The 72,089-nt window shown below is 41.6% G+C and overlaps 1 pseudogene; it reads right to left on the minus strand.

Moving 5' to 3' along the window:
* Positions 1-6,257: 6,257 nt before the first annotated feature.
* Positions 6,258-56,946, minus strand: LOC149311288 (uncharacterized; annotated as a pseudogene).
* Positions 56,947-72,089: the final 15,143 nt, after the last annotated feature.

Raw genomic sequence — 72,089 nt, forward strand, 5'->3', positions numbered from 1 at the left:
TTCTAATCCAGCTGCCTCAGAGAAAAATTTGGCAACTACGGCCCTGTACACGCTGGCCATTAAGGCCAGCATGGGGGTGGGGTCAGGGCGTATCGTTCTCATGACTCAAGCCTGACTCCACCCCCAAGGTACCTTGACATCACACAGCGCTCCACATGGCATGTGGTATCATGGTATTCCTCTGGTGCTGTGTCCATATGATGCAGCGCCGAAGGAGTACCATATAGCCACAGCAACACAGCTATGACACCCACAAAAGGCCGGATTGGGGCTGCGGTGTGAGGTTATCACAGGCCAAATCCGGCTAGGAAAGGGGCAGCGTCCCACCGCCCCTTAGGAAATGTATATACAGCCCCTACAAGAGTAACATTCAGCCATTTATCTTCCAGCAAGAATTTTACATAAAAAGGCCTGATCTTCCTTTCATCTTGCTTAATAATGGATTGATTTTGGCTTTTCTAATCTGATTATAAAGACTACAGTGCAATAAAATATGTATCATAGATTCTACTTCCAAGTTATTACATGAGTATCTTCTTTCAGCATAAGGAACACTGGAAAATCAGTCATGAAGTTGTTGTATAGAGAAAAAATGGTGATACTTGCCTAGAAATAGGCTCACCAAATAATTGGCAATATGGAAAGGACCCTCAAAATGTATGTGCATCATACTGGGGGAAGCCTTAGTTTAATAGACTTAGGAGCAATATCTAAGCTCAGATGTGAAAGAAGGGATGAGGAGAGACCAATAAATGCAGCTTTCTTTGCTACACACTTGGACCAGTATCTAAAATAATTGTCTTGTGTCAGATGTTTAAGAAGACCTAAGACCTCACCAGATACTATAACCTTCATCCATAACTTAATGGCAAGCCACCAAGCTTTACTATATAATGGGCTTTCCCCTGTTTCCAGCAACAGCACACAATTAGGAACACACTTTGGAAACTGAAACAATGACCTCAGGAACTTGGTCTGTTGTTTGCCTAATTGAAGAGATAACCCCCCTGTAATGAGAGGGAGCCATCAGGCAGACCAGCAACATCTTGGACTGCCTGAAGGAAGAGGCCCCTCCCTCCTCAACTGTCACCTCGGCCTCAGAGGGAGCCATCAGGCAGACCCAGCAACATCAGGGACTGCCTGAAGGAAGAGGCCCCTCCCTCCTCAACTGTCACCTCGGCCTCATTGGGAGCCATCAGCCGGACCCAGCAACATCTTGGACTGCCTGAAGGAAGAGGCCCCTCCCTCCTCAACTGTCATCTCGGCCTCAGAGGGAGCCATCAGGCGGACCCAGCAACATCAGGGACTGCCTGAAGGAAGAGGCCCCTCCCTCCTCAACTGTCATCTCGGCCTCAGAGGGAGCCATCAGGCAGACCCAGCAACATCAGGGACTGTCTGAAGGAAGAGGCCCCTCCCTCCTCAACTGTCACCTCGGCCTCAGAGGGAGCCATCAGGCAGACCCAGCAACATCTTAGACTGCCTGAAGGAAGAGGCCCCTCCCTCCTCAACTGTCATCTCGGCTTCAGAGGGAGCCATCAGGCGGACCCAGCAACATCTTGGACTGCCTGAAGGAAGAGGCCCCTCCCTCCTCAACTGTCATCTCGGCCTCAGAGGGAGCCATCAGGCAGACCCAGCAACATCAGGGACTGCCTGAAGGAAGAGGCCCCTCCCTCCTCAACTGTCATCTTGGCCTCAGAGGGAGCCATCAGGCAGACCCAGCAACATCAGGGACTGCCTGAAGGAAGAGGCCCCTCCCTCCTCAACTGTCACCTCGGCCTCAGAGGGAGCCATCAGGCAGACCCAGCAACATCTTGGACTGCCTGAAGGAAGAGGCCCCTCCCTCCTCAACTGTCACCTCGGCCTCAGAGGGAGCCATCAGGCAGACCCAGCAACATCAGGGACTGCCTGAAGGAAGAGGCCCCTCCCTCCTCAACTGTCATCTCGGCCTCAGAGGGAGCCATCAGGCGGACCTAGCAACATCACAGACTGCCTGAAGGAAGAGGCCCCTCCCTCCTCAACTGTCATCTTGGCCTCAGAGGGAGCAATCAGGCGGACCCAGCAACATCAGGGACTGCCTGAAGGAAGAGGCCCCTCCCTCCTCAACTGTCATCTTGGCCTCAGAGGGAGCCATCAGGCAGACCCAGCAACATCAGGGACTGCCTGAAGGAAGAGGCCCCTCCCTCCTCAACTGTCATCTCGGCCTCAGAGGGAGCCATCAGGCAGACCCAGCAACATCAGGGACTGCCTGAAGGACGAGACTTCTCCCTCCTTTAACTGTATTTTGTATTGTATTACGATTTTACTGTACACCGCTATGATCATCGCGGAATAGCGGTCTATAAATAAAACATATTATTATTATTATTATTAATGAGGTGACTGCCAATCAGCCAATCGGAGGGCAGATGCCCTGAGCCAATCAGGTGCTAGAGGAGGAATTTGAACATTCTGCTTGGCAGTTGAGCGGACAGTTGGGGTTAGAATGTTGGAAGAGTGAGGTTTAGAATCTTGAGGGAGAGGCTGGTGTCGAGTAGTTGAGGGACCAGTGGAGTCCATGAGAGGACTAGGGTCCAGGAGTTCCTGAGGGAATAGTTAGTTGAGGTTTGGGATCCGAAGAGTGAGGTTTCCAAGGATAGGGAAAGATGGTTAGGGGTAGAGTCTGAGTGGAAAAAAGCTCCCTACCATTATACGGCCAGGGCTCTAGGAAAGAGAGTGGCTGGAGTATAATATCCTGCGGGATAGTGTTAGCCTAGGTGGCTAAGTTAGGTGATTGAGGAATACTGGGAAAGAGTGAAGCAATGTAGCGGGGGAACCCCAAATCCACGAACCCGAAGGCCCGTGGCCTGCCAGAGGACAAGCAGAGACAAGGAGACCGAACTGGCTAGGATAAAAAAAAACGCTTTATTTTCTTGGCCAAGGGCAGCAGCACGCACACACAGCAAGGTGGGCGTTATCAAAACTGCAGCCCCGAGGGCCTCTTGCCATCTTCTTTTATGCCCTTCTAACTCTACTTTTCCTAGCATAAGCCAATCACAAAGGCTTTGTGTCCTACATTTTCTTTTTGGCATTACATTTGCTTGCTTGCTTGGAGCCTGGAATGTACAGAGATAACTGTACTTGGCTAAGCTAGGCTCTTCAAGGCCGCTGGTTAAACACAGGCCATTGTATTCAGAGCCCTCCAGAGGAAGGAGGGGGTGATTATGTGAGTGTGTATACTACTGCCACACATACAGAAAGAAAGGGTGGGGGCCAGCATAGCCCATTTGCACTTTACTCTGTAGGCTCAATCTATGGGCCTTCTGTAACTATTGATTCTTTTGCAAAGCAAAGTACAGAAGCAAGAAAGCATTATTATTATTGTGTCCCTATCATTCCCCACTTTTTCTCTTGAAAGTTGTGAAAACAAGTTTCACTATGAATGTTCATCATATGCCCTCATTATCATCATTTCTTTTGCTACAAAGCTTGCAGTGGCCTTAGTAATACTTCTCTTTATACATTGCAATAAGCATGGCACTAACATACATAACAATAGCCCTATTGTGAGGACAATTATCCCTGTTCCAAACAGACCTTTTAACCATCCAAAGTTTGGCAGCCAGGATGTCAGCCAGTCCCATAGATTCCATCCTTTTCCCATGTGAGGAACCTCTGCTATTTTTGCTATTCTGTAGCATAGTAAAAGAATACGAATGTAACTAAGTAACCTGTGCCTGAACTAACCTTTATATAATATCATTTAGTTCAAGGAAAATATGTTAAAACCTTTTGTTTAATAAAGTTATTGTTTTGGTTTACCTAAAGGCTTGTCCATCATATATATTATATCCACGCTACTAAGTTAGATCATAAGGTGAACCTGCCCCATAGGAAAGGGGGATCGTTACATAATTGGTGGCAGCGGTGGGATAACAAAAGTCCCAGGCGCTTGCTGTTATAGAAAAAGGATTGTGGTTTGGGGTAACCGTTACACCCCCCCCCCCCAATCCAAATCCTGGAAGCATATAATAATTGTGCCACAGGTTTGGCATTAAACACTTTAATTGCTGATGAAATATAGAGGCCTCCTCCCTTTGGAAAAAACTAAATTATTGCAGATGAGTTTATTTGCACTTTTTTAAAAAAGAAAAGGAATAGCCTTAATATGAGGCTTTCAAGTCAGGGAATGATTAAAAAATCAACCCCAGGTTCATAAAACTTTTTACCTGTTCCAGGGTATTTCCATCATTTGTCCACTGAAATTTAGAAAATCTGTTATCAAATACCATTACTTTGGATTTTCCAAAGTTTATGTTGAGGTTATTTCTCTTATAGTAATAAAAAAACCCTGAAATCAGATTGTTTTTGTTGTTGTTATTCACTTTGCTGTATGAAAAGGGTATTCATAATGAACAGATTGTTGGCTTCACAGAAATCTGTCAGATAATCACCTGCTTCATTTCTTTTGCCTAATCTTTAAAGATAAAGCACCCTCCCTCCATTACTGTCATCTTTCGGCCTGTGAGGGAGAGAATAGGCTGGCTCAGTTCCATCAAGGCTAGCCAGAAGATAGAGAGCCCTCCCTCCATTAATGCCATCTTTTGGCCTGTGAGGGAGAGAATAGGCTGGCTCAGTTCCATCAAGGCTAGCCTGAAGATAGAGAGCCCTCCCTCCATTACTGTCATCTTTCGGCCTGTGAGGGAGAGAATAGGCTGGCTCAGTTCCATCAAGGCTAGCCTGAAGATAGAGAGCCCTCCCTCCATTACTGTCATCTTTCGGCCTGTGAGGGAGAGAATAGGCTGGCTCAGTTCTATCAAGGCTAGCCTGAAGATAGAGAGCCCTCCCTCCATTACTGTCATCTTTCGGCTTGTGAGGGAGAGAATAGGCTGGCTCAGCTCCATCAGGGCTAGCCTGAAGAAGAAGAGCCCTCCCTCCAGTCCATCTGCCTTGGTCCAGGCCTCAGAGGGAGAAAAGAACACTAGACCTGATCCCCTCCCCCCTCACCATTCCCTTCCCCTTTTGTGTCGTGTCTTTTAGATTGTAAGCCTGAGGGCAGGGAACCGTCTATTATCCCCTCTGTTGTAAGCCACCCAGATTCCCAGTGATTGGGCGGTATATAAATAAATCCTATTATTATTAATATTAATAATCTGAATCTGCCTACTGATTTTGATTCCTTTTTGCTTCCAACTTTGGCATTCCAGTCACCTCTTATTAGCTTAATGTCCTGTGTTGGTGTGTGGTAAATTTCTTCCTGGACTTCTTCATAAAATCTCAGTATTTCTTCCTCTTCTGCATTTTTGGTTGGTGCATATACTTGAATTATGGTAATATTCATAGATTTTCCATGGAGCCTTATTGTGATGATTCGGTCTGATTTGGCATTATATCTCTTTACTGCTTTTGCCACATATCTCCTTAGTTTTAGTGCCACCTCGTTCCTTTGTGTATTTTCATTCCCTGAATAGAACACCATGTAGTTGTCTGAGTCAAAGTGGCCCATCCCTGTCCATTTTAGCTCCCTTACTCCCAGTACTGCTATGTTAATGCATTCCATTTCCATTTTCACTATGTCCAGCTTCCTTTAGCTCATGCTTCTCACATTCCATGTTCCTATTATATGTGTTGTGTTGCTCTGGATACATTTTGGATTTTTGGGTGGATATCCTGCTTGCCTAATGATCTTTGGGGCTTTTATGCTTTGGCTAATAGCATCATCTGCATATAATAGTAAAGAAACATTTCATAAACCAAGTCTAGGAAGGTGCCCATTGGCATCAAGCAAATACTCCTCTAAGTCATTTATGAAAAGTGTTAAAATAGTGTTGGTGCTAAAACACAACCCTGTCTAACACTTCTGGTCATACAAATTTCCTTAGAAAGTTGGCCATGGCTCCCATATCTCACCTAGAGCCTGCTATTGCTATAGAGTGCCCTGATAAGGTTTTTAAAAGCCTACTATCTTTAGTCTTTTAATGACTTAGAAAATAAAGATCATTTGTGCAATCTATCCAGAACTTGGCACCTCAGTATGCTTTCTTTCACATTCATTTTTTAAAAAAGAAATCTCTATTTCTTTCCATTCAATTTATGAAGATATTTGCAACTTTGGGAATGTTCTCATCAAAAATCAGCCTATTACAATTCTTAACTATCTGTGATGGTTAAATGTAGCTATTTTCAGTATGGAGCCTCAGTATCAGTTGGGCTGTCTGTGCTTTCAGAACAGTTTCTCCTTCAAGGACAGTTGATACACACCTCAAGGGAGACAATATTCCTTAATGTGGCATCCCAACAGTGAAACAATCTCCCATGGAGACTTGATCCATATTTACACTGACTTTGTCTGCATGGCCAAAGAGTCCTTCTTTCTGTTTTGGCATTGTCCTGTTTGGATAACGCATGATCCAAACTTCAGTGCTGATGTGAACAGTTAGGACAATGTCTCATTTGTTCAGCACCAGAATTGTGGATGACACTGTTGACATGCATTAAAAGAACTTACCTCTTACTTTCGATCTTCTGGGAAGATCTGGAGTCCTCTATTTCTATGCCAGAGTGGCTGTTTCCACAAGCATCAGTGCACCTGCCACTATCACCAGTCTCTTGCTCTGAAGTCAGATTGAAACACCCATACATGATCATTACTGGGCTCCTTGTTCTGACATCAGAAAGAAGTGACCCACAGCAGTGACAGACATGTTGGGTGGCTTGGTGGCATACTCATGCAGACAGCTGCCCATGTGCAGAAATGGAAAGACAGGTAACGGAGGAGATCGGGGTAACTCCGAGGCTGGCCAAGGCTCTTGTATCATTTTTGGACTAGGCATTTTTATAGCATATTTTAAAGTTGGTGTGAACTGTTAGACTCATACAATCATAGAGTTGGATAAGGCCACAAGGGCTATCCAGTTCAACCCCCTATCATGCAAGAATATACAACTATACCACTCCCATGGCCATCCAGCCTCTGTTTAAAAATCTCTAAAGAATGAGACTCCACAACAGCTCTTCCTGTCAAGACATTCTTCCTAATGTTGAGGTGGAATCTCTTTTCTTGTAGTTTGAATCCATTGCTCTGCAGTGGAGTTGGAGAAACAAATTTGGAGTTGGAGAAACAAATTTGCTCCATTTTCAGTATGATATCGTTTCAAGTATTTAAACAGGGTATCATATCACCTCATAATCTTATTTTCTCTTTATTTGATATACTGCTTGTCTTTTGTTTTTATAGCTGATGTGATTTCTTTATCCTTGTAGCTGGTTTCTCTCTGTGTTTAAATTCTATATTGCAATCTGAGCTTTTTAATATATATTTATCATAGCTTGAATAAGCCACTCCCCTTTATCTTCAGATGGACAATATAAAATATGTAAATACATAAAACATAAATAAATGTTAATATCAGCCTTTTCTTGACTAGAGTATCGCCTAACTCTTCTCCAGCTGTCCTTCAAATCTTCCAGAGCAGTCCTGCCTACAGAGTTTAGCAGTTTGATATGAAAACAGTTCCCCAGGCTATGCACTGTTTTCAAGAAAGTTTCTGTATTGGCAGGTCCTGCAGCAAATTTTTAGATTGCTTTCACCTAGGTAACATCTCTGTGAAAAGGTCTTGATATAGACACTCATTTCTGTAGAGTAATGGTTGTCAAATTGTATTATGGGAAGCAGTGGAGGTTTTTTTTGGGGGGGGGGAGCTTATCAGAAGTTTGTCACTGAGAAGTTCAGCAATGGCAGACAGGCTTTCCTGAAAAACTTTTTGTGTACCAGAACTGTTCATCATCATCACCATCTCCACCAGAATCATCATCTCCTTCTCCTTCTCCCTCTCCCTCTCTTGTTGTTATTGTAATGCTGAAAGTTTTTTCATTGTTCTACATGAAGAACAACACCACATTCCCTCTCACAAGGCTTGCAATTTAATAGTCAAAAACAAAACACTAGCCCTGATGCACTCTGCTAAATAGAGATACCAAATATTCCTACAGATGTAGCATCCTGTGTAAACCATACTGGATCATTATCAAATTGATCTTGTGCATCTAGCTGTGGGAACATAGCTGTATGTTCTCTCTGCCACCCTGTCCATTCACCATCAGACAAGAATTGGCTATGTTAGGGGAGTCAAAGCAAATAAATGGTGGGTGGAGAGGGATGGGGAGTAGTAATAATAATAATAATAATAATAATAATAATAATAAATTTTATTTTTATACCACTTTTCCAGAAGATCAAAGCGGTGTACACAAAATTTAAAACCAGTTACAAACACATCATAAAATAGATAAAACCAATAACACAATATACAATATACAAATCTAAAACAATCATTTGAAAGGGTGAGGCAGAAAGTTGATGGGATCAAAGTACACTAGTTCATTTTCCAGAGGGGAAGGCTTGACAGAAGAGGAAAGTTTTTAGCCTCTTTTTGAATGTTTCTAGGGGGGGTGATCAGGTGGAGTTCCTTGGGAAGACTGTTCCAGATTTGTGGGGCCGCTACTGAGAAGCCCTCTGGGAAGCCCTCTAGCATATGTAGATGATGGAATTTCTAGCAAGTTCTTCCCGGTTGTTCTGAGTGTGCGGGGCGGATTATATGGGGAGATGCAGTCCCTCAAGTAAGTTGGGCCCAAGCCATGTAGGGCTTTATAGGTAATAACCAACACTTGGTAGTAGTTCCACTTGGCAGAACTTTACTATATTTCTGCCTGATCCAAGATCTCAGCTGGTGGTATATGTGCATGGAAATTAACCTCAAGCAAAATGGCAAGCAAGAAAGATAATAAAATATCCTTCAAAGGAGATTGCAACCCAGCATCAGAACACATTGGCAGGAATGATCCAGCTAAAAATCAATCACACTTAAGTCCTATTGATTCCAATGGATCAATTAAGAATATTCTTGAAGCTCTCCCACTGAAATCAGCAAGTGATTGACTTTGGTTGTCCTGTGTGTATAACTTGGCAGAATACTCAAGCCACAGAATCTCCAGGCTGATCATAATGCTCCCTCTGATATCACTGGGAGCAAAAAGCACCGAACTCTGGCTAGATCATATTCTGTAGTATGAGTATTAACTTAGCAGTTTAAATGTGAAATAAAGACAGTTTTACCCCTTTAAGTTCAGCTAGCATTCCTATTTAAAGTACAGTGCAAGGGTCAATGCTTATAGCCTCATAGGGTGCTTGGAAACAGATTAAAAGTAGGCAGTGAAATCGCTATGAAAGATTTCTCTTCAAAACATACTTTAGGCAAACGGATTCATCTTAAAATATGATCTTGTATCATAAAGGTCACTGCTAAAACTGCCCTTTCTGGCTTCTGAGCTCTCTTTTTCTCTACTCTCCCTTTCTCTCCTTCTGTTGAATACCATTGTAAAACAGTATACAAAGTTAATGTTATCCACAATCTAATTGAAAAACTGCATTTATCTACCTATAGCACAAAAGATGGTAATACATTTTTCAAAGAGGATATGGCCATTATGCTGAGCTGCACTGTAATTTATAGTCATTTGAGGACAATTTATGCTGAAGAACTGTTGGGAACAGGCTAGGAACACTGGTGGCAAATTTTTAATAATGGATTTTATCATTCAAATCCAGATTTAAAGTAGACTTTTAACAATTAAATCTAATTTATTTTAATCAGTAATTTTTCTAACTGCATTTAAAGTATTTTTTCATAACTGAAATATAGTTTTAATATTATCAAATAAATTATACAATTTGAGATCTTAAAAATAAATTTCTGACACTCTGTCAAAGTCATTAGTGCCATTCCAATGATTTTTCTGAACTTCAGTTACAATGACATAGAACAAGAGACAAAAGTAATTAATTTTCTCTTATTTCTTCACTGTCCTCTCACATGGGTAGATTATGTGTGAATTTCCTAATCAGTACAAACTATGATTTCCTGTGATTTCCAAAATAGAAAACTATAGTGAGCCTTCAAACTAAGACATCAACCCCATATCAAAATATCCCAGAAACTAGGATCCAGTACAATCCATTGTCTCATTGAGACAATCCGTCCTGGATCTCTATAAATTCACCATTCAAACAATGTATGAAATTACCTGTATGAAAATATTGTTCTACCAAAGAGTTTCTGGCTATTATCTAGTAGTGAGAATAAGCTGTCACATCTGATTCTCTCCCTCCCCTCCCCTCCCCTCCCCTCCCCTCCCCTCCCCTCCCCTCTTACAATTGGACTTTTCAAGCATTAAATTCTTCCCTTCTAAATAATGGTTTGCAAATTTTGGCTAATTTTTAGATCAACTGGCTTTTTTTTAGCCTATATACATTGGTTAAGTTCCATAGATACAATTGTTTCCAGAATGGAGAGGGCCATATTGTACCTGCCTGAAGTTAAAAATGACATGCATCTCGGGGGGGGGGGGGATCGTAGCATGGTGGCTGAGCAGACAGGGAGGAAAAACTGAGTTGATCCTGTTTTCCCCTGAATTATTGGGAAACTCCACTGTCCACAGGGCCTGCTCCCAAGGTGGGTTGGACATCCATCCGTACTACATGGCACCTTTGGGGATTTTTGTCCTCCCCCATGAATGCACATCATCACACAAATACACTATCTGAGATCAACAATCACCTCCCTCTTTTCACTCAGTTGCCTTACCATTGGATGCCCCATGTGACCAGCCACACACTCGCACAAGTGATACACTGCCCATAAAGTGCATTAGAGTGCCCAGTGACACAATGAAAAAGCAAAACCATGGAGGCCACCTGTTATAATGGCTTCCTGACCAGATTTATTCAGAAGAGGGTTATTATTGCCTTCCTCTAAAGCTGAGAGAATGTGGTTTGTCCAAGTGAGTTTCAATGAGTTTCAACAAGAATTCACACTCTGGTCTCCTAGAAACCTAGTCCAACATTCAAACTTCCATACCATGCTGGCTTTTAGTACAGATATATTAATTAGTTTCACAACTGTTCCCTTGTTTGCACAGACAAGATGTAATATGCAGTTCAAAAGACATGCTGGCTGAATGAATAAAGGCTTTAAAATATGTTCCATGGCTGTATAAAAGCTGTTTTTTTAAGCAGAAGCCAATATATTTTAACTGTTATAGCAGCCAATTAGTATGCATACTTACGAAGAAAAAGCAGGAAAATAAAAATGGGAAATGTGATTAAATGATATTATTTAATCAGTCTTTGAGAGTAACAGTTTAAGCTAAATCAATTTCCAGTTTATTTATTGAATTAGTCTACTGACTATTTCAAAAAATTACAAACAATAAAACAATACAATTATAAATACGACAATATAGTTACAACAAAACAAAAATCCTGCCTTCTCCAGGTGGGAAAGAAAAGGACTATGGCTCCATGTTTTTTTTCCTCCCTAAAAATAGAAAAGAAATTCACCTTCTTGTTCCACATCTCTCCATGCCCCGAGGCACCTGGAATTTTGATATGGTATGATGCAGCACCTCTCAAAAGAAAGATAAGCAAATGGGACAATTCAGAGAGGCAATAATGAATCCACAGAAAAGTTTTTAAAAAGAATGAGGAACACCAAATACCCACCATTCAGATATCAAGTTCCTGCTCCAATGAAATAATTTCTTTTGCCAAAAGTGTACCCTCACAAAAGTGTAAATGTATATTTAATGAATATTGGAAAAGTTAGCTTCTCTCCCATATTAAAACCTCAGAATTCTTAACCAGGCACAGCTATTCCTAGCATTCAGAGGTCCTTGTTGTGCCTATATAAGTATTAGACACGAGGAACATCTGAGGGAGAAGATACCACCACTTATTCCACCCGTAACAGGAGATGTCAGGGCTGAATATATAGGGATTCAAACACAGACATTTAAGGATTTAAAGTGGATGAATGAATGCCTGAATATCAGGATTCATCCCACACTCAGTTATTGGAAGATCTTTGCATCTCAAGTTATTTCGATTCCAAATATAAAAGATTTGTTGAATTTGCTAAACTCCTTTACATGGATATTTAAAGTTTCTTGATTATAATCAGTCTAAATTGGTATGTTCTGAAGTTCCTTTACAAACAGTGAACAGAGCTGGGAATCCAAAATTCAGTGAGCAAAAGGATTTGTCAAGCTGAGCGGGCTTAAACAGATGACCAGAATTCTCATCTTTGTAGCCGGAGTGTACAGTCCAGAAATGTCACTCCATTAGCAGTCACAGAGGACAAGGATTCATGCCCTTCATTTACCCATGGCTTTGGCTTCCAGTTTAGTGGTGTAGTGAACCCACCATGAATTTTATTCTAAACATTGAAAGGGCTATCCAAGGTGCTGAATATATTTCAAAAATCAAGTTCACAATCTTGGATAGCTTCTTTAAAATAAAACAAAACCAGAGATGATTCACATGGAGAGGAAACCAACGGCCACTAGTGTTGAAGCTATGGTGCACCTAGTCGAGGGCAGTGCATCAAACAAAAACCTAGTGTCCCACAAATGTCTAACTTCCAGTACTTGAGTGATCTGATGTCTGCACGAAGATCATAAAGTGATCGTATGTCTACTTTGCATAAAATACCACTGTAATGAATGTGCTCTTTGCACTAGCCCAAAGCAAATCATGTTCTTTTCTGTTACTATTGCTAGACAGTTTGCTTTATAAAAGCAAATGGTCAGGGGAGCATTAAAATTCACCTGCTTGCCTGCCTCAGAGATGAGGGTGGTTTTTACTGCAGGACAGTCACAGCACTGCAGATCTTTTCAGTTTTGACTGACTGACCACTCAACTGCAGGCCAAATTCAAGAGTTCAGTCCTTATCTTTAGATTTGCCCCCTAGGGCTGGCCAGAGGTTTTCAAGGATTTGTCTCTCTCAATGTGAAGCTGACTCTTTGGAACAGCTCCGTGCCACTGCACTAATGGAAATGTCAGCCACAGGAGTCAGTCTTGTATTTGCAGCAGACAGAGGCTGGCATGTAAGTCTAGATCTGACTCCCCAAAGGCATCAGGGTGACTATGAATCAGTGTTACTTCTTTTACAGTGTAAAGTAAATCCCAACTCATTTCAACTTAACCTTCTTTAGCAAAGTAAGAATGTCCTTCAGTTTACAACATGTTCAGTTTGGAAAGGTCACAGTAAGAAGTACCTGCAGCCTCCAAAATCCTAGCCTAATTTATTACTAGAAAGCATAATGCTAAATGAACTTTAAATAAGTAAGGTTGAAATCTGGGGGCCAGGCTATAAAGTACATTAATGTAAAATACATTGCATTAGGTCAAATCCAGCTGTAGTCCTGCTTAGAGTTGTCACACTGAAATCAATGCTGCTTAAGGGATGCACATACTGTACAGTTCATTTTGACCCTATTATTTCACTAGGTCTGTTTTAAATACAACTATGGCTGGATTCACCCTCAATCTTTATGTGGTAATTCTAGATATACAAATGATTTAGACCATCTCAAAATACTAACCGTCATCCTTTCTCGCCAATACAGACACTCAAGCTGTGAAATTATGCCATAATAACCCACTCCTGTGCAGACATGAATCCAAATGGGAAGAACTAGACTCTGCTTCAATTACTTTCTCTTTACTTGGTCTTTGTTTACTAACATTGATGGAGCAGAAAAACAGCATGTGCCTCACTCAGGATTAAAAGGAGTGAGTTTTGTGTTTTCCTGCATCATTTATTTATTGTTAATGGCTGGCATTCTGTTCAGTAGTTATAAGATTGTAAACTGGATTCACAGTCTCATAACTGCTGGGAATTCACATGTATGGTCATTAATGACTGGATGTGACCCCCCCCCCAAAAAATCTACATATTTAGACTAGCAACACCTTGCCCAAAAAGTTTCTGAGCTGCTGAAGATCAGCATGCTAAGAAATGATGTCTGTTCTACTATCCCATTCACCAGAGTGTTTTTGAGACAAGCTGTTGCAGCAGGACCCCAAGAGGTCTCTTCAGCTGCCTGTTCATGACACACAGCATGTCCAGAAGATTGTTCTGGACATCATTTTCCAGCACCCCAATCTGAGGAATCACAGTTGAGATGCTGCTAGGCTGAATCTGTAGATTTGAGGTGTAGGACATTGAAACATGGAATTGCAAGGGACAACAAGGGCCATCCAGTCTGACCCCTGCCATGCAGGAATATATAACCATAGCACTCCTGACAGATGGCCATCCAGCCTATTTAAAAACCTCCAAAGTAGGAGACCCCACCATACTCCAAGGCAGCATATTCCACTGTTGAACAGCTCTTACCATCAGGAAGTTCTTTTTTTCTGTAGTCTGAATTTGTGCCTGTGTCCTAGTCTCTGGAGCAGAAAAAAACAGCTTGCCCCATCCCCAATATGACCTCCTTTCAAATATTTAAACATGGTTATCATGTCACCTCTTAACCTTCTCTTTCTCAAACTAAATATACCCAGCTCCTTGAGTCACTCCTCATATGGCATGGTTTCCAAATCTTTCACCATTTTGGTCACTCTTCTCTGGACATGTTCCAACTTGTCAATATCACCCTTAAACTGTGGTGCCTAGAACTGTACACAGTATTCCAGGTGAGGTCTGACCAAAGCAGAATAGAGTACAGAGTTACATCATCGGCTGTAACTATTACAATATAATTCTGTCATTGTAGTTATGTCTGATGATGCTGGATCTCTGACAGTGTTTATAAGACATCTATAAAATTGGTTCTCTGGGCATCATTCAGTTATCATGAAGAAAGAAAAGAAAAATGCAATGAAATACAAGCAAATATCTAAAAATGCATTAATGCTACACCAAAATGATAAAAGTACCCAATGGTGTTGTTTGGAGAAAGCTCCTTTGAATTGGTGGAAGATCTATCAGTGGAATTCCTCTAAATCTGCTTGGAGAGTTGGAAAATACTCCTGGGGAAGAGGTAATTAATGATCAGTGAAGCCATCCATGGAATGGATGACTGCACACAATACAACACAACTAATATAATATTGGAAAGGTATTTGCAAGGGAGGATGGCAATGGAAAAACCCCTCTGAAGAAATCTTGCCAAGAAAATGCCATGATAGGGTCACCAGAAGTTGGAAACTACTAAGTAGAGTGGAGAGTTTAGTGTAGTGGAGTCTCCTTCCTTGGAGGTCTTTACACAGAGGCTGGATAGCCATCTGTCGGGGATGCTTTGATTAAGAGTTCCTGCATGGCACAGGGTTGGACTGGATGGCCCTTGTGGTCTCTTCCAACTCTACGATTCTATGATTCTATGATATCAAGGGATATTTGTACACTGTCTTGGTATGATGAAGGATAATCTTTAAATGTTTTTTTTATTCCAATTCATCAAGGTTCAAGGGCCTTCTTTTCCAGATTTGTTTATAAAACTGCAAGTGTCATCCATTATTTTAAAATAGGGCTCAGGGAGAGAAATGCAACCAAGCCAGTCACTTTTTCTTTAAAAAAGGATCCCTCAGCAAAATGTTGCTTTTTGACTTATTTATTCCATGACATTTCAAAAAAAGCCCACCTCCCCAGCAGCTGGTGAACAGAGGCAACTCATTCAACCCATTATAAGTTTGTTTTCACAGCTGAGCAGCATAATTTTAATGAAACCGAGCTGGCAAAGAGTGTATTCTCATTCTGAACAAGGATGAGGGGTAGATATGTGGAGGGAAGCGTTGCCTTCAGAGACAGGCATACATTACTGGTGGAGGGGGAGTGTCAGTAATAGAATTGTGAATGCACTTTCTGATTTGGTTTCCCTTCCTCTTGAGACACAGGCTCATTTGGAAAACCGATGCTTAGCAGACTCCTGAAAAAAACTGTAGCAGCTGTTGTCAAGTGACAAATTTCCACTTGCCTCAAAAGAAATCAATTAAACAAACACATTAAAAGAAATTTAAGTGTGTCAGTCTTTGCAGACTGTGATATATAGGTTTTAAACATACTTTCTGAAAAAGAGGTGGGGAAGGAGGGCACTGCATCTCGAGGGAAGTGATTCCAAAACATGAAAGCTGATTAACTACTTTTTTTGTTGGCTTTGATACAAATCATTTGTCTGTCCACACCATGATGGCTTTAACGAATAGCACTGGGACAAGAGACTTAAGAAATAGGATTGGGACATCTTCTTCTTCTTCTTCTTCTTCTTCTTCTCTGGAACAAGTGATATTCTGTGTCTAGCAGAATAATTTTTTCTGTATGTGTATCTCTGGGAAGGTAAAGATAAGTGTCTAATGTCTGATTTACTTAGCTTATTTCAAAGGCTGTAAAAAAGAATTGCCAATGAGATTTAGGTAAGTACCTAGGAGGGAAAAGTCGAAAGAGTGAGAACAAACCTGCACATTTCCTAGCAAAATTTTATTTTTCATGAAAGGAAAAACAATGATTGCAGTTCCTTCTCATACAGGACTATCCTTCAGTATTTCGGCCATGCATGCCATGCATCCCAGTATGAGGCTTCCCAGGTGGTCAGCCAACCTCATCCAAGGAGTGGCATAAAGATATTTTTCCCCGTATACAAAAGTTTTGTGTGCATGTATTTATGAAGCATGACCAGTGTATCCCTATGCATGTCTGTGCAAAAATAAAATCAGTGGAGCTTACTAACTAGTAGGCCCATTACAGAATACAGTGGACACTGGCCTAAACCATGTTTTTAGGCCCAGTCCAGACAGGCTGCAAAGGACGCCCTCATCATGTGTGAGGGGTGCCTCAGGGCAGCGTTTCTAGATGCCCCTCACCCCTCGTATGTGACAAAGGCATCAAAATTGTGGTGCCCTGCACATACGGGCACCGCCATTATGATGTGCTGGACACATAGCGTCCACATGTCACAGTGCCATTACAACGTCATGAGTGCGCCATTGGTGCACTGCGACATCGTAATGGTGTTGCAAGAAGAACCCTCTTTTCACGGGTTCTTTTTGGTCCACAGGGAAGTCCCACGGTCTGGAGTCTGCGGCTTTCTCATGGACCAAAACTAGGTGCCAGGAGACCGTCCTTTTTGGGCGGTCTGTACCCTACCATAGACAAGATTTATCCTTGGAATACCTTGGCTGCCTCAGAGTTATGACTCTTTTTCAGATCTTTGATTGCATATGAGATTAAGGCGAGCTATACAGTAAGGCAATTGCTTCAGAACGCTATTTAGATGTCATGAAAGAGCAATAAATTGTTAATTCATTATTAGTCTATTTTCATGATAATTTTCACAGGGGTGAGCAGAGATCCTTTTAGGATTTTCTTCCCAATACGTCAAAATAAAGTGAATGACATTAGTAACATGTTCATGGACTTGTGTAAGTGAGGGAAGGGCTATACATTTTCACTTTTGCATGCAAAAAGAAGAGATTTTTAAAATGTTGGATGTGATTTTTTAAAATTCTTTTTTCACATTTTGAGAGTTTGGGGGATAAAATCGATAACACCTTTCTTGGTAAAGGAAGACAGAATGAACAAAAAACCCACAATATTTTCTTTAAACTACTGTAAAATCTTTTAGCAAACTTGTTTTGAAAAAAGATCTCAAAATGGGGAAAATCTTGCAGCAATTGCCAATTTTCTCAGCAAGGACTCTCAATGTATCAAGCAAATGCAATGTCAATGTATCCTATCTCGAAATATTGCCCTGATCAAGGGTAAGCAATTATCTCTGAGTTCCTGCTACAGAGAAGAGGAGGAGAGAGGTAGCTGGGCAGCCATTTTAAGTGGTGACTGTTTAATTGTTTTTTAAACTCTAGGAAGAGTGTGCTTGTAGTCACATCTTCAGTGAGTCACACCTGTGAGTCACTAGGGGCGGAGCTAGCAGACTAGCTCTTTATTTCTTCTCCCAGAGCTGCGCGCCTAACGGCGCACGAAATTTTATTTCAATTTTTATTTCATTTTTTTAATCCAAGGAAATCTACAGCAAAGGCAGAATTGATCGAGCTCACTGCCACAAATTGTTGAAGCATCAGGGGCTTAACGTTGGTGTTTTCTGGAGGATTCTTTTTTTCAGGAGGAAGCCCACGGTCCTGTTCCAGTAATTTCCTAAGACTTTTCAGTATGGACACTGACGGAACCACGGCAGTCACCTGCAACACTTGTGGGATGTTTGTCTTCTTGCCTAAAGAAGTGGAGAACTTCACATGCCCCAAGTGCAAGTTGGTAGCCCTCTTGGAGGAGAAAGTGCAGCAGTTGGAGTCCAGAGTAGCTACACTTCAGCATATTAGGGAGCAGGAGGATTTCCTGGACAGAACAGAACTAACAATCCTGGACGAATACCATGCAGAGGAAGGTGCTAGAGCCGAGGAGGTCACTTCACATACACAGGAGGAAGATAGCTGGAGGAATGTCACACAGAGAAGTAGGCCAAGAAGGGATTGTTCGGGGAGCTTGCAGCTAGAGAATCGATTCAAAGCTCTTTCCCTTATCAAGGAGGATGAAGAAGAGCAGCATGGACAGACTTCAGGGACAGAGCAGGCAAGCCTGAGTGTCCCACCCAAGGGAACAGCTGCTGCTAAATCTCGTAGGAGGCGTGTGGTCATAGTGGGGGACTCCTTGCTGAGGGGTACAGAAGCAGTGATTTGTAGGCCTGATAAGATGTCTCGAGAGGTGTGTTGTCTCCCAGGGGCAAAGATCCGTGATGTGACAGAGAGGCTGACAAGACTGGTCAAGCCTATTGACCAATACCCCTTCCTCTTGGTCCACGTGGGAACCAATGATACTGCAAGACACAGCCTGCAGAACATTAAAAGGGATTACGAGGCGCTTGGTAGGAAGCTGAAAGGAATGGATGTACAGGTTGTCATCTCGTCTCTTCTGCCAGTTGAAGGGCACAGTCCAGGAAGGGAGAGGAAAATAGCGGATGTGAACAACTGGCTTTGCAGATGGTGCCACCTAGAACAATTTGGATTCTTTGATCATGGGCTGCGGTTCCATGAGGAGGGACTTCTTGCAACGGACGGGTTGCATCTCACACCAGTTGGAAGAAATGTTTTTGCCAACAGTCTCAAGAACTTGATCAGGAGGGCTTTAAACTGAGTTCCGTGGGGAAGGGAGACAATATTAAGGAAGGCGAAAGGGATGGTGAAAATAGTCAAACAGACATAGAGGAAACAAGAAAAAAAGTGCAAGGATCCAACAGTGGGAGGCAAATAAACTTGCACAAGCAAGTAAATGGGACCCGTGGTCTGCGATGCCTCTACACTAATGCACAGAGCATGGGAAATAAGCAGGATGAACTTGAACTCCTAGTACAGCAAAGCAAATATGATATAATAGGCATCACTGAAACCTGGTGGGATGAGTCTCATGATTGGAATGTGGAAATAGAGGGGTATAACCTTTTTAAGAGAAATAGGCCAAACAGGAAAGGAGGAGGAATAGCACTATATGTCAGAGATATTTACACCAGTGAAGAGATCCAGGACATCAGTCATGGAAGCCAGGTGGAGAGCATCTGGATAAGAATCAAAGGGGAGGGAAACAACAAGGATGTTATGGTGGGAGTCTACTACAGACCCCCAAGTCAGACGGAGGAATTGGATGATGCCTTTCTAGAACAGATGACCACACAGTCAGAAAAGAGAGATGTAGTAGTGATGGGCGACTTCAACTACCCTGATATTTGTTGGAAGTCAAACTCAGCCAGATCCTCAAGGTCTACCAAATTCCTCACTTGCCTGGAAGACAATTTCATTGTCCAAAAGGTGGAAGAGACAACAAGGGGGTCAGCTATTTTGGATCTGATCCTAACCAACAAGGATGACTTGGTTAATGGGGTGCAAGTGGTGGGATCCTTAGGTGGAAGTGACCATGTTCTCCTGGAGTTTGTTATACAATGGAGAGGAGAAGCCAGGCATAGTCAAACACGCATTCTAGACTTTAGGAGAGCGGATTTCAGTAAACTTAGAGAAGTATTGAGGGTGATCCCATGGTCAGAAATACTAAAAGAGAAGGGAGTTCAGACCGGATGGGAGTTTCTCAAAAGAGAGATACTGAAGGCACAATTTCAAACAGTTCCAGTGAGAAAGAAAAACGGGAGGTGTCTCAAGAAACCAGGATGGATGACTAAGGAACTTTCAACCGAGCTAAGTTTGAAACGGAACATGTATAAGAAATGGAAAAAGGGGGAAATCACAAAAAAGGAATTCAAAGAAATAGCAGGCATGTGCAGGGGTAAAGTCAGAAAAGCTAAAGCGCAGAATGAACTCAGGCTTGCTAGAGAGGTTAAGAACAACAAAAAGGGCTTTTTTGGATATGTCCGCAGCAAAAGGAAGAAGAAGGAAACGATAGGGCCACTGTGTGGAGAAGATGGCAAAATGCTAACAGAAAACAGAGAAAAGCCAGAATTACTCAACACCTTCTTTGCCTCAATCTTCTCAGAAAAGGCAAAGGGTGCTCAACCTGAAGATAATGGAGCAGAGGACAGAACAGGGGAATTTCAGCACAGAATAAGTAAAGAGATAGTAGAGGAATACCTTGTTAATCTAAATGAATTTAAGTCTCCAGGACCAGATGAACTACATCCAAGAGTATTAAAAGAACTGGCAAATGTAATATCGGAGCCATTGGCAATTATTTTTGAGAACTCCTGGAGAACAGGAGAAGTCCCACAAGACTGGAGGAGGGCAAATGTTGTCCCCATCTTCAAAAAGGGGAAAAAAGAGGATCCCAACAATTATCATCCAGTCAGTCTGACATCAATACCAGGAAAGATTCTAGAGCAGATCATTAAACAGAGAGTCTGTGAACATCTAGAAAGCAATGCCATAATCACAAAAAGTCAACATGGGTTTCAGAGAAACAAATCATGCCGGACAAATCTGATCTCTTTCTTTGATAAAATTACCAGCTTGGTAGATGAAGGGAATGCTGTGGATATAGTATATCTTGGTTTCAGTAAGGCCTTTGACAAGGTTTCCCATGATATTCTTGCAAACAAGCTTGTAAAATGTGGGCTAGACAAAGTAACTGTTAAATGGATCTGTAATTGGTTGACCGGCCGAACCCAAAGGGTGCTCAACAATGGCTCTTTTTCCTCCTGGAGGGAAGTGACCAGTGGGGTCCCACAGGGCTCTGTCCTGGGCCCAGTGTTATTCAACATCTTTATCAATGACCTGGATGACAGAATTGGGAGCACACTTATCAAATTTGCAAATGACACCAAATTAGGAGGAATAGTTAATACTGCAGAGGACAGGACCAACATTCAAAATGATCTGAATAGACTAGAAAGCTGGGCCAAAGCTAACAAAATGAAATTCAACACAGAGAAATGTAAGGTAATGCACTTAGGGCAGAAAAATGAAATGCACAGATATAGGATGGGAGACACATTGCTGAATGAAAGTACATGTGAAAGAGATCTAGGAGTCCAAGTAGACCATAAGTTGAATATGAGTCAACAGTGTGATGCGGCAGCTAAAAAGGCCAATGCAATTCTAGGCTGCATCAATAAAAGTATAGTGTCTAGGTCAAGAGAAGTAATAGTGCCACTGTATTCTGCTCTGGTCAGGCCCCACCTGGAATATTGTGTCCAGTTCTGGGCACCACAATTCAAAAAAGACATTGAGAAACTAGAGCATGTCCAAAGGAGGACGACTAAAATGGTGAAAGGTCTGGAAACCTTGCCCTATGAGGAACGACTCAGGGAGCTGGGGATATTTAGCCTGGAGAAGAGAAGGTTAAGAGGTGATATGATAGCCCTGTTTAAATATTTGAAAGGATGTCATATTGAGGAGGGAGCAAGCTTGTTTTCTGCTGCTCCAGAGAACAGGACCCGGAACAATGGATGCAAGCTGCAGGAAAAGAGATTCTACCTCAACATTAGGAAGAACTTCCTGACAGTAAGGGCTGTTCGACAGTGGAACAAACTCCCCCGGAGTGTAGTGGAGTCTCCTTCCTTGGAGGTCTTTAAGCAGAGGCTAGATGGCCATCTGTTGGGGATGCTTTGATTTGGATTTCCTGCATGGCAGGGGGTTGGACTGGATGGCCCTTGTGGTCTCTTCCAACTCTATGATTCTATGATTCTATGATTCTTTATCTCCCTAGTGGAGAGTGCTATTATGACTCTTATAATCTATGCTAGAGCCAGGAGGGCTCATGGGTTTATCTTAAAATAGGAAAGATTAGGACATCCTCACATCTAGAGTCGCACACATTAACTGCAGCCATTCATTGGGAAGTATGTGTCATTTGATTAGATTTGTAATGTACATATATTCATAGAGGCATGTCATAGATTATTTTTGTGCTAACAAATAGTGGTAGGAAGATAACACACTGGATGTGTACAGCAGATAGGAAGGAGAGAGGGAAGAAAGATGGATGCGAGAGAGGAAGATAACAAAAGGAGTGAGGGAACTCTGAGTGCATCTACACTATAAAAATAATACAGTCTGACACCACTTTAAGTGCTGTAGTTCCATTCTATGGAATCCTAGGGTTTGTACTTTTACAAGGCCTTTAGCCTTCTGTGCTCAACAGTGTTGGTGCTGCACAAAACTACAAATCCCAGAATTCTGTAGGAGAGAGCCATGTAGTTAAGTGGAGTCAAATTTCATTATTTCTACAGAGTCGATTCATCTTCTGTTAAAGCAAGAAAATAAGACACCACAGAGACAAAGAAAAAGACAGGAGGACTTGTATTTTTCACACGAAGTACAAATGTCAATGCAAAATATAGAGCAAAACCTAAAGCAAAACATAAAGCACAGTTCAGACAGAATCTTGAATTATTTTGTTTTGTTGTCCAGTGTGGATCATATGCACAACTCAGAAGCTGGAAAACATTTTTTTTTCAATTTTCTTGGTTACACAATAGTAAGCCAGGCTGACTCATAGTGCAGTGAGATAATATGAAATCATCCATTCAGAAATAAGAAACCTTTCTAAAAATTCAGCATCTGAAGTTCAGATTAGACTTTGTGTATGTCTGCAGGAATTCCATTAAAGTGGGCTCCACTAGCTATATAGATTCTCCACTTGACGTGGAATTGCCTCTTGTTCTTGGTTCTGCTGTATCATTATCCAGACAGAAAGATAAACAACTTAATGCTATCCATAGTGAAAGTGGATAGCATTAAATGCACCATTTTGCTGGTTTACTCATGTTCTGGCCTACCCTGGCTTGCCACAAAACACCAAAGGCTTTTCCTTGGAACTCAAAAACATGTGAAATCCTTTGGCATCTCTGCAAAAGACTCTTTCAATTACCATGTTTCACTTAGGCTCCTGCTGTACATTTCTTGGATGGACAGTGTGACTAAGGAAATCTGCAGGCAATCTTTCTATGCTGTGGAAAAATGCCACCTGTCATTAAACAGACTGTCTTTGGACAGTGCAGAATGTCCAAACCATCAGTGTACAAAGATGAAAAGAGCCAAGATGTTCCATATCTTATCTTTGAAGAATTATTGACTCAGAAGCACCATATGTGCTGGCTGTCAATGGCAAGCGTGGTCAAGATTATCATTAGGCATGCCACACACCCAACACTAATTCCAATGTCATGAATTCATTTTCAAGGCAGCTCCAGTTCTGGCACAACTTCAAAGCTAATATTCAAAGTTGAGAAGCTTAAAAATGTGCAAGCGTATTTAGATTCTTTAAATGGGCTGGCTTAGTAGATTTGTGAGCATTTGAAGCTTTGTAAACCACTGCAGACTTTCAAAAGTTAATCTTTCCCATTAAAGTTTTTCAACAACATGACATTGGATTCATTTCAAAGTAGTTTCTCTTTGTATATCAAACTAGATTCCATCCTCTTCAAGGGTATTGGAGTGTTTTTTTGTTATTGTGGCTTATTGAAATGTTTTGCATTTCCTATAAAACATAATACAGAAGAATGCCATGGCAGCTTTGCAAATACAAAGCAGACTGTAGCTCCAGAACCATCTCTCAAAACTGACTGAGTGGACAACATAACAAATGAGTTTCAATGTAAATGGGTTCACATAAATATCAAATAAATGTTTGGATGTTTCTGCATTTGTATTACACACACATCTGCTCATTGGCTTCAATAGGCTATTATTTACTAGCAAAGAGATCTTAGGGTCAAGAGGAAAAACCCAGTAAAATGTAAATTCACTGTAGCACCAGTGAAAAAATGGTTTGGGAAATCATTATGAAAGCAGGGAGGTACCTACCAGCCCCAAAAAAATGGGGCAGGCTCACTTTTGTAGAAAGACCATTTTTGTAAGGGTCAAAATAGAATGAAGATAGGCTAACATTCGTCAGTTTGATCTTCCTATAGCTAAATTAACTATTTCAAGCAGTTGTGGGAATCATGCAGCCTTCCAGATGTCATTAGGCTGCACCTTCCAGCATTCCTTTCCATTGGCTATGCTGGCTAGAGTCCATGGACACTGCAGTCTTGCCACAACTGGAGAGTTTTATAATTCCCATTCACCATTTAAAGAGAAAGGGGGGGGGGGGGAGAAAACCACAATGAAAACACATAAGCACACACATCCTTTCAAACAAAATTAAAAAAAAATCCTCTAAATGGGCATCCTGTTAACAACTTACATAAGTCGAACTTTTTTGACTGTGAATGCCAGAATTCCATTCCTATCATATAACAATCAAAATTCCCCCTGAAAGTCATCTTTGCTTTGTGACAGGACCGCCCCAAGACAAGTGGAAAGAAGAGGAAGCATCAGAAAAGCTAGGAGGTCCTGAAAACTAAGTCCCTCTTCTAGGAGGTCCTGAAGAATGACCCTTGCAGTACGTATAACTAAAGGAAAATAGACTCATTTCTGCTGTGCCATTCTTCACCAATACAGAAATGACTGACTTAGGAGGACTGCCACACTGACTAGGAGACTATCATAGCAAGATATATCTCAATGAAGGGCTCAGCCCTAATTTTGCTAGTACATTTGTACATACTTCAGCAAAACCTTGGTTTTCTGAAGAGTTCCTTGTAGATCAGAGAGAGAGAATGACTTTGGACTAGTGGTTTAAATTCTGAAGTTATCTTTCACCTTTTAGTAGGAATTTGAAACTAGTAAATGACCCTTAATAAAGAGTGATATTTTTCCTGTTGCCATTCCACTGTGTAAGCAGCAACATCTCTGATGTCAATATTCTAGATGTCCACAAAAATGCAGTACAATCCAGTGTTTAAGGCTTTCCCAACACAGTCTGGAAAGCTGTTTCTGGGGTTAGGAGAGTGAATACAGAGAGAAGTTGTGTGTTATTTTCTAATCTTAAAATAAATGTGTGGACCTTGTGAATAGGAACAATGTCTCTAATTGTACACCCTACACCTTCTATGTGGGCTTATAGTATGTTTGAACTGCTAGTGCACTTTAAAAGTGTTATCACATATCGTACATATGCAATATATGGAATCTGTATGGCTAGGGTTGCCATAAGTCTGGACCTCCAAACCGGGACAAATGTAGGACAAATGTAGGACAAAATTTTCAAATGTAGGGCACATTTTTTTTAAATGGAGGACATGCGGAAAAAATTGATGGTTTTAAAAAAAAATGTTAATATAAATTCATGTCTCTTAGGCATGATCAAAATGGAGGACATTTGGGCATTATTCCTAGACAGATGGCAGAAATGTACTTTCCCTTTCTGGCCACCCCCCCCCCCCCCATTCCAAACAGTGCATTTGGGCATTGAACATGGCTTTACTTAACATGGCCTCTTGCATATTTCAGAGGCTTATTTGATAACCAAACTCTTTGGGTTTCACACTGAACATGCTATGCATACTGAATATGTCAAGGTGGTTTAACAAGAAGTCGGTTTGCCCTCGGATTCAACTGTACTTCTCAGAAGTGTGTACTTTGTCAATGGACTTTGGTTTTTTTTCCACTGCACTTGAGTTTGTAAAAATGAGAGCAACTTACATTGGCCGTGACTCAGAGGCTTGCTGATATCAGTATCACCATTAAAGAACCAAAAACACACAGAAAATGCACTTTGGAAGGTGACATTCTCTCGGCTTCAGAAACAGTGCCTGCATGTCTCTGAAGCTGACTCATATCATCATCATCACACTATCATTGTCAAAATAAGGGAGACTTGTTAGCATTAAAAGACTCCCCCCCCCAAAATAAAACCAACTGGAGGCCTCTGGCCACTCACTCACCACCTCCTCCTCCTCCTCCTCTTCTTCTTCTCCTTCTTCTTACTCCTCCTCCTCCTCCTTCTTCTCCCCCCTCCTCCTTTTCCTCCTCCTCCTTCTCCCCCTCCTTCATTTGCTGGGTGGCCTGGAAGGAACGGAGGAGGAGGAGGAGGAGGTGGGGGGCGCGGGGGCGCACAAGGCGGGGAGGGGTGTGCGGGCGTGCGCAGGAGGCACACCGCCTCCTCCTTTGCTTCCTCCACGCGGCCACGTGGCCTGGAACAGAGGAGGAGGAGGAGGAGGAGGAGGTGCGCCTCCTGCGTACACCCGCGCCCCCCTCCCCACCTCCCTGCCACCCTTCCCCGCCTCCCCGCGTGGCCGCACCACCCACCTCCTCCTCCTCCTTCTCCTCCGTTCCAGGCCACACGGCTGCGCTCAGGAGGCACACCGCCTCCTCCTTCGCTTCCTCCACGCGACCGCGTGGCCTGGAACGGAGGAGGAGGAGGAGGTGGGTGGCGTGGCCGGGCCGCACGGGGAGGCGGGGGAAGGTGGGTTGGCGCCGCGCAGGCCCCGAACCAGGGTCTGGGGGTCAAACCGGACCAGGACCGGGAGGGGGCCCCCAAAAGTGGATTTGTCCCGGGGGCCACCGGGATATGGCATCCCTATGTATGGCCTATGTGGGCAATAATTTGAACTGGCCATGTGACCAATAAGACAGTGAAATATGAACAAGAGATAATTAAAAGAAAACTAACCTCATGTGGCTGTTCTAATTGCATGACAGCTGGAATCTTTCAACTTCAAGCCATACAGTGACATGAGTATCACTGTACTTTTGAAACTACAGTTCACCTTTTCTTTATGTGGGAGATCTGTTCTGGACTCCCCAGCGTAAAACAAATATTGCTTATGCTCAAGCCCCATTTAAATGAATGGGGCTCATGCACGTGGTGGCATGGCAGTGCGTGCACCCCATTCGTCCCTATGGGATGCGCAGACCCGTCTCCCTGTGCGGCTTTCAGTGTATGCTGAAAGCCGCATAAAGCGCACCCGTGTATGATGCGGGCACACTGTACTTAGAAGTATTATCAACTAATCAAATAATACATTTGGATAAAAACTAGTTTAACCCCTAGATATTTCTAGGTGTTTGTGAATGGATAAAATAGAATTTGAAAAAGGAGACAGCTCAGTTGTATTATTCCTTTTCTTTAAGATCCAGGCAAAATGGTGCCTTATGTGACTTATTCACAGGGTTGTTTTTTTTTTAAATCATATTCTTACTCTGCCCACAGTGCATCCAATGCTCTTATATTCCATTACATGATGCATTCATTGCAGATTCAATGAATAAGACCATACTACTGTTTCATTTACAATGCTGATAAAACAGTTAGTCAATCAGTGATGGAAACAGCACCCAGAATGTTATTTGGAAAAAGATGCAGCTGGGTAACAAGCAAGGGAAATAATGCAAAGAATATTGTGTAGATCAAATTGTGCCCTAAAATTACCACACAGAAAGGGGCCTTCAGAGGAAGGGATTCCAGATTCAGTTCTGAAACAATGTTGGTATTCTAATAATGTGATGCATTAGTTAAGTTTTATGTAAAGAAAAACAGAGGGCCTATTGGAGTAGCTCCATGACTGGCAGGGAAGAACCAGATGTAAGGTAGTATTGTTCAGATGAGAGTCAGGCCAGAATGCACTGAAGGATGTGGGCCTTCTGTTAGTCTGATTCATAATAAATAACAATTTTAAGAAGATTAGTAACAAAAATTGAATAGGTTGTAGCAGGACACCAGAAAAATATAACTAAAGACAATGTCTTTTGAGTATGCTATAAATTAATTATGATGGAAATTATTTGGCCACTGTTTTCTTTCTGTCCAGAGCAGTTGTTAATTCTGGTTAACAGAATTTACACCTGAAGCCAGAAAAAAAGTCAGCAGTGTGGGCATTTTCCTCTCAGTGGATCTAGGAATAATTTATCTGAAAATGTTTATCCCATTTTTCACTTCTTTTGAGTTTCTGTCTTATAATGTAATTAAGAATTGTGGTTTTAAACAGTGATGAAACAGTGTTAAAACAGAAAAGAAGTATATGCATTATAGTGAACCATGGCCTGTTACAGACTGCTAAAATAAACCTGTTCGGGTCTCTTTGGAGCTATGCTGTTTACATGATGCATGCATCCTAAGAATCCGGAAGCTGCACCAAAGCTGCACTCCAGTGCTTAGGAATGGAATGTGGCTTTGGTGTGACCTCCGGACTCTTAGGACCCATGCATCATTTAAATAGCATACCTCCAAAGAGAACCGAAGCAGCTTTATTTTGGCAGTCTGTAACAGGCCAAAGACAGGTATTCATGAATTAAGAGATTGAACAAGATCTTCAAATATCACCTAAAGTGAATTTGGTCCGGGCACACTGAAGGTCATTTTCCACCCATCTTTTTTCTAAAACCATCTAGTAAAAGGATTAAGAAAGTTAGTATAATCCCCAGGAATTTCAGTGCTGTTGGTCCTTTAGGCAACCAGTTCCCAAGTTATATAGGAGCCTGAAGGTGAGGCTGAACTATTACAGTTTTCAAAACCCAGGCTATCTGAAGTGCATATTATGCAAATTATTTTTGAATTATGCATATAGGGTTTGCTAACAGACATACACTAACAGGCATACAATGTCAACTGCTGATTACCCATTTGAAATCATTCCTTTCAAAGCTGCTTTAGTAATAGGAGAGGGGGGGAAAGAACTTTGGTTTTCTTTTTCAAGTAAAGTGCATTTGAACCCTCAAAGGAGAAATAAAATCTAGGATTTGCAATCATACACTCACTTACCTGGAAGGAAACCCCACTGATTTCAAAGATCTGGGTAGGAAAGTAGATGATTGCTCTGTTAGTACTGCTTATCTGATTTACACCAGAGAAATTTTAGTTGAATTTAAAGTGCTCACTTCTAAAGAGACATGCATAAAACGCTGCTATTTTATACTGGACAAAGTCTATGGCATATACAGTTGGTCCTTGGTAACCTCTGGGGTTTTGTTCCAGAACCTCCCCCTGCCCTATGGATACCAAAATCCATGGATGGTCAAGTTCCATTAAATACGGTGGTGTAATGAAATGGTGCCCCTTGTATAAAAAGGCTAAATCAGAGTTTGCTTTTTTGAATTTATATCTTTTTTGGAATATTTTCAAGTCATGGATGGTTGATCCATGGATAAACAACCCATGCACTTTTTTGACAGCAAGCCTAGGCAAGCACAGTGAATCTTAACTGAATTCCCTGTCAGTCAGAGCTGAAGTCATAGGTGAGATGGACTTACATATGGTCTGAGTCAGTGAAAGGCAACTCCTTACGACTTGAATTCACTTGGGAAGTTATGAATGGATAACCTAGAGTTACACAAATGTGACTGGTTCATATCCATGATTCCTCATAGTCACTAGTTTAGGGAATACATAGGGATCATGAAAGTTCATTGCAAGTGATGTGGACCTGTTTTCTGTCAGTCAGGGAGCAGCTGACTGGTGTTTCACACCCGCTTCCCAAGAGATCTGCACTGTGCATGGGAATTGCACCAGAGCTCCAGCTTCTGACCATTCCACTGGAGATCGCTCATGGGAGAAAGTGAGAACATCAATCAGCTGCTTCTTGATTGACAGGGAAACACACCCTTGTTGCTGACAGAGGCTGATGCCTAGTAAGAGAATTGGGTGGGTGCGGGAAACACTATGCTATGTAACTAGGGTGGTTTCGCATTTGTAACTGCCTAAGTAAATTCTGACCAACATTCCTATGTCTTCACACATAAATGGGGAAAAAGTGTTTTTTTCCCCTCAGCTCAAAGCTGTAGAGTTTTTAAAATTTTTATTTTGGTTGGTCCAGAGTGATTTTGCATGTTTTCAAGACTGATTTTTAAATGCATTTTTCTGCATACACAAAATTGAAAACTGTCATATGTTTCTCTTGTTGCATGGACTATTAAATGGTAGAAGTGTTGGACAGGTGGTCTGCATATTTTTGGATCAATCTGCCTGTCTTTTTGTTACATTTTCTGTAACCATTTCCAGGCTTAGCTACACAAAGGCAAAAAATGCAAATTGTGTCTAGAGACTGTGGAAATTGTGTAAAATAGAGCAGATACAGAAATCATTTTCTGCCTTGCCCTCATATTGGAGGGAAGAAATCATCTAAACTTTGAAAATCCCCAAGAGCTGGTCTTGCCTGTCTTAACCAAAATTTCACCAGTTATGAGATTTTGTTTTTACATCATAACCATAGTTCTGGTTCAGCATATAGAGAATTATACTGTTAGTTCAGTTAAGTAAGCTTCAGTTGAGATGTCAGATCTGTCCAGGGCAACACATGCTTTGATTACATCCTGTTTGGATTACTGTTAACGCACTACATGTGGAGCTGCTGTTGGCAACCATTTGGAAACTGCAGCAGATCCAAAATGGTGTGGCCAGAGTGTTGACTGGGGCTAGTTACAGGGGACATACCCTTCCCCTGTTGGAACAGATTGACTGGCTCATTTCTGTGCAGATTCTAAGTGCTGGTTATGACCTTAAACCTTATACGGCTTTGGGCCAGATTATCTTAAAGACCACACCTCACAATGTGAGCCTGCTTGCATTTTAAAATCATCAGAGGAAGGCTTTCTTTCAATCCCACCACCATCACAGGGAACACATGCAAGAGCTTTTTTGGTGGCTGTTCCCAGACTATTGGAAGCTAGGTTGGTCCCCCTCTGCTCTCTTTCTGACAGCAAGCAAAGGCCTTTCTATTTACTCAAGTCTTTGAATGTTGACTGTCTGATGCCCAAGGTCTTTGAAATGGAGCGTGTTGCATTTTTATCATTTTAATGGTCTTTTAGACTGATTTAAATGAATGTTTAGTATGATTGTTTTTTTTAAAAAAAAACAGTGTATTTTAAACATTTGTATTATACATTATTTTAACTGGATTTTTTTTTACTTTTTTTTGTAAATTGTCTTGGATGCCATATTGGGAGAAAGGTGGAGTTTAAAATAAATTTAAAGAAATAAATGAATTTACTTGGGAAGACTTATTGCTTATTTATTTATATAGAGTATTTATACCCCACTCTTCAGCCACAAAGGCTCTCAGAGTGACTTACAAATGGTTAATTAGACAGTTCCTTGCCCTCTAGCTTACAATCTAGAAAGATATGACACAAAAAGAGAAGGAAATGGCAGTGGCCAAGGGGATCAGGTCTCCCAATTCTTCTCTCCCTCTGAGGCCCGGACCATGGCTGATGGACTCGAGGGAGGACTCTGCCTCTTAATCCAGGCCAGACCCGATGGAACTGGGCCTGTCTCTCTCCCTTCAAGACTGGATGGTATCAAATGGATTGGAGGGAAGGTGCTGCTTCTTTGTCACTGATAGCATGAGTTGTTTTTGGCCCTGAAAAGCTGGCTGAGTCTATGCAAAATAATAATCAGACATAAGCTTTCAGACTGCTGTGTACTTTCTACAATAGAATCCATTGCATCCCAAAATCCACAATTCTCTACACCACCACCCCCCCTGAAAGGAGGCTCTGAGGACCATTCATACTATATAATTATAGCTCTTTAACTGCCATGGCTTCACCCTATGGAATCCTGGAATTTCCAGCTTAGAGATTCAGAATTCTCAGTCAGAGAGCTCAAGAGCCACAGCAAACTACAATCCCCAAGATTCCATAGGATGAAACCATGGAAGTTAAAATGAGATCAAATTGCTATACCTATGTAGTGTAGGTGCACCGTTAATCTCTGAGTGAAACACATAGGATGACACCAAAGAGACAGAAAAGGCTAAGAATGACACATTGTCTGGTTTAAAAGCTGACCTGATATGATCAGATAGGATCTGCTGGAACAAAAGTACAAAGTGGTTTTGGACCAACTGAACTTTACTAGTGGTCTTCATTATCAGCATTATGAACAACACACAGCAGTGGTCTCCTATGTGTTAGGCAATGCCTCAAAGGCACTCCCACTACAATAAACTCCCATCTTTACCTCTGAAATTATGTTTATTCTTCAGAACTGCAGATGAAATAAATTACACGGCCTATCCATTTGCATATTTTATAGTAAAAACAAACAAACCATTCCTCAGGAATGTTCCAATCATGGACAAAACCTTGGAGAATACCACAAATGTAAATAAGGACTTTTGGTGTTCTCTACAGTGTTTTTATCCAAATACAATACTTATATGGAAATGTCACTTTGAGCTAACTGAAAGAAAAGAACAGCTTACATGATCTATGAGTTTGGCACTAAGAGAGTTTATTCATCTTGCTTTGTATTCAATCTATGGATGTTTTTGTTTTGTTTTCAAATTAGAGTTCTCTGCTGGAATGAAAGGTTTGCTTTCTATTGTTGATAAAACACTATGCATGTTCACACACCTAACACACTACACACTGGCAGTAACAGCAAATGCAAAAGAATGGATGCAGGCAAGAGTATCCTTGAGAATATTCGTAGAATGGAAAAAGTGATATAAGGTAGTGCTACTCATAAGGTAGTGGCTAAGGGGTGGTACTGGCTCACAAGCCACCAGCTGTTATCCTGTGGTAAGTTTCTAGGAAAGAACGAAACAATTATAGGCAATGGACACACATATGGTACTGGTTACTGGCCAGGAAGGGAGGGAAATGCAAGCCACCCCATATCTGATGGCCTAAGAAACATTATATAAAGGAGGATTCATTTAACGACACTTCAAGAACAAGGTATATTATACAGTGATGAGGCATGGTTCCCATCTCAATGTAGTGTTGAATCTGCTTGCAGCATATAGTTTAAAGGAATTTAGGAACTATACCACCTTATTGATATGAAAGTCACAATTCCAAAAACAGGCTCAAACCCTTGAGAACTCCTTAAAGTTCACTTTTCCTCTTCTCTTCCACAGATCTGATATATGTGCATTGGGCTCCTCTGTCCAAAGCAAGATCCCATGCCAATTATGTTTCTAGCAAATGCACTGGGATGACACAGCTAGCTGGCACAAACCAACCCACCAGAAATGCTGTTAAGCCAGTTCTGGAACAGCCAACCCCCTTCCTGGATTCCCTTAAGAATGTGGTAATGCAGGCAGACCCTGAATCAACCATGGAGGGCACTTATACACAACCAAATAATACAACTGATCAAGAGAAGAGAAGCCATCCAAGAGAAGTACAGACACATCAGATGCTTACCATTCACAAGAAAGACCTCTTTATTGATTGCAGCAAAGATTTTATAACTTCAGATCAGTATGAGTTCACGGGAATCAGTCTCATGGGAATCAGTCTCACGTGGGCTAAAGCAGGTTGACTGACAATTACTCAGGCTGCATCCACACTCTGGTGGATGGATGATCTAGTACCACAGCAAACAAACAAATTCCCAGAATTTCATAGCACTGAGCCAGTTAAAGTGGTATCAAACTGGATTATTTCTCCTGTGTGGATACTGCCTGATATACAAGCAATGTTCTTGTCAGCAGAAAAAGTAAAGGTCTGCAAACCCTTCTATGCACAGATAAGACGAGAGTAGCTAGCAGTTTTCATGTCAGTGGGGTAAAAATCCATTACAATGAGAAGTCAAAGGCTTTCATGGCTGACATTCTTGGTTTTTATGGGTTTTTTTGGGCTATGTGACCATGTTCCATTACAGAGTTTAGTCTGACCAAGATAAGCTCAGCACCTTGTGCAGCTTCTTTAATGTTCCAACTAAAATCTGGAACAGATTCACCAGCACACTGGGGTGGGAGACACTAGCAGTCACTGCAGAGAAGTGTTTTGAATAACAGTGAAAGGACAAGTGAATAAACAACAACCAACATTAAATGTCCATAACAAGATGTTTGCAATGTTATGGTGTATTTCTTTGTTCATTTGGTGGAAAAAAATTTTGCAATAGAATTTACGTCAGCAGTAAGACCACTGAGAAAATATGTGTGAATAAACAACTCTCCCTGCACTTTAGATGTTTACACTATTTCTCTCACAACAGTAAAAACCACTCAGGTATAATCTACAGCCAAGATCCTGTATCAGAGGCTATGAAGTTTAACTCTACAAAGATTGAGCTACATTGCTGACATGATACATAATCATAATAGTGAATTGTGACGATACACACCAAGGCATCATGCTAGATGTCTCTTTGTGCAATGGGGACTCCCATGGGAACGCTGTGCACCAATTCCAGTAACTGCATTGCTGCTTCCATCCTGATCAATGCAAATGTTGCACAATGACACAATTACAATTTCATGTTATCATATGTCCATTCCTGATGACATACATTCCCAAAAGGATGCCTGCCTATTGTTTTTCATTCCATAGAGTGAACTTAGCCAGGGCAAGGTTGAGGTTTTATAATTCTTTTCAAAGTTTGAACTGGGGGTGTATATTTTAAGGCTAGAAATTACTAAAGTAAGCACACCTAAAGTTTGCAAGAACTGAAAGGGGAAATCAGACAAGTCTCACAGTTTACATAGGGTTTCAGTTGAAAACAGAAGTATGCCCCAGTCAGTCCAATGTCCATTTGTGGAAAAAAGGGGTCCTGAGCTCAGTCCAAAGTCAAGAAGAAAATTTTCAGAAAGATTAGTCTGAATTACATGCTGAAGGTCAAAGATCCACAGAGACAGACATATCAGACGAGGCTGTCAGGAAGTGTTGGAGCTGTTTGTCTGCAATAGTAGAATGGCCTTGGCTAAGCTAATTTATTTGTTGTTAACTGCTGCCAAGTTGATTTGGACTTATGCTGACCCTATGAATGAGATGCCTCCAAGTCACCCTATCGTCACCCACCCTGCTCAGATCTTGCAGATTCAGGGCCCATGACTTCCTTAATTGAATCTGGAATGTGAACTTCTTTTACTACTGAGCTTTACTTTGCCAACCATCATTGCCTTTTGTAGTGAGTCATATCTTCTCGTGATATATTCAAATTACAACAGTCTCAGTTTAGTAATCATGGCTTCTAGGGAGAGTTCAGATTTGATTTGCTCTAAGACCCATTTATTAGTCTTTTTAGTTGTAGTCCACAGTATTTTCTCCAGCATCATATCAGGAATGGGTTAATTTTTGTCCTATCAGCTTCCACAACCATACATAGAAATGGGAAATATGACCAACCAAACTTTAGTATACAATTATTTATCTTTACACTTTGGATCTTGTCATGTTCCTTCATAGCTGCCCTTTCGAATCTTCTGATTTCTTGATGGCAGTCTCCATTCTGATTAATGATCGAATCATGGTATGGAAAAGTTTGAACTATTTCAATATCTTCATCAAGTGCTTTAAATTATATAAATCATCTGTGGCTATCTGTGGTCCAACTGTAAACCTGTCTTTACACTTTCTTCCTTGACTTTCTTCAGTAATTGTTCCACATCTTTGCTATTTTCTGATAGTATTATGGTGTCATCTACATATCTTACATTATTGATGTTTCTTTCTTCAGTTTTCATGCCTCCTTCCTCCAAGCTTAATTCTGCATTATATATGATGCATTCAGCAATAAATCAGACAAGTTAACCTCATTAGCTAATCATCTGCATTTTAAGTGGAGCAGGATGTTTTCTGACCTTTTGTTCCTGGAATTTTAATTAATGATATTCTATGGAGTGAAGTGCTTCTCGATGCTTCTGAAAAGCAAGTGCTGCTTGGGGTGCATTGGGCTCTCCTTTTATCAGTCCTGTGACAGGACTGCCAGTTTTCTCTGACTCTGAAAGGGGTCTGCTATCTTGGCGCTCCTTTTCCCCTTCTTTGCCTGAAGAAGCATTCTTTAGGTAGGACATGAGTAGTTTCTTTCAATCTTGGACTAAGCCCCAGAGATTTCCTGCACCAACACAGAAGCCACCAACTCCTAAGTTTCCAACTCCAGAGGCTCCAGTATAATTATGGACCATCTTCCTTTGTCTGGACATCATTTCAGTGATTTGAAGCAATCGTGCTAAAACAGCATTCCTCACTGAAATCAACAAAGAAGTTGTTTTGTCCAGTCCTCCACTTATACAAAATACAGGGGGCCCTCGGTATCCACAGGGGATCCATTCCAGATCACCCTGCAGATACCAAAATCCGTGGATGATCAAGTCCCATTGTCCTCAATGGTGGCGTGGCCACACACCCATGCCAGCATTGGAGACAATGAGACTTCGCTATCCCATCTTCCTCCCCAAAGCCCGCCTTGCCACTCTTACCATGGCAGGGGGCTGCATTTTTCCCCTCCCCTCCTCCTCCCCTGACTCTTCCTCCTCTTCCCACTGCCATAGCCACCAAGAAGCTATGTCCTCCTCTTTCCTCCTCCTCATGGCCATTCTCTCCTCCTCCTCCTCCTTGCTCCTCTTTCTCTCATTGCCATGGCTTTCTCTCCTCCTTGCTTCTGCTCTTCTGCTCTTCTCTCTCCTCTTCCTCACTCCTCTTTTCCCCCAGCTGCCACCATGGCCATTCTCTCCTCCTCTTCCTCCTTGCTTCTCTTTCCCTCCCAGCCAGCACCATAGCTGTTCACTCCTCCTCTTCCTTCTCCTCCTCCTAGCTCCTCTTCCTCCCCTGGCCACTGTGCCAGCCATTCTTCTCTCCTCCTCCTCTTCCTCCTTGCTCTACTTCCTCCTTGTTCCTCTTCCTCCTCTGAAGGATGTTGGAGTCCTCTGAGGGTGGATTGTAATATGAAAATCTAGATTAGTACACAGAGGAATCATCTGCTCCATGATAACAGTAACCATACAAGTAAAAGAAGTACCAAAGGTTAGCACATGGGAAATTAGTTTAAAGGTGTGGGGTAGTAGCCAGTAGGGATCTAGTCAAAGAAGTAAACTAGAATGAAAAATTGAATACCTACTATAAATTATGCCTGGCTGCCACAAGATATTTGTCTCATTTGGATTTTCTACTTCCTAACAACACTGGATACACAAGTTCTGACCAAGACTAACTGCTAAAGAAAGGACTTAGAAAAGATATAGAGCACAAGTTATTAAAACACTTTCAGATCTGCAAGGTTAAGTGACAAGGTTAAGAGCCTAATTTCTACATTGTTTTTATATCTAGGGAACTCTTAGGCGTTCCTTAATGATGGGATTAAATATGGTTTCCAGCTACAAACAGTTACTTGCCTTTCCCTATAGATTTGTCTCTATACTTTACGCTTATCGCACAAACAGAGAGGAAATAACTTTCTAGGTCTTTGTGAGTCTCTTCAAACTCACCCACTTTGGGGAAATCATATTTTCTTGCAGGAAATGAGCCATGACCAATCACACAAAACGTGAGAAAATCCCTTGATAGGTGACCTTTGCCACATGTAAAAGAAGCTGTTCAGTGGCTGAGGTTTCATGGATTTGCAGGCATGAAAATCAGATTTTCTGGCCACCAATGCTGTTCAGTAAATAAATAATCCATCATTGTGTCAAACAGTAGAAACATGGAGATGCTGCCATTGCTGGCTGAATAGAGGCATTTAGCTTGTCACTTCAGCAGGTAGTTCACATGTCTGCTCCAACAGATGCAATAATATATTTTCTCTCCAAACCCCTTGGATAGTAATGATATTCTTTTGTGATAGGAATGGCATAATATTTTTAAATCAGAATAAATAGAAACACACATATATTACAGTGTCCAGAATCATGCATTTCGTTGCATGTACACTGATGGCATGAAAAGAAACTAAAAAAAAATCACACCACAATTGTTCTATAGAATTAATTCAGAATGTGTTAGATTCAGGTCCCTTCAAAGAGACTGCAAGAAGAATAGTGTGTGTGTGTGTGTGTGTGTGTGTGTGTGTGTGTGTGTGCTCAATGCTTTAATGAAACTTGAATTCTATGAAGATTTATTTGTAAGTACGTCCCATTTATTTCAGGAATATAAAACCCCTGCTAGAGCAAATAAAAGGTCCATCAAGTCCAGAATTCTGTTTTCGACAACAACTGGAAATGCTTGAGGGTTTTGCTCTATCTGCATTTCAAAGTGAATTGATCTGATTTGCATTTCCTGGACTAATATGCAGATCAGAACAATACAGGCTAGTTATTCTTCATTTTATTCATGTTTCTCCAAATGTTGTGATATAGTTCCGTGCTCAAAATGTACCAAAATGCATAGAACAATGTGTACTTTACTAAGTAAAGTACTTTCAAATATGTACAAAATTCTATATCTATGTTGAAATCATTGCAAACAACAAGTTTTCAAGATGAAACATGTAAAATGTATTTTAGGGTAAAATGTACACAACAAAGTGTAGCCTGTCAAAAATACACTGGAATGTAATGCAAAAACCTGTGTGGTTTTGGTGTTTTTTTTTTTTTTTTTTTTTTTTTTTTTTGGGTTAAAATAGTTATATTCATACATTGTTGAGGAAATAGAATGAAACATATTATAGAATCATGGAATCATAGAATCATAGAGTTGGAAGAGACCACAAGGGCCATCCAGTCCAACCCCCTGCCATGCAGGAACTCTCCTTTAAGATCCGCTCCTTTTTGGGGCTGAAAAAAGCTGTCCCTTTAGAAAAACAGCTCTGGGAAAGTGGCATCTATACACAATGCCCCCAAGCAGGACAGAAGCTGAATGGCATGTAAATGCCTGTCAGGCTTTGACCCCACTTAGGGTCATGGCACATATAAACACTATGAACCCAAGCCAGCCCCAAGCAGACTCAAACGGGCTGTCTGTACCGCCCCTAAGATTCACATGTTCCAGAATCCCACATCCATTATGGTCACTGGGGGATTCTGAAAGCTGTAGTCTGAAAAAGTATGTTTCCCAAGATCTGAAGAAAAGTTTTATTTCAATAAATGGGGCCCAAAGGGACCACAACTCACTGACACCAATGCAACCTCCCAATCCTGCTTGTGAAAAACAAAACTTGGCACGTTTCCCATTGCACATGCCCATGTTTCACTTTTGAGTGCTTATAATAGCATTTTTTCTGTGGCTGGGAATCTGAAGACAATGGCCCCATACAGACAGGCCAAAATAAAGTCCTAAGGACTGGAGCGCAGCTTTGGTGCAGCTTCCGGATTCTTAGGACACACACATCATTTAAACAGCATACCTCCAAAATGACCCGAAGCAGCTTTATTTTGGCCTGTCCGTATGGGGCCAATATTTCCATGTGTAGTCACAAAGTGTACTTTATAGATGTATGTGTTGTGTGCCATTCAGGGTCCTTTTGACCTCATTTCCTTAGCATGGGTCAAAATAGAATAATATTATGTGTTGCTTTGCACAAATATCTACCAAAGCTCTTAATTTATGGTTATTCAACTGTTACAACATCACACAGTTCAGGAGACAGAACTGAGTCCCATGAAACTGAGTTAGGGGCACCTATTCTTTAGACATACATAAATGTTGGTAATACACTCATCCCTCCATATTTACAGCTTTGATATCTGCTGATTTGATTGTCCATGGATTTGATTAATATGTTATCTCTAGGAATATCTAGGTCCTCCAGTACAACTCTATGGCCAGCTTTAACTAAAAGTTGCACTGAAAGACCTAGAGATTCCTAGAGAAAATACTCTGCTAAGCATTTGTAGCTCTTGCAGTGCAGTTCTGCAGTTAATGTCTGTCGGATGTTGACCACAGAGTTGCATTGGAGGACCTACAGATCCTGGAGAGGTGTCCTCTCAGGTAAAAACATGGTGTTTTTGTTATTTGTGGTTTTTCCATATTCATGGGGGTCTTGTGCCCCTAACCCTAGCAAATATGGAGGGACAAGTGTATATATTTTTGAGAGGACACTGGATTTGCAGAGGAATCCTAGAATTAAATCAAAGTGCACAAAGGTGAAAACATACCAGGATTCCCAATGCCCTGTTAGGGCCTTACCAGTAGTGAAGAAGGGGACTGGCAGTTTTTACTCTTCTCTCCATGTCTCTCTTTTAATCATTTTTAAGAATTATCATTGTTTACAATGGAAGAGAACTAATTTAAACCAGTGATAAACTTAAATGTTCCCTTACATTGATGACATGTTCAAATGCAAGGAGGTCTTTGGATCCTCTGAATTAGAGCCTCCCTTTCTTCCTCCATGGTATGTCCCTGATTCTTCTTCTTTACCTCTTCTCCTATCTCAGTTCCAATGTCAGGAAATGAGGGCACCAGATCTTTCTAAAATGTGAGGTGTGGAAGAACAAGGCACATATACTTCCAAGGTCACCACTCAGTCTGCTGGATTGAAGGAGGATTTCTGATCTATTCTATGAAGTGTAAGATATTGTCCAAAAACTACATTTTAATGACCCATTACAGAGTCTCCTTGGGGTTTTTTTTGGCTGCGGCCACGCTGCAGAATTAATGCAGTTTGAAATAGTGTCAAAGTTGGAAGAGACCATAAGGGCCATCCAGTCCAACCCCCTGCCATGCAGGAAATCCCAATCAAAGCATACCCGACAAATGGCCACCCAGCCTCTGTTTAATGACCTCCAAAGAAGGAGATTCCACTACACTCCAAGAGAGTTTGTTCCACTGTCGGACAGCCCTTACTGTCGGGAAGTTCCTCCTAATGTTGAGGTGGAATCTCTTGCATGCATTGCTCCAGGTCCTGTTCTCTGGAGCAGCAGAAAACAAGCTTGATCCCTCCTCAATATGACATCCTTTCAAATATTTAAACAGGGCTATCATATCACCTCTTAACCTTCTCTTCTCCAGGCTAAACATCCCCAGCTCCTTAAGTGGTTCCTCATAGGACATGGTTTCCAGACCCTTCACCATTTTAGTCACCCTCTTTTGGACAGGCTCCAGTTTCTCAATGTCCTTTTTGAATTGTGTCCAGAACTGGACATAGTATTCCAGGTGGGGCCTGACCAGAGCAGAATAGAGTGGAACTATTACTTCCCTTGATCTAGACACTATACTTTTATTGATGCAGCCTAAAATTGCATTGGCCTTTTTAGCTGCCGCATCACACTGTTGACTCATGTTCAACTTATAGTCTACTTGGACTCCTAGATCCCTTTCACATGTTGTCTCCTTAAGCCAGGTTTCCCCCATCCTATATCTGTGCATTTCATTTTTCCGCCCTAAGTGCAGTACCTTACATTTCTCCGTGTTGAATTTCATTTTGTTGGCTTTGGCCCAGCTTTCTAGTCTATTCAGGTCATTTTGAATTTTGATCCTGTCCTCTGGAGTATTACCTATTCCTCCTAATTTGGTGTCATCTGAAAACCTGATGAGTATGCCCCCAAATCTGTCATCCAAGTCATTGATAGAGATATTGAATAGCACTGGGCCCAGGACAGAGCCCTGTGGGACTCCACTGGTCACTTCTCTCCAGGATGGAAAGGAGCCATTGTTGAGCAGCCTTTGGGTTCGGCCGGTCAACCAATTACAAATCCATGTAACAGTTACCTTGTCTAGCCCACATTTTACAAGCTTGTTTGCAAGAATGTCATGGGGAACCCTGTCAAAGGCCTTACTGAAATTAAGATATACTATATCCACAGCATTCCCTTCATCTACCAAGCTGGTAATTTTATCAAAGAAAGAGATCAGATTTGTCTGGCATGACTTGTTTCTCTGAAACCCATGTTGACTTTTTGTGATTATGGAATTGCCATCTAGATGTTCACAGACTCTCTGTTTAATGATCTGCTCCAGAATCTTTCCTGGTATTGATGTCAGACTAACTGGACAATAATTGTTGGGATCCTCTTTTTTCCCCTTTTTGAAGATGGAGACAACGTTTGCCCTCCTCCAGTCTGCTGGGACTTCTGTTCTCCAGGAGTTCTCAAAGATAATTGCCAATGGCTCCAATATTACATTTGCCAGTTCCCTTAATACCCTTGGATGTAGTTCATCTGGTCCTGGAGATGTAGGCGGGTTATAGACCGCCGCTTTGCGGCGGTCTCCCACCGGCGCCATTTGCTCCGTGAGGGAGCCGCAGCAGCCACACCGTGCGGCTCCCGAACAGAGCAAAAAAAAGCTCCATTTTGGAGCTTCTTTTTGCGGCACCTCTATGACGTCGCGAGGCGCCTGGGGCGGACTCGCAACGTCATAGATGCCGCACGACATCCGGACGCACAGCGTCCGATATGTAAAGATGGCGGCGCCCGTATGAACAGGGTGCCGCCATCTTGTATGTATTCTATACGTACTAGGGTTAGGAGGGGGCGGAAGCACCGCCCCTTCCTAACCCTAGTACGTATAGAATACGTACTAAATGGCAGTGTGTAACCCACCGTAAATTCATTTAGATTAACAAGATATTTCTGTGCTATCTCTTTACTTATTCTGTGCTGAAATTCCCCTATTCTGTCCTCTACTCCATTATCCTGAGGTTGAGCATCCTTTTCTATTTCTGAGAAGACCAAGGCAAAGAAGGTGTTGAGTAAGTCTGCCTTTTCTCTGTCTTCTGTTAGCATTTTTCCATCTTCTCCATGCAGTGGCCCTACCATTTCCTTAATAATAATAATAATAATAATAATATTTATTTGTATACCGCCCTCTGGCAAACCAATCCGGGCGGTTAACAACAGTAAAATATAAAATATGACAATTAAAAACCCTTTATCCCTCCCCCCCTTAAGACAGTATTAAATAGTATAACATATTAAAAACACAATATCAAGCATAAAAACAGCAATTAAAACTAAAAACCCTGATATCCCTCTGTTGATCCTCAACCATCACTAAGATGGGGCCACGGGAGGAATGAGGGGAATCAGGGAACCTGGGAACCTGGGCTGGGATGGTTAATCTGGAAAGGCCTGCCGGAAGAGATCCGTCTTCACCGCTTTTTTAAAGCTGTCTAATGATGTTATCTGACGGATCTCATCTGGCAGGTCGTTCCAGAGTTTGGGGGCGACAGCAGAGAATACCCTCTGGGAGGTCGCTGCAAGCCTAGATTTTAGAGGCTGCAGTAAGTTCCTCCCAGAGCACCGGAGAGCGCGGGGAGGATTGTACGGGAGGAGGCGGTCCCTAAGATAGCTTGGACCCAAGCCATTTAGGGCTTTAAAGGTGATAACCAACACCTTGTACTGGGCCCGGAAGCTGATAGGCAGCCAGTGGAGGGACCTCAAAACCGGAGTAATGTGGTCCCTCCTAGATGTACCTGACACAAGCCTGGCTGCCATGTTTTGAACCAGCTGTAATTTCCGAGTCAAGCACAGGGGTAGCCCCATGTAGAGTGCATTACAGAAGTCAAGGCGTGAGGTTACCAGCGTGTGCACAACAGTCTCGAGATCCCTTACTTCCAGAAAAGGGCGCAGCTGGCGTATCAGCCGAAGCTGATAACAGGCACTCCTGACCGTCGCATTTACCTGATTTGTCATCAGGAGCGACGAGTCAAGGAGCACCCCTAGACTGCGAACACAGTCGCTGGAGGAGAGTGTGACCCCATCCAGGACTGGAGGTTGCAACCCAATTCTTGGTTTCGGGGCCGCTACCATGAGCACCTCCGTCTTGTCTGGATTCAGTTTCAATCTGTTTTTCCTCATCCAGCCCATTACCGCCTGAAGACATTCATTGAGAGAAGAGATGCCATCGGAATTCGAGGCCAACGAACGAGATACGGAGAAATAGATTTGGGTGTCATCAGCGTACTGATAACACCCAGCACCATAACTCCGTATTATCTCACCCAGAGGCTTCATATAGATGTTAAATAACATCGGGGACAAAATAGCCCCCTGAGGAACCCCACAAGTGAGGTACCTCTTACTGGAGCTACAGTCCCCGAGTAGCACCCTCTGAGACCTGCCCGAGAGGAAGGACCGGAACCACTGCAAAGCAGTGCCCCCGATACCTAACCCCTTCAGGCGGTCCAAGAGGATGCCGTGATCTATAGTATCAAAAGCCGCTGAGAGGTCTAAGAGCACCAACAGGGTCACACTCCCCCTGTCAATGCTCAGACGCAGATCGTCGGTCAAGGCAACCATGGCAGTCTCAACCCCAAAGCCTGTCCTAAAGCCAGGTTGAAATGGGTCTAGATAATCGGCTTCATCCAAGACAGCTTGGAGCTGAAGGGCAACCGCCCTCTCGATCACCTTGCTCAAAAATGGCAGCAATGACACCGGCCTATAATTCTTCATATCCAGGGGGTCCAGGGAAGGTTTTTTCAGGAGCGGCCTAACCGCCGCTTCCTTTAAACAAGATGGAACATGTCCTTCCCTGAAGGATGCACCGATGATATCTGTGAGGAATCTCATCAATGCATCCCCCCCCTGGACGGCCAGCCATGATGGGCAAGGGTCAAGAGGGCAAGTTGTCTTCCTCATCTTACCAAGCAGCTTGTCCACGTCATCAGTACTCACAGATTGGAGCTGATCCAGTATGACTACATCGGCGGAGTCACTGGACGCCTCGCCTGTCGACTCTGTTTCAACGGTGGCATCTAAGTCGGCTCTTATCTGAGAGATTTTGTCTGCAAAGAAGTTGTTAAACGCGTCACAGCAGGCCGTCGTCGGGTTAAGTAAGGGATTTGGCACAGGGGTCACCTGCGTCATTTCCCTCACCACCTTAAACAGCTCTGCTGGGCGAGACTCTGCAGACGCAATACGTGCAGAGGAGAAGGCTCTCTTCGCTGCACGTATTGCCTCCCGATAGGAACGAAGAAAGTTCCTATGGCGAGTTCTGTCAGATAAGAGTCGAGTCTTCCGCCACCTGCGCTCTAGCCGTCGTCCAAACCGCTTCATCTTCCTCAGCTCTGGTGTGAACCAGGGCCTCCGATTTGGGGCGGGATGGCAAGGGCGCTTGGGAGCGATCGTGTCGATAGCCCTGGTAAGATCGGTGTTCCGGGTATTGACCAGAGCATCGACCGGATCACCGGCATTCCCAACCATTAAACCCTCTAAGGCTGTCTGGAATCCAATGGGCTCCATCAGCCTTTGAGGGCGGACCATTCTAATGGGTCCACCACCCCCGGTGGGGCAGATATTGGCTCTAAGTTTCGTCTTGACCAGGAAATGATCCGTCCATGACAATGCGGAGGTACTTACCACCTCCGCCCACGGATATTCCTGTTCCATACTGAAGACCGCATCGAGTGTATGACCTGCACAATGTGTGGGCCCTTTGACCAATTGGGATAGGCCCATGTTTGTCATGGTCTCCATGAACTCCCGAGCCGCACCTGTTAAACTGGTCTTGAGCGGAATGTTAAAGTCCCCCAAAACAAAAAGTCTGGGGGTCTCCAACAGCAGCTCAGAGACCAGCTGTGTCAGCTCAGTCAGGGAGTCTGCCAGACAACGGGGTGGCCGGTAGACTAGCAAAATCCCCAAACTATCCCTGGTCTTCAGGCTAAGGTACATACACTCGAAATGGACTGTGTTCCGGACAAGTATCCTGGCCAAGGTCAGACGGTTCTTATAGACTAGAGCCACTCCGCCCCCCCCCCCGCCCACTTCCCCTCACCTGCTCACTGACAGTGTACCCAGCTGGGAGGGCCTGCGCCCGTATAGCAGTGCTATCCTCTCCCAGCCAGGTCTCTGTGAAGCAAGCCAGGTCGGCATCTTCATCCAGGAGGAGGTCCTGGATGATATGGGTCTTGTTTTTTACCGACCTGACATTGCAAAGGAGCAGAGTGAGGTTCTGTGGAATGGTTGGTCTGCTCTCCAAGACATCCTGAGAAACAGAGCAAACTGAAGACGGGATAGCTTTCAGACAGCGATCCCGTCTTCTTTTGTAACATCTGTTCCCTCTATCCCAACCATACCTCCCATTCCCCAGCACAACTCCAATGGCCGCCCCTGCCACATTCCCGGCCTCAGGTGAGATGGTGAGAGGTCAAACCCCACTGAATTGGGAGGGTGGTGGTGTTCCCTGGGCCCTCAAGGGAACCCACTGCGTCCACAACTCTCCCTCCGCCACAACCGCCGAGCTCTGCTTGAGGAGTCCCAATGGTGTGGGGAAGCTTGCTGCTGCTGCTGCTGCTGCTGCTGCTGCTGCTGCTGCTGCTGCTGCTGCTGCTGCTGGCTTCAGGCCTCTGGCTTCAGGGCTGGAGTGGTGTTCCTGAAGGAGTGTTTGGGGAGGGTATAAATATCTCACCCAAGCCACGCCCCCTTTCCTCAGCTGCTGTTGCCTCTGCCTTTGCCTTGCCTCTGCTTAAGTCCCAATGGTGTGGGGAAGCTTGCTGCTGCTGCTGCTGCTGCTGCTGCTGCTGCTGGCTCTGGCTTCAGGCTTCTGGCTTCAGGGCTGGAGTGGTGTTCTTCTTTTTCCTTTTGCTGCGGACATATCCAAAAATGCCCTTTTTTATTCTTTTAAGCCTCTCTAGCAAGCCTGAGTTCAATCTGCGCTTTAGCTTTTCTGACTTTACCCCTACACATGCCTGCTATTTCTTTGAATTCCTTTTTTGTGATTTCCCCCCTTTTCCATTTCTTATACATGTTCCATTTAAAACTTAGCTCAGTTGAAAGTCATCCATCCTGGTTTCTTGAGACACCTCCCATTTTTCTTTCTCACTGGAACTGTTTGAAATTGTGCCTTCAGTATCTCCCTTTGTTTTGAGAAACTCCCATCCATCCTGAACTCCCTTCTCTTTTAGTATTTCTGACCACGGGATCACCCTCAATACTTCTCTAAGTTTATGTCTTTAACTGTCATGGCTCAATCCTAAGAAAACCTGGGATTTGTAGTTTGTAGCTCCAGAGCACTGACAGAGAAGGCTAAATATCTCATAAAATACAGACCTCAAAATTCCATAGCACTGAGCCATGACTGTTAAGGCGGTTTCAAATGGCAGTAATTCTGAAGTGTAGATGCAACCTATCTTTGCATTTTAAAAAAGAACAGCTTTTTATTTGTGTTTTTATGTAAGTCTACACACTATATTGCTTGTAATCTTGTTTTCAGATTTATCTATTTTTGTAGGAACACTATTTTCAAAGGTGTCATTTGTCTTAAAAAGGAAATGTTTTGAGAGAGAGAAAACCAGCTCAACTGCCGCTGTGTTCCACACATAAAAATAGTGGCTAACATGTCGGAAATTTACATCAACCCCATATGAATTAATAAAACACTGACATATTATTCATGTAACAAAATATTTAACATTATTGACACTACCAGTGCAACAAACAGCATAAAGAGTAGAAAAGCTATAGTCTAAAGATATGATTGGAAGAAGGCAAATGTCTATTTTGGAACGTGGCAATTCAATGAAAATAAGGGGACTAACTGACATAAGTGGTTTGAGAGATTCACTGCTACTAAAGAGAAAGAAAGGAAAAGGGAATCTGTGGGATATTCAAGACTTACCCATTAATTTTGGTACCAACTTTCACAGACTACAGCCTATTTCTTACCATTGTCTGTAATCCATGAAAGCATAAAGTTAAATAAACCAATTAGTCTTAAAAGTGCCATGAGACTAATTTCCACCTCTCCTTTTTATTGAAACAAACACCACTATCTCTTGGAAAATTTCTACAGAAGACAGTCTTTACAAGGAGGAAAAAGAAAGTCAGTGGGGTTTATGTCCATGTAAGCATTAATAAGATTTGCTGTAAGATACTGGATAATTCATAAAAAATGGTACAATAGTAAAGCTGTTCTTATTTGATTTCACAACACTATTTTTTAAATCGCATTGTATCTAATCTACAATGCATCTACAAAGCATTTTAGCCAAGATAGGTTTTGAAATTATCTATCTGCTTCTTGGAAGTCAATAATAATATTAATAATAATAATAATGTATTATTTCTATTTCCCGCCTCTCCCTACAGATTGAGGCAGGATCACAACAAAATCACATACTATTATACAAATATCAAACATTAAAATTCTCTTAAAATAACCCTCCTATAACACAATAATACAGTATAATACAATACAATATAAAACAGTACACTTGCCAAACCAGAATTAGGATTCAGGTTCATCTCTTACACAGTCAGGCATAGAGAGAAAGATAAGCATATTGATCAAGTCGGCTCTGGTGGGAAAGCCCGCTGGAAGAGATCCGTCTTAATGGCTTTTTAAAAAGCGTCTAAGGTGGTAACAGGACGGATATCCTCCAGCAGGTCATTCCAGAGCTCTGGAGCAATCGAGGTGAAAGATCTTTGAGAAACTGATGTTAGTCTAGTTTTCTGTATCTGTAATAGAGACTTCCCAGACGTTCTGAGAGTGTGGGGCAGACTATATGGAGAGAGGCATTCGTGCAGGTAACCTGGGCCCAAGCTATGCAGGGCTTTAAAGGAACCAACACCTTGTACTGTGCCCAGAAGCTAATTGGCAGCCAGTGAAGATTTTTTAGTACATGTGTTATATGGTCAGTCCTAGAAGTACCAGCGACCAATCTGGATGCCATATTTTGAATTAATTGAAGCTTCCAAACTTGGCACAAGGGTAGCCCCATGTAGAGCGTGTTGCAGAAGTCAAGATGAGAGGTTACTAGAGCATGTACCAATGCTTCAAGGTCCCCTCGGTCCAGGTAGGGTTGCAGCTGATGAAGCAACCAAAGTTGATAACAATAATAATATATAATAAAGATTTATTTATAGCCCGTCCAATCACGAAGAATCCGGGCGGGTTACAACAATAAAATACATCAATTAAAATAGAGTTAAAAATCAAACCCTAGACCTACTGCCCCCCTATACCCAGTACTAAAACAGAATTAAACAATAGTGGTATAAAAACATTAAAAGCATTTAAAGCATTTTAAAAAAGGCAGAAACATAGGCGGGGAAGAATAGACAAATGAGGGGACAATATCTCTATATCTGGGGAGGGTAACTAAGTTGGAAAGGCTTGCCGGAAGAAATCCGTCTTGAGTGCTTTCTTAAAAGCTGTCCAAGTGGAAATGTGACGAATCTCCTCCAGCAGGTCATTCCATAGTTTAGGAGCAGTAGTAGAGAAGGCCCTCTGGGAAACTGATGTTAACCTAGATTTTTTTGGCTGTAGTAGATTCCTTCCAGAGGACCTTAGTGTACAGGGCGGATTCATCCCTGCAGTTATCATCTCAAGTGGATGCGATGGCCAAGAGTGCTTGGTATCAGCTTCAGCTGATACGCCAACTGCGTCCCTGTCTGGAATGAAAGGACCTTGAAACAATTGTACATGCACTGGTAACCTCTCGCTTAGATTTCTGCAATGCGCTCTACATGGAGCTACCTTTGTACCAGGTTCGGAAACTTCAATTAGTCCAAAATGCTGCAGCCAGATTGGTCGCCAGAACTTCAAGGTCAGACCATATAACACCTGTTTTAAAATCTCTCCACTGGCTGCCAATTAGCTTCCGGGCTCAATACAAAGTGTTGGTTATTACCTATAAAGCCCTATATGCCTTGGGCCCGAGTTACTTGAGGGAACGCCTCTCCCTACACAATCCGCCTTGCACTCTCAGAACATCAGGGAAGTACATACTTGAGTACCCCAAGGTGAGACTGGAAACAACTCACCAAAGAACGTTTTCAGCGGTAGCTCCGAAATATTGGAACAAACTTCCAGAAGAGATTCGACTTAGTCCCACGTTGCATGTGTTTAAGAAACTCCTGAAAACTCATCTCTTCCGTTTAGCATACCCTCCTGACTCTTCTTAAAGAAAATTATCCCCTCACAGAAGTTACCTTAGATGTCTGGCCTGTGATTAAGATATTTAAGATCATTTATATGATGTTTTTAACAGTTGTTTTATTCTTTGTACTTGTGATATATTTGATATGATGTGAACCACTTTGATCATGCTGGAAAAGCGGTATATAAATAAAGCTTATTATTATTATTATTATTATTATTATTATTATTATTAAGGCGTTCCTTCAAGTACTCTGGGCCCAAGCCATGTAGGGCTTTAAAGGTGATCACCAACACCTTGTCCTTTGCCCGGAAACTAATAGGCAGCCAGTGCAGGGACTTCAAGACCGGTGTTATATGGTCATTCCTAGAAGTTCCCGTGATCGCCTCCACCTGTGATGTCAGCTGGAGAGATGAATCCAGAAGTACTCCCAGGCTTCGAACACAGTCCTTTAGGGGAAGTGTGACTCCATCCAGGATTGGTTGATGGAACTCCTTCCCCGGACTGGGATTCCCTATCTCAAGTACCTCCGTTTTCCCTGGATTCAACTTGAGTTTGTTTTCCCTCATCCAGTCCATTACCAACGCAAGACAGCCATTCAGAGGAGAGATGCCATCTTTAGTCACTGCAGTAGTCGGAGACATAGAGAAACATATTTGGGTGTCATCAGCATACTGATAACACCATGCCCCATGTCTCCGGATGATCCCACCCAGCAGCTTCATGTAAATGTTAAACAACATTGGGGACAGAATAGCACCCTGAGGAACGCCCGGCTTGAGCTCCCTCCTGGATGAATAACTGTCCCCCAAGTGACACCATCTGGAACCTGCCCGAGAGGTAGGACTGGAACCACTGTAAAGCAATACCCCCAATTCCCAACTCTCTCAGGCATTCCAGAAGGATACCATGGTCAATGGTATCGAAGGCCTCTGAGAGGTCCAAGAGCACCAACAGGGTCACACTTCCCCTGTTGATGCCCAGCCGGAGATCATCAACTAAGGCAACTATGGCAGTCTCAACTCCGTATCCTGGCCTGAAGCCGGTTTGTATTGGCTGTGTCTTCCACACAAGTTTGAGGAGAGAGTATTATTTCACTTTTCACCAGTGAAAACAGTTGGGCTAGCACTCTGCCACAAGAATGCCTTTGTGGTCCTGATGTGAATGTAAGAGCACACTGGATTATTTTGTAAATTATAAAGGCTAGTTAGAAGCCAGTGTATCAATGGTGAAGAGTTGTAAAATGTCTCATTTTAAATTGTCAGGACTGATGCCTGGAAAATGTTCTGAGAAAGAAGGACAAATTATCCAGTTGTCTATATGAGAAAGAGAGATCAGGGAAGGAAGAGAGACAAAAATGGGATAGGAAGGTGGTGGCATATAACATCTGGTTACAAAAATGATTTATGTCTAACTCAAATATCTAAACTGTCTTTCTTTCAGTGTACATTTTAACACACCTGTGGACCTATTAAGTGTTGACTGCATCCATTGTGACCTTTGGTAGTTTCCCAGTGAATATCTTACCCTAAGCTTGTTACCAGCATGACAGTTCTAAGATTTGTGCATTTAGATGGTGTTTAGAGCTTTGCATGAGTTGATGCTACTGAAAAGAGAACTATGTGCCTCTTTTTCATATGGTAATATATTAATTTGGCTCCAGCTCTGGCTGCCACAATTATTTATGGCAGGAAGTTTATGATAATGGAAGCTCCAGATGCTTACAAATGGACTAGCATTTATATGGTGGTCTTGGAGAACCAGTAAGCATTTGCAATGCGGTTTTTCAATATTAGAGTTATGATGCAATGCAGTTATGTAGAGTTTATGCTTCTGGGTATTGCTGAAACTCCAAACTGCTCTGGAACCGGGGTATATACTGTTACTGTATGGTTGGCAGCAACAATATATACTGCAAAGAGCTGACTGTATATGACACAGTCTATAGCATGTGGTAAAATCAAGAACCAACATATTGATTGTCAATTTATCTGAAGTGATTGAAATATTGGAATTCAGTTCTACAAAGATACAGTTAAACAAGACATTTAAGATGTGACCAGACCCAGGAACTGGGAATTTAGCAAAATCAACTAATTAAGCTTTCTTTTATCTTTTGACAATGTTCTTACAGCTCCAATCTAGACATGTTAATCTTTGTTAGATCTCTTTGGGTTCAATCAGATTTTATGCAAGGCTTGAGATCTAATAGTACAATCCTAGACATAACAAAAGTAAATCAGGCATCATTCTCATTGGTCCAAAACACACTGTAGGAATAATCCAGTTTGAGAACAGTTTAACACCTCTGGCTCAACACAAGGAAATATTGGGAACTGAACTTTTGTGAGACATTTCACCTTCTCTGTCAGTGGTATCAAACTGCATTATTTCTGCAGTGTTTTTTGGACCGTTGGTTTCAATGAGGCTTCATTCCAGGTATCTAGACATTACAGCACACTGGGTAAGTGTACAGAACTAACACCAAGGGTGAATGGGGTAAGATTGCATGATCAATGTTTCAAAATGAAGTCTCCTTTGGCCCAGTGAACCATATTTCATATTTAGCCAGTGGAGATAGTTTAGCAATATTTGTTGTTTTTAGCCATAAACATGTAATGCACAATTATTTAGATCATTTTACTTGGAAGGATTGTTTGGGATGCTGTTTCTAATACTGCTATTATTACACGAACAATTTGCAGTTGTTTCAGTGACAAATGTAACTCAGGAGTGGAGAAAGAAAGGGAGAACAAATGAACAATCCCTTTAGAATAAGTCAGTTTTATGAATCTGGAAAATAACAAGTAATCATTGCTTGTTATACTTTTTTGACAGATTAAGTATTAAAAAAATCAATTACTATGAAACTAGCATCCAGATTAATGTTGAAAATAAACCTGCTTCTTTGGGTACCTTCTAAAAAGAGCATTGATTTTTTATTGTCGAAGGGAGGCTAGCTATATTAAATTTCTTTTATTGATTTTTTTCCTTAAGCCCTATATTCAATGCATGTGAGATACAATGCAATTTCTTATAGGGAAGCAATGCCCAGTCCCAGACTTGTGAATTAATTTTACATGAGTGAGAACAGTGCTTAGTAATTTGCTGAGTATTTCAGAGCAAAGCTAGTAATTTTCCCCTTTATTATTTATAAATATCAAGAGGTCCAGAATTGGTCAGGCTGGTGTGGGTTTAAATGAGAGGGCCTTGCAGTAATTTCTAATAGCATGACACTTCAGCACCTCATGTCTTATTCCTCATGTAGTTTGAATGCCAATGACTCGAAAGAAAATTGGCAATGCACAAGAAAGTAGCCCACGGTTCTTTTCAAACTCTGCAATTCTGAACAATACATTTTATATACACACACGCACACACACTCGCGCATACAGGCATTAAAAATTTAACATAAGACTGCAATTAAAAACCCAAATACTTAATGCTAGGGTTTGAGAACCATACTGTTCTTAGAAAGAAATTACATAAAATGATCTGCATCTAGCTGAAGTTATGAGTGGAATTTTAATGACTCCTGTGTCAGCAAAATGAAAGCAATGTCCTTGTGGTAAGAGAAATGCAAAGGTTTTCCATCAAACAAATTTAAAATACATTAATGCTATGACAAAGGGGTGGTGTTGAGGGGGGAAAGAGAATGAAATGTCTGAGGCACTCTGCCTAATGGTCTGACTTCTTCAATGTTGCTCATATTGTGTAGTGGAATTTAGAAGCTGCTGATATCACTCTCCTTGTCTTATAAATGCTAGCTGTGGAGGACAGCCATTCACAGTTAGCTGCTGGGTTTCTACATATAGCTCAGGCAATGGGTTGTTCAGCAGTTAACTACTAACACGATGCTGCTGAAATGGAATGCCTGGAAGCAGAAAGGCAAAATCTGACATGTGAAGATACTGGAGAGTTGGAGCCAATTTATTCCAGAAAGCAAACATCATACTCCATCTCACTCAAACTGAAGCCAGGCCTTACCATCACTGAAGAGATCTTGGGGGCGAGAGGGCTTAATAAAGATGTCACAGCTATACCTGGGATGGCCTGATTGCTTTGGAGCTGTGATATAATCATTTAACCTGCACAATGGGGCAGTGGGTGGCGGTGTTTCTCTGTGGCTTTCCAAAATGGCAGGCAAAACATTTGCTGCAATGAAAAGAGTCGTCTGTGCAAAAAGGATGAATACATAAAAAATTAAAGGCATTCAATAACATAGGAGTCTTCTTTGGCATCTGAGTGGTATTAATCGAAGAAGGCAGAGAAGATAACCTAGTCATTCCAAGATTTTGAATGGCAGAAAGTGAAGATTTATGATGCACAAAAAATAAAATAAAAAGCTGGCTTTTAAATAGCCAGGCTTAGACAAAAGCTAGGCTGGATAGAATCAGGTGGCACAATTTTAGGTTTAAAATGATGGGAGGAATTTCTTTTTAACATTATGACATTTACAAAGTTCGGCATGTTTATGCTATAGCAAAACCCTGCAAATCCAGATTAGCTGTACAATCTTAAACATGTCCACCAAGGAAAAGCCCCACTGAGTTCAATGAGACTAATTTCTATGTTAATATCCTTCAGAACAGTGAGCTGGGATGTTGTGGGTTTGAATTTGAAAATGTTTGGGGGTTTAATGTGTTGATATTAAGAGAACAAGGAAGCAGGTGTTAGAACAGTGGTGAGAACAGAGTGTTAAAGTGGATGTTGGTGGTAGTATGTGTAAGGAGATCCACGTGAGGCTGGTGATTGAGAGAATGTGAATTGTGAGTCCAGTTTGAGGGTGGAGTTCAGTCAGACTAGGTCTGTGAAGTAAGATAACAATTTGAGAGGGGTTTGGGTTAGACTAGGGTTGGAGTGAGAGAAGGGATATTTAATTTGTGATTGGTAAGGATCTAAATTAGCTTAAGAGGAATATAAGATAGAGACTGTGGTGTTGTAAATATAATAAATATCTATTCTACTTTGGTATGTTTAATTTGGTAAATAAATATTTGTTTTTGTTTTTATTTATACACATTTGACATCAGGATGGTTCCTGCAGTTAGCATTATATAAAGGGAGCAGGAGGAAATCTTTGCACTGGTTATAGTAGTGGAGATCAGAGAAAGCCCTCACACTTATTGAGTGCAATGAGCACCATGGAAATCTTCACATTTGGTGATTAAAGGATAGAAACCTCACCTTTGACCACAATGGTAGGGTTGCCTGAGAGGAATCTTCACAGTTGGTGGCACTGGTGGATTATAAACTGAAATCCCGATATGGGCAACTTCCAAGTGTGGAGAGCACACACTATTCTCTTGGCATTTTCCTTTTAAACATTGAAGAGGGATTATAGGTTGTTTTTAAACCTAATTCTATTTCCAGGGGTCCTAGATGTTCTGAGTTAGAACTTAAGAGTATATTATCTGTCACAGCCCATTTTGTGAAATCCTGGGATTTGTAGTTTAGTGATTTATGTATACATTATCAACCGCTGAACTCAAATGCTGTAGTTCAGGGAAGAAGGGATTTTTAAGTACCTCAGAAAATTCCAGATCACAGGATCCCATGGGAAGGAACTGCGGCAGTCAGAGTTGCCTGAAGTTGCTATAACTGTGTATCATTAAAAGTGATTTTGGTTGCATGCCCCATGCCTGTTTGCTTCTTTGTAAGCCCCAATGAGCACAATGGAATTTATTTCTGAGTAGATGTTAGGGATGTAATTGATCACTAATATCATCTTAAAAGGAAACAATGAATATTTTAGCAGTTTTCTTCCCGCTTTATAAAAGTCTTCAAAATTGCGTTTTTCAAAGACTATTCACAGTTGTGGACTTACTAAAACTGACATATATTTTTCTGCTCAGGAAGCAAGATTTTCTGTGCATAAATACCTTGCTAATTGGTGTGCAAGTGTGTGTGTGGGAGGGTCTGCATGCTGCATGTTCTGGTGTTTGTGTGCATGTGTGTTTAATGATGTATGTTTTAATCTGATTTTATTTATTTAATTGTTTAATGTTTTAGCTTTGCCATCTTGTAAATTTTATTTTTTTAAAAAAAATATTATAAGGAAACCAGGAAAAAGACAGGATAGAAAGAAGACGATAAAGAAGAAAAATCTGCATAGAAGATATTGTTTCCTATACAGAAAATGACTTTCTTGGCAGGAAAAAAGCTACCTGTAAGATATGGACATAATAAATCCAAAGTGTGGTAATTCTCAGTTCAGAATGTTCTTCATGAACATTTAGAATATTTTTTCCATCCTTAGTAGACATTACATGGGATTGTGTGGGCAGCTTCAATATAAATCTTTAATCACATGATCCTGTCACATGATTCTATACAGATTTCAGTCCAATTTAGCAAATTAAATGTACTCTTAGGTAAATGTGTTTGGAATTACAAATATAAATGCTGGTTTCAAATTTTTAAATTAAATGACAATTTCCGTGCAAAATAAATTTGTCAATAAATCTAAAATGTTTTGTAAACTGATACATTTCTTAGACTGTAAACAAGTAAATATGGGCAGTATATTTATTGAGGAATAGTACCATAATTACACATATGGAAACTTTTTAAAATATAAATCTGTCATTTTCTATCATTAAGAGTATAGGCAATTGTAAATAATCACATTAACTCAGTTTAATTGGAAATCTAAGCAATGAGACTGCACTGTTCTTTTGGAAAGTAGAACAGACCAAATATGGAACAGAATGATAGAAATTAATGGTTCAAATTAAAAATGTTGCGTGCTGTTGTAAATCAGGGCATTTAAACTTCTGTATAAATCGTTTGGCTTTGCCAAAAATACTTTCTGTATATTGTCCTTGCATTCTTTTGACAATACATCAGCTCTTCCAAGATGGTTTGATGTCTTCAAGTTGCTCCTATCATATTTTAACCTTCTTTGGTTAAAATAACCCTACAAGGAATTATTTTTGGCTTTGTGGTAAATTTCTTGTATGATTTTGCTTTACACAATGCCAATACTGAATTATTTTTTTTAGTACATTTTAACATCTATTACCACCTCAAACATGAAAGGAATATGTGTATGGAGATTATGACATGGACAAAAAGGATGGGAGAGAAGCAGGATGTTCCCATCCTTGTTTTGCAATTGCACAAAGATTATCACATGATGTCCCACAATGTTGCACTCATCCCATCCTTCTCCCATCAATGAAGTGGAATGGTCCTGTCCCTTTTCATTAATGGGAAATTACTAATAATGAAAAGTGACAGGACCATTCCACTTCATTGATGGGAGAAGGATGGATGAGTGTGACATTGAAGGACGTTGTATGATAATCTTCGCACAATCTCACAATAAGGGTTGGAGTATCCTGCTTCTCTCCCATTCCTTTTCTCCATGTGATAATCTCCAATGACTCCTTACCACACATGCAGACATGCTCATGCAAAGGTGATTGTTGGCTTCCATGTTGACGGGACTGCTGTGAAAGAAGCTATACAAGGTACTGAAACTATTTGGGGAATAGGATTCCGTATGAAGGAATCACCATTAAAATTCAAATGAAAAGATGGAACAGACTGACATGGAAGTCACCAGCCACTATTGCCCTCATGCATTTGAAACACTTCAGGGGGAAGGACTGTCAGGTTTTGCCAGGTTGTGCCAGCCTGTTATCCCTGTGTATGGGCAAAATACCTGATTAGCCCAGGGAACTTTCTTGTATAGAAAAGTCATATGAATATCACTCAAATCTATGGAAGAGAAGAGGCAGAGTCTTGAGGCAGAATTCAGGGACAGATGAAACCTGAATGATAGCTTACTTTACTAATTAAAACTTGTGCAAAGCCTGGAATAAGCTCACTAAATAATAAGTTAAGTTATTTATTCACAATTCTTTTGGTTATTTTCCCTAACTTACTAGTTTGCTCAGTTAATGCTGGATTTAAAAATATGCATTGGTGAATTTGTAATTAGAACTAATTATGGCATTACCTTTCCATGGTGGTGGGATTGCATGTTCCTGTGAGGCAAGAGGCTATGCTGATAGCAGAAGTGTTTTTCCTGAGGAGCCAGACTAAACATATCAGACAGCTACTGGATAGCAAGAGTAGTGTATGTATGAGAGAGAGGTGGGGAGTGCCACTGGAAGAGGATCTCTCAGACACAATGGCACCATAACTAATACTTGTTAGTACTGCACAGAGGAAGGCACAATGAAAATGAAAACCTACGATGAGATAATCCAAAATGAAACAAAGATATAGTTCCAGGAAATGAAATTCTAAGCACTCAGCAAGGTACTGGGATTCAGCAGATGACAACTACACGTAGCATTCTGGATAATGACACAATTGAAGTTAAGCCACAAAGACATTCAGCTATTGACATGGTCAGATGTGAAAGACATTCCTCAAGACAAGCATTCTTCAAGCAACCAAAGATTCAAAGTCTGAAGCTGCACAAAACGTATTATAGGAACATGAAATGTGAAAAGCATGAAACAAGGGAAGCTATACATAATAATACAAGAAAATAATGCATAAATCCTGTAATACTTGTGGTGAGTGAACTAAAGTGGACAGGAACGGGACCTTTTAAGTAAGATAATTTAAGTATTTTACTTAGGAAATGAAAATCTGAGGAGAAATCTGAGAAGAAATCAGGTGGCATTTATAATGAGGAGAAATGAAGCAAAAGCAGTTAAAAGATATAAGGTAAAGTCTGCCAAAAAAACTTCACAGAAAACCCAGCAACATAACCATAATCCAAGTTAATGCTACAACTACAGTGGCAGAAGAAGAACTTGATCATCCACCAAACAGAACTTCTTGTTAAACATAGTTGATTGGAATGAAAAAATAAGAACAGGAACAAAAGATTGTAGAAAAATTTGGCCTAGGGTTAAGCAATGAAGCAGGAGAGCAACTGATTGAATTTTGTGAGCCCAAAAGTGCATTCTTCACAAATGTTTTTCAAGCAACCAAAGATTCAACTGTATACATAGACATCACCTGATGGCTGATATAGAAATCAAATAGACTATATCAGTGACAGTGAACCTTTTAAGAGCCAAGTGCCCAAACTAAAAGGTCTTTTGGCACTGGGTGTTACCCGGTGCCGGGGGCAGGGTCAATCCTTCTTCCTGCCACCCTTCCAGACCTTCAGCTGCCTCTCCAAAGACAGCTGAAGGACCGAAGGGGCGAGCGAGGAAGAAGAGTAACAGGCCTCCTCCTCGTCCCATGCATCCCTGGCCTTCAACTGCCTCCAGAAAGGCATATGGAGGTCGGGAAGGGACGGGAAGGAGGTAGAAGCAGTGCACCTCTCTTCCTCCTCCCCCCGCCATGTGCCAGGCAGAATGGCATTGCGTGCCCTAGGTTCACCATCACAAGACTATATCATTGGTAGAAGATGGTGAAATTCCATTCTTTCTGCAAAAATCATTCTGAATCATTCTGAAGAACATCCCCATAGAATCTGAAGATTTTTTTAAAAAATAGATTTGCACTATTAAGCCTAATTGACTGGGGGCCAGAAGAACTCTGGACTGAAGCCAGGGACACTGTCAGCGAGGAAGGCAAAAATATGACCTCTGCAGGGGAAAAAAATCTCAGTGGATGACAGAGGAAATTCTTCAGGCAGTTAAGGAAAGAAGAAAAACAAAAGTGAAAGGTGATAGAAATAGCGTCAGAACCCTAAATGCAACTGTGCAATAGCTTCTGCACAGGGCCAGAGAGAACTACTATAATAAGCAATGCAGAGAAATAGAAGATGGCAACACAAAAAGAAGAAGAGACTTCTTCCATATGATCAGACAAATGAAAGGTAAATTTAAACCAACAGTGGGGATGCTTTATGACCAGCAGGAGAAGACATTACATGACCTAGTACAAACAGAAAAACAAGTGGAATCATTACATTGAAGAACTATATAAAAAAGAAAGGATGACAGAATCATTTAGGGAAGAACCATTTGAAGATGAACTCTCAATTTTAGAAATTAAAATAGAAGCTGTACCTGGAGCACTTGGGAGAAATAAATCACCAGGAATAGATGGTATAGCAAGAGAGCTGCTTCAAGCTATAGAGACAGAATCCACTGTCAACAAATATGGAAAACAAAATGCTTGGAAGGGGGAAGAGTGCTTTGAGCCACTTTGCTATGTTGGGGTCCTTTTTAGAATCTTCTCACCTGACTCACATATCCATGTTCTATACTGAAAAAATCCTAGTCCAAGATTTTAAAAAGTGAAAGATCTCAGATAGAGAGAAATGGCTAGTAGTTACAGAGAGATTTTAGGGAGAGAGATGAGGCTGGCCGTTTTTAAAGTGAAACAAACAATCAAATGTCTCCTTCCAGATTTCAAGGGAGAGATATGATGTTGACCATTTTTTAAGCAAAACAAACAAAATTGTCTCCTCAAAATTTGGAATGTGGAGGAGGCATGGGATCCTTGATGGTACTAGAAAGCGTTGGGCACTTTATGAATCCAGTGATATCCACTGTTTGCATCACTGGCCTAGAATGATATTGTCAGAATTACTACTCTTAGACAACCGAATGCCTAAACAAAGATAAGTAAACCATCCTTCTCAATTGAGAAACAAAGCCATATGAGTCTAGAATATCAGTATGCAAAAAGATCTTTTAACACCTTTGAGGCTCAGAGGCTGTGCAGACATCCCCGAAGGGATAGCCTCCAGCTGCCCCTTTTTCCAGCCAGATTGGGGCCATTGCAACCGCACACTGCAGCCCCAATATGGCCTCTTCAGGATGTGAAAAGGAGCTGCAAAATATGGCTCCTTTTTGCGCCCCAGAAAGGGTGTGATAGCTGTGGTGCCAAGGCCTTATGGCACTCCTTTGGCTCTTACAGCAAATAATGACCAGCTGCCTACCCATGTGGTCCCAGTTTGTTGCCCAGCACCACTGCTGAGGTCAGAACAAGGCACCTAGCCATGCTATCAACACTGGACTCTTTATCCTGACCTCAGACCTTTATCCTGACCTGTGGTGGTGCTGGGCAGCTCACAGGGACCACAAGTGAAGACAGCAGCTACTGTTGTTGTGAAGACAGCCAAAAACTGACAGCAAAAGGTAAGTTATTTAAATGCGGGTTAGGGGGAAGAAGCCTCAAATTGTGGAGTGTCATGAAGACAATCTAGACTTGATCCAGAGTTTTGGCCCTATGTCATGCAAACAGGATGCAGTGAGCCTGGGAGAGGCCGAATTTGGAATAAATTATCCATATTGACAAGCACCAAGTCTACAAAAGCTTATGCTGCAACATCTTTCACTCAGTTAATCTCAAAGGACTACAAGATCCCTTCACATACAGCCATCCTTCTCAATAATGCAGCCAACAGGAATCTTATTGAGCAAGACAATTGCTGTTTGAAATATATATACATATGGCAGTTAAGAACAGGAAAGCCATCCTATTCATGGATTACATCAGGATGATTAAATATTAGAATATGGTTGTTAAAGCAAGACAAAGCAACCTATATATGGAATAGGTGTCCTAAACCAGCTTTCCCCAGCTTGATGGCCTGCAAATGCATGGGAATTTAATTCTCATGATTGCAAACCACTGGCCATGATAGCTAGAGATGGCTCGAGTTTTAGGCAGAATTCTGTCAGTCACATATGCTGACAGAACTCCTGATTATGTCAGAAGCTAAACTACTAAAAACATTTTGGAAGACATTCTGTATCTCTTTTGGCAATGCCTTTGCCTTTTGGTGAACTAGGGCTGCCATACATTCCTGGATATGCTCCCAATGCCAATCAGTGAGTGGGAGTGCAGAGCAATGCCCAGGTTTCTATGGCTACCTTTTCAAACTGGGTGGGCAGAGAAGTAGCCACTGCCCTCCAAAAACTGGCATATTTGGAGAGCCCTATGGTCTACCAGTGGTCCTATTGGATCTGGGCATTTGTGCAATACAACTGGAGGTATAGATGGAAAAGAATTTCAGTGCTTTTTGCTTTCTCACTGAATTCACACATGCTGCACCTGCTCAAACTTATTGGGAGACAGAGGGTGGGATACAGACGACCCAAAAGGGTGATATGCTGCTGCTCTAGTTTGCTGCGCGAGGGAGCCGCAGCAGACAAACCATGAGGCTCCCTCACGCAACAAAAAGAAGCTGCAAAAAGGGGTTTCTTTCTGTGGTGTCATGAAGGCGCTGAGACATGCGGATGCTAGGCGTCCATGACATCAAAATGGTGGCACCCATGTGTATAGGGCGCTGCCATTTTTACGCCCCCGTCACATGTGAGGGGCGAGGGCCGTTTGAATGCGCTGCCCCTCGCATGTGACGGGGGCACCTCATAGCGCCCGTTTATATCGGGCCAGAGCACACCTTGCATCATAAATTTGCACACTGGCAAGGCTTGTGGTATGTGTGGGTGTGCAAACATATTGCAATGGATGTACATGTGCGCACATGCATGCAAACCCTTGTACACATTAAAAATGTGAATAACTAAAATGGCTACTTTCAGAAATATTCACAAACACATTTATTCAATAGAAGATCTGCACAAATACACACACACAGGTGTACAAGCACTTAAATAAGTGTGGAAATTATTAGGAAACCTAAAATGCATATGAATTTCCATAAGAGGATGGAGAAAAAGGTAAAAATGCAAACAGGTATGAATTAAGGATGCTCAGCAATGAAGGTAGGATTTGCAACATAATTCAAATTGGGGTTTTTTCACATCTGTAGATGGAGAAAACCATGTTATAGAAGGCTGACTAAAATAACTGAGATTCTTAACAGCAGGAATATGATAGAGAATTGGATTTAAGGTTCTTGTTCCACTCACTGAAATCCTCAAGCCTTTGTAAATACTGAACTGTGCAGCAGAAATATGGCTAGATATACAAATGAATGAAATATGAATATGGTTGGGTATAGAAATGAAAAGATGGCAAGTGGCAGAAATGGAGATAATACTGTCCATGGCAGACAGTTGCTGTTGTGTTCATTGTTTTCTGTGAATGACAGAACATCATATGATGCTCAAGTACAAAATGCAATCACTCCTTATAACTCAACATATTTGTAATATTATCTAGATCCCTTCTTGCTTTTTTTTCCTGCTTTAGATTACATATTTATCCTGGGGGTGTGTATTATTGAAAGCTGAATATATAATGTTGAAAAAGAATACCAGAGATTCTGATAAGAGAGGTTATAAAGAATTGGTAAGGCAGAGATAAGCTCCCAAGCTTTCAGGCTCTGCAAATTAGTGTATCTTCAGCTTGTTTTTAAATCTTCTTGTTTCTGAAACTTTAGATGGAAAGATGACATATCTTAAAAAGAAAAGGTAAGCTACAAATTTCACAGCCTTGTGGATTTTATTGTCAGGGATGATGGGAGTTGTAGCTCTTCACCTCTGGCTCTAACTCACCACCTTGTTATGCAGCGGAGCTGACCAGCTTTGGTCAGTGGTTAATGCTTTCTTCCAAAGCAGCAGAGTTTCAGAGAATAGGCTGAAGACCCTGACAAACTCTCCAAGCCTTCTCACTCTTCTTCCTCTGAAGTCTTCTAACTTCTCCAGGACCCTGCTGGCACTTGTATCTTCACCCAAGACACCAGACAACTCAGTAGTCTTATACAAAATATCTACTTTATTCTACTATATACAAAATACTATATGCCCTACAAATCACAATCTCTACAATCTCCAAACTACCCACTCTACTCCACAACTACCCACAAAATACATTGGCAAACATAGCAATTATTATAGCCATTGTTAAACACCACCCACTAGTCAGTTTCCACCCAGTGGGCGTGTACATTCATTTTGATTGGTCCTCATAGTTCAACCCATACTTAAGTATTTCATCATTTCACCTTGTACACTTAATGAATCTCAGGTGCTTCCAGTCGTACATTCTATAATTCTGACTTTGACATTCAGGACTTCTAAATTGCATTAGCTTTTTCACCTGTGTGGCTTCTTAATTGCTTTTGCTTAGTCATTGTGACTTTCACATACATGTTTTATTTCTTCAACTGTATGTCCCATGTTGCATTTTCCTTAACAATTATAGGCTGTATATTGATCATTATTATAATGTGAAGAACTTTGGAATACATGTTCATAATTAAATTGTAGTTATTGGTTTTACATTGTAAGGTTATACTTGTATATTCACATGTAAACCCAATTGAGTTCAGTGAGACTTATCTCCAAGATTGTGTGTGTTTATGTATATACACACATGAATACATGTATGTTTAGGTGTGTGTGTGTATGTACACACACACACACACACACACACACACACTGCTACAACTTTATATATTTTAACTACATTTTTAAATGGCAGATAAAGAATATACTATCTAGTGCAGACACAGCCAATTACCTGGTGTAGGGGAACTGGACTGCCCTCCTCTCACTAGTCACCAAAATAATATTGAGAAATGTATGTGACTTTATGGTGAGCAGGAATGAAAATGCCAGAGATTGTGGCAAAATGGTTCAGAGTATTCCCAAAAGGTATTAGGGGGCACTAATTAGCATTCTGGAACAAGAAATGGCTCAACAAATTTTGAGTGGAGGAAGAGAAAATGACATCATAGTACCCTCCTGGTCACCATGTACCTTTAGAACAGAGAATTGGAGAGATCCGTTGGGGGTCTTGCCACAACTGCTTGTTCCAAGGCACCCCATAACTGGGGTTGCAGAGCTAATTTGCTGCAGGAAGGAAGCCACCCAATAAGACAACAACACAGAATTGGAGGAAAAGGCCACAACTTTATTAACAAACAGCACAAAGGGTAGTGTTGGCCCAAAGCATACGGTCTGGATCTGGAAACATCAATCAACACCACGACCAAGCATCAGGATGACATACGGGCATCGGAAACGCACTCTTGCATATATGCAGCTGGTCAGTCACATATTCCAATAAGCCCCTAGTCACTGGGAGATGTTCAGTCAATATGGCCCATGCAATGGCCACACCACCTGCCCTCAGTGCTCCTAGGTCCAATGGACTCTTGATCCAGTGCTATGGAGCCCTGGAAACCACACCCACCAGATCCAGGACCTATGCTGCTGCCCTAAAACAAAGTTGTGACAGAAACATCCTAGCCAAGGGAGGGAGGGTGGAAGAGCCAAGCTAAAATGGTGCCGGATGGTGAGTGATGTGGCCTTAAATAGGCCTGCCCATCAATAGGGGGCCTGGAAAGAGTGGAGGTACCATCTCCCAGGCCCCTACCACCAATAGGCTGTGCTTGGGGGTCAGAGCCAGCCAATCATGTTCTCTTCCCTTTTGCAATGCAATCTGAGACATGTAGTCCCAACACCCAGTGCAAAAGAGCTGCCCTTTCCACCCCAGCAGCCAATGGTGGGCCTTCCCAAAGGCTGCTGAGGCAAGACAGGCCTCTGCAATTGCAGAGACTAGGGTGCCTTCTGCTCCAGCAACAACACCGGCCCGTTAAGTCGGGTGGCATCATTTATATATAATAATATAATAAAATTTTATTTCTATACCACTGTTCCAAGGTTCACAGCGGTGTACAACAAGGATAAAAACAGGTAAAACCATCACAGTCCCATACCCCAACAGTATTACAAAATACAATAAAACAATTACAACAACAAACAACCATACAAGTGGTTGTGTAGAATGGAATACAGCAAAACATTGGGAGGGGGAAAAGCATAACAACAAGGCTCACGGGGGGGGAAAGCCTGGCAGAATAAATAAGTTTTCAGGTTCTTCTTAAAGATATCAAGGGAGGTGGAAGTACGGAGCTCATTGGGGAGGGAGTTCCAGAGCTGTGGGGCTGCAACAGAGAAGCATATCTAGCGTCTGGAACTCTTAAAAGATGTCTCTCACCCGATCTGAGAGTGCGGGGCGGATTATATGGGGAGAGGCGGTCCTCCAAGTACCCTGGGCCCAAGCCATTTCTCAGCACTACAGTCTCCTGTGCCTCAGAAACACTTTGGTCAGGATATCGCCAGACTGCAAAGGTAGGTATTTACAGTCACTTTTGATTGTTCATGACTGTAAACATGAAACTACAGAAGGTAGGATATTGTAAGTCCATCTTAAACTACTGTGTAATGCTAACCATTATAATTTGATTCTAGGGATGCTAGGGATCCTCTATACACAATCACAATCATAGCACTATGATTCATCTTTCATTGTTATAACATCTTCCTATAGAATCCTAGAACTTCCAGTTTAGGAAATAATGTTTAGATTTCTTAGCCAGAGCTCTTGTGCCTCAAACCAAACACAAACACCAGAATTCAATAAGTTGCAACCATGGCAGTTACAGTGGTCCCTGAATGATTCTATTAAAGTTAGTTCTCCTTGCCAATAACTCTACAATAATAATGGTTCTAATCTAGAGTTCTAGACCTTTAATCATCTTTAATGGTGAATCTGTCTAGCCCTAATGTGTAGAAGAAGAATTGTTTCATGAGCAGATCCTAGAACCAATTGCTAATGTCAGCATAACTTAATGTACCTTCACAAATGAATTGCTTTTGAAAAACAACATCACTCATTTTCTTTGGGTGATACAGGTTATGCAGTTTCTAATGTGAACTGAATCATATTAGGCTGTTTTCCTGCCAAATCGTGGTTATGTGCAAACCCATAGTAGACACCAAAGTATAATATTAACCAAAAGTTTACAATATTTCAGGCAGTAAATAATGCTTGCTGAATCCCCAGTTTTTCATATTTGCTTTGGTCAGCAGAACAAAAAATAGGAGACCAATGTGTGTTACTGAGAGAACTCATGCTGCTGGGAGTCTCCCACCTTTTCTTCATTTAGTAAGACTGTTAGCTTGTGTAAATATCTTACTGGGATGCATGTTAGGCCAGGCTGATTTATTCAAGCTCCAGATGAACAGATTCACATAGTCCAAAGCAAACGGAACCTATCCAGAGATATGGATGGTAAAAAATAATTGCTAAGTAAATAGGTAGTATGTTTCCAACAAAACATGAGAAAAATATTCAGGTGGAATGGGCAGAAGGGGTGTTGGGCTTTGATAACTGACACCAGCTATTCTCTTAGGGACATTTCCTTGGTACAATTTTCCCTTAAGTGTGTGGATATCCTTTGGATTGGTATTCCCTTCCTCCATGCTCAGCTCTCACAGTCCACCCTGACACACAGATACTCCCCTGAAGCTGCCCTACATGGTCATTGTACTTGTCACAGCAATCAGGCCAGCTTAGAAAAGCTCTGGCTTCATTCCCTATAGCAGTGATGCCAAACCTTTTAGTGACCGAGTGCCCCAACTCAGTGGTGTTCCTACACTGGGTGTCACTCGGTGCTGGGAAGACTTCTGGTAGGGGACCTCCAGGGGTAGGGGAACCCAAGGCACACTCTCTCAGCCTCAGGTTAGCAATAGCAAACCCCCTTCTGACAAAACTTGCCAAGAAAACTCTATGATAGTTTCACCTTAGGGTCACCAGGAATGACTTGAAGGTACACACACACACACACACACACCCCAAAGGCACACTCTCTCAGCCTTATGCGAGCAATACCAAACCCCCTGATGAAATGCCACTGCTTCCTCTTCTTCCTCCTCCTCCTTCTCTTCCTCCTGCTTCTTCCTCCTCTCCCTCCCTCCCTTCTCTCACTGGCAGCAGGCAGGTCTTTGGAGGCATGGGGCTGCCACCACCACTTTCTCCTCCTCCTCCTCCTCCTCCTCCTCCTCCTCCTCCTCCTCCTCCTCCATCCTCCTGGCTCTCACTGGTGGCGGGCAGGTGGCTCGTGGCATGGGACTGTTGACGCTTCCACTGCTTCCTTTTCCTCCTCCTCTTCCTTTGTAGTAGATCTTGGAGGACATCAGAGACTGAGACTGTCCACCACACTTGCTCTTCCTCCTCCTCCTCCTCCTCCTCCCTTCTGGCTCTCAGCAGTGGTGTGTGGGTGGTTGGAGGCATAGGGCCACCTCCACTTTTTCTTCCTCCTCCTCCTCTTCCTCCTGCCTCTTCCTCTTCCTCCTCTTCCTCCTTTCCTCCCAGCTCTCACCGGCAGGTGGATGGTGAGTGCCATGGTACCATTGTCGCTGCCTCCTGCCTTCTCTCCCTCCCTCCTTCCCTCCTCTCCCTCCCTCCTTCCCTCCTCTCATCAGTAGTAAAAGGCATGGGTGCCCACAGAGAGGGCTCTGTGTGCCATGGGTTCGCCATGACTGTCCTATAGCTAGATGTGAAATGATAAAATCTGTGCTGAAATCCACCAGCATCCTCCAGGGGGCTCAGCACTACTTGAAATCATTTTGCATTTGGCTACCAGTGGTGGTGGTGATGGGGTATCATCAGATGTTCCTCCAAAGCATGCAACAGCCACATGGTTCAGCACCAAAGGCTTATAACTTAGGAGAAGAACATGTGGCTCAGAATAGCATAGGTCTACATGTGAATCACAGTGCAACTGAGGATATGCAGGATTAAAGCTATGGACTGAGGAAGGTATGGGGCTTTGGAACAAAAACTTCCAGTACCACCCTAGAGGGTCATCAACTATTTTAAAGGGGGATCTGTGGGTTAATTATGGGGATCTCACTGATTAGACTGCTGATAGCATAAAGTAAAAGCACACTCTCAGATAAAATGTGATAGCTTATCTACCAGTTTATCAATGTCCTATCTGAAAATTAGCTAATCCTATTAGCTAACTGACACTCTATTCTTAGTACATGAGTCACGAAGTGAAACATTTCTGAAAAAGGATACTTTGCCTCTGCCTACCTAACTCTGCCAAACACTCCTGCCTATTTGCCTGGTACTCCCCTGCCTTTGAAAACTAACATTTACTGTTGCCTTTGCAACAACAAAAAAGTTGATTTTTGAACTTATTGTGAAATGGCCTATTGCATTGGAAAATCAAGTGGTACACAAATATAATAAAGACAAAACAAATTATCACAAGCCCATTTTCTCCAGTGTTATCTGGAATAGTTCAGCTTTAAGCTTGGTAAAGACCAAGACCATTGTGAAATAACAAAAAAAAAACCAAAAAAATTGGGATGGGAAGAAAATGATTGCGGAGAAGGAGAAGCAGGAGCTGCCCTTGTTTAGGTCTGGACATTTCTTTTTATTAAGACATCACATCTTGGAACTCCTAATCAAAGCAATGTAAAGAGGCTTGAAATCATTTTATCCTCCTAAGCCGAGGCAGCCTGTTCAATTATCATCATAAAAGGAAATGGCTTTTGTTCTGCAGTTCTGTGCAATTGGTTTTCAATAATTACCTTTATGTCTATTTTCACTATCTAGTTTACAGAAAAGATCATAGTACATTACTCTCTCTCTCTCTCTCTCTCTCTCTCTCTGTGTGTGTGTGTGTGTGTGTGTGTGTGTGTGTGTGTGTGAATGACCCAAACCTTTATAACTGCCAAGTACCTCTTTAGCTCTATGTTCCCTGCATATGTTATGGCTTTTGTGAACACCCTCTGCCTTTGACTGACATGGTCAACGGTTCATCACATTTGCACCTCCAAGGCAATTGTTGCCCATTCATGTGTGAAAGTAGTAAAGTCTATTTAGATTAAATTGCTCAGGATCATCATGGGTTGGTAAGGGACAAATCGCAACATTTCTGATGAAAGAACACTGTTGTTGCCTTCCACTGCACATATACTTTAAAAATGCCATCTACAGACAGTTTTGAGCACCATAAAAAGGTTAAAAATTAATCATTTTTCTGGATTAAATGACACAGCAAACACCTCAAAGAAAGGAAGGAACTATGTCCCCTAACTAAGCACCAAAATCACGTAATAAAAGAAACGGATATATTTGTATTATATGTTTTATATATTTTACTTATATTTATTAATGTATATTTATAATTTATATTTATATTATATAACATGCACACACACATCAATAAGAGAAAAAAATGAAGAAGGGGGAAAAGAAACACTAAACTTTGCACAGGTCCTTGCAAATAATCTGTATCCTAGCTGTTAAGTAGAAATAATTCTGGGTTTGTATGTTTGTTTTTTAAATAGGAGAATTATATAAAAATCAACTGATACTTTCTCAAAATTGTTTTTTAAAATATATTTTATATTTTTAATAAAAGCTCACTATTTTAGGATTGATTTCTACACTTTTGAGTGATTAAATATCATCAGGGAATGAAAATCTTCATACATATACTATATGTATTTGAGAGGGTTGTCTTTCCACCTCATTTTCATGCTCATTTCTGGAAAATGCTATAGATAATTATCCATCAAGCACAGCTAACACTAATCGTTAAACAATTTGCTATCATTTTAAAAATAATTCAGTTTTACAGAAGATTTTACAAACAGAAGAAAAAACAGATTGCTATGACTTTTAAATTTTATTCTGCAATGTACATTTTAAAAAAATTAAAATTAAAACTACAAGGTGCTTTTTACCATGCTGCTTGATGGATGGTATTAACCAATGTTTTTCTTGTCATATTAAAACTGTGTAGGGCAACAGAAATGAGGACAAAGATAAGCAAACACTATGAAGGAAAAGGGGAGGGGGAGAAAATGGCATCAGAATTCAATTACTGTGGAAATTTAGTTAAAATACAAATTACTGATACACTGTAAAATAGTTCTATGGTGCTTCACAAAACAATGTAATTAGGCACATTTTTGAATATTTTAATTTTTCAGAGGTATAGTTGTTGGATATTAGAGAACAAAACAGAGAAAACATTGAAGTCAGATTTAAAGCTGAATCTAGTCACAGTAAAACTGACACACTTGTTTCTTGTTTAATTGTGAAAGTACATAAATATAAGGAGAAGAGTTTGGTGGGCACCTAGGGAATTAATTACATTGTAGAACTGCATTAACTACAGGGATGGGATTGTTTTTAAAAATTTAGACAAAACCATTTGTATGGAACAGGCTTATACCCTAATGTTAAAATATGGTCTATATTGATGCACTGAGCAACAGAAAATTTATTTATTGATATTTGTTATGAAAGGTACACTTTAGTTTCCTCTTCCAAATGAAGATGCCCAAAGTGGTTAATACATTCACACACTGATGTAAAAATTGTGTCTCTCAGTGATGTTATTAGGGGGTGTGGGTTGTGGGTGCATGGATCACATTGGGTTACACCCCAGAGGAGAGGTGACACCCAGCTGAGGGCACCCCCACCCAGTGAGTGGCATGAGGGAGCATGCACACACCCTGCCACCCACCATCCTAGTCATGAGTGGAGCACACCAGCAAGAAAGTGAGCACAGACACACCCTCCATGCTGTGTGCTATTCTACTCACAAGTAGAGTGATACATGGCAGCAAGGTGAAATTGTGTGCCCTTTAGGCCCTGTTCCCAGAAGCCCCACCCCTGCACCAGGTGACTTCATGGACAATGAGGCCACTGCTTTCTCTCATTGGACCCCCAAGTAGAAATCAAGGCAGGGATGGATAATAATCACCAGCAGGGATCTCAAGACAAGACTGAGGGATGATGAATCAGATCAGTAGCCTCTGGACTAGTATCCCGCAGTCCACAGGACAAATTGAATCAGAGGTCCACTTCTTCTTTCCCAATTCAGTCAATAATTTGCTAAGTAGAACTTGACCTGAATACTTGTGTAACCATCCAATGCCACTTACCTAATTAGTAATATGATCACATCCACTTTGTCAAGATTTTTAAAAAACCCTCATAGTTTCCTTTATGGATTTTGAAATCTTTCTTCCAGTTGCCACCTTGTTCATCTGTTACCTCTGTCTGTCTGTCTATCTAAATTCAGTAAGATTCCCATGAACTGCCATGAGCAGTGGGAATTAAGGACTGCATAAATCTGCACCAGTGGATCCACATCAGTTCATGATGACATTATTTGTTTCTGCTTCCAGGGAAAGAGAGGAAAGCAGAATACCCCAGGTACAGCCTTGCCCAGTGACCCTGGTTGGCCAGGGGCGTGTTCCTGGGATACATCCAGGGAAGCAGCAGCTATGACCCCCAGATAAAAGTGGGAAACGTGTCTTCATTCCCGAGTTCTCAAGGACAGCTGGATTGCTTCAAGGAACAACCAAGCTAAGTGGCTGGAAGAACCTCATCCTTCTGGCTCAAAAGAAGTTTCATGAACAAGTATGTTTCCTTCCACACTTCCTTAAAAGTATAAATGATGGCATAGCCACAATTAACCTATTCACAGGTTTCCTTGGAATGAAGTTACTAATAGATTTATCTGGAATCCAGATTATTATTCTATTTGAAAGTGTGAAACACTTACAGGGAGGACAGTACATGCTATATCTTGCCAATACTGAAATAGTTGTACTTTGGCTTAAATGCCTAAATATGCTATTGAATATACCTATAGGATACCTAAATATGCTATTGCTAAATAATACCTCCACTATTCTTCTACAGCATGTTCTAGGTGCATTTGTTTTTGCAACAATCACACTGAAAGCTGTTTTGTTCTATTCTGTTGTTTGTTTTTTCTGTTGATAACTTCCATCAAGTCAACTTAGATTTATGGTCTGTATGAGAATGAGATCTCCAGAACAATCCGTCATCAACAACTTTGCTCAGATCTTGCAAACTCAGGGCCATGGCTTTCTTGATTGAGTCTATCTATCTGGA

Source organism: Sceloporus occidentalis, unplaced genomic scaffold (assembly GCF_023333645.1).
Source record: "Sceloporus occidentalis isolate IW3139 unplaced genomic scaffold, rSceOcc1.0.p SCAF_6, whole genome shotgun sequence".
In the NCBI taxonomy this organism is placed as follows: Eukaryota; Metazoa; Chordata; class Lepidosauria; order Squamata; family Phrynosomatidae; genus Sceloporus; species Sceloporus occidentalis.